Raw genomic sequence first — 53,339 nt, 5'->3', positions numbered from 1 at the left:
TTAGTAAATGATGCGGAGAAGGGTAGTGACATTGATCCACAAGAAGCTCAGCAAGCTCTTGAAATAGCGGAAGCTAACTTGAGGAAAGCTGAAGGCAAGAGGCAAACAATTGAGGCAAATCTAGCTCTCAGACGGGCTAGGACACGAGTCGAGGCTATCAACGCGATTTCGTAACGAGTTGGTTAATCGAAAGAATTTCCTTAGAAACAGAACTTTCGTTTATACATCCCATTTTGATTCTGCCGATTAAATAGAATCAAATACAATCAAAAGTGAAATCAGATTTTGATCTAACGAAAAATTTGAAAATTGAAAACGGAAATAGAATAGGATGAAAAAGATAGAAAATCAATAAAAGAAGGTGGGTAGAAAAACTTATTAGACACCGGGATCGATGGTATCTCATAAGTTCTACCTACTATTGGATTTGAACCAATGACTCCCGCCGTATGAAAGCAATACTCTAACCACTGAGTTAAGTAGGTCATTTATTATCATAAGGAATCATAAAGAGAAAGAAAAGGGACCTATTACATCGATGGATTATAAATCCAATATTACTTCTAAGCAATACCAATCAAACCGACCAAAAGGGTATGATTATGATGTTGGATCATGTAATATTCATCTTGACAAGAAATTATCTACATAATATGATAAAATATGTATCACAAACACAAGGGCTATAGCTCAGTTGGTAGAGCACCTCGTTTACACGTGCGCCAATGTTTTTCAGGGAAGTCTATCATGCAATCAAAAGAATTGATCTTTTTGAGAAATCGATGTCTTACTCCATTACTTTGAAGGAACAAAACAAGAGACGCAAGATAACCCTTAACTTAGGTTGATCTAGGCCAGAAGCAGACCTACGTCAAGATAACCCTTCCCCTCTTTGAAACACTTTGGAAGTGCTCCTGTATCAGTAATGAATCAGAGCACAATGAATCAGAGCACACGGAACCGTCTTCTTTTTTCTGTTAGAAATAAATATATATACGGTAGACTAACTGATATTTCTATCAGTTAATGAAAGAGCCCAATGCAAAAAAAAAATGCATGTTGGGTCTTTGAAATAGGCCGAATCATTTTGATAATAATCAGTTCGATCTGTTTTACCGAGAAGGTCTACGGTTCGAGTCCGTATAGCCCTATATTTTCGAATTTTCTATTTTATTAATTTTAAATATTCATTAAATTTATTAAATTAAGAAAAATGAAAATAATATTCTTAAAACTAAAGCAAACTAAAACAATAAAATAAAGAATATCCAAATACAACTAAAAATAAAAATATAGTTTTTTCCTAATTATTGTATTCTTTGTTGATTGGAACTGGTCGCTTCCAGTTGCTTGGTTAAAATCATTCCCATAAGCTCGCTCACAGGGAGATCACTCAGAGTATAACCCTGAAAACAAAAGCGCATTTCAACGGATCCAATCGCTCTTTTTTTTCTTGGATAAGAATAAAATAAACAAAACCCCATTTTCTTAATTAATCCTCGTGGGTAGATTGATTTTTGATTGATTCTATATAAATAGATATAAAATAAAAAATTTCTATTTATTCTAAATCTATAATTTCGAATTTATATTTAGAATAAATAGAATTTCGAATTAAAAGTTTTTTTATTTCTAAAATTCTAATAAATATTTCTAAAATATTTGATTTTTATAAAATATATTTCTAAAATATTTCTAAAATGACCTGAAATCTACAGTAAAAGTTTGTAGAGCTAAATGATTTGGCGCTACCAACATGCCACGTCAGCATCTATGAAAAAAATTAATTTTTTGGTGGAGCCATGTAGAATAACGTCACCTGTATAAATACCATAGAAATACTGTAAGTTCTGGAAATATGAGGGACTTCAAAATAAATTTACCATTTTTTAGTGGAGCCAATTAATTTCGCGCCACCAAATTCCCCTGACACCACCTGTCACTTTTTTTTATTACTTTTTTACTTTCATCCCTTTTTTTAAAGTTTTGTTTTTATCTTTATTTTATTTATTTATTATTAATTTAAAAAAAATTGAAATGTATATTTAAAATATTTTATAATATATATTTTTTAAATTTTAAATATATATTTTTTTAATTATTTTTTAAAATTTTAAATATTATTTTTTAAATATTAAATATATAATTTTAATAATATAAAATATTTAAATATTTTAAAGATATGACCTTTCAAATTTATTATTAGTTTTATAATATTTTAAATATTCTTTAATTTGTTTTATAATATTTTCAAATATATTCAGAATTTTAATAAAAATAAACAAAAAAATTTAATTAATTGTCAAAATGGCCTATTTTTTTAATTTGAGTCCACCAACTTTTACTATAGATTTCAGGTGATTTTCGTGTTTAATTAAAAAAATGGGTTATTTTGATAATGAATTAAATTTTTTGTGTTATTTTTATAAAAAAAGCCAAGATATTCAAACTATTTTTTAAATTCTATTTAAAAGTTAAAAAATAATATTTTATTTTAAAAAGTGAAATTTGAATTAATTTAAAAAAATAAAAAAATATTTGTTAAAAAAAGATTTATTTGTTAAAAAAATAAATTTATTTAAAAATATTTATATTAAAAAGTAAAAATTTAAATTAAAAATTAAAAATATATATTATAAGATTACATCATGTCAGTGATGTGATTATGCATGAAGTTAAATATTAATTAAAAAAAACCAAAATTATATAAGAAGGGTTTGGTCCCCTTCAGAAGAAAGAAAAGAAGAAGAAAAAAAAAGGTATTTATATTTTTTTATAATATCAAAATGTCTTCTGGAGATACGGATCACACTTCATCGAGGATCAACGAAACAGTAAAATTAATTATGAATTAAATAAAAAAATCGTTTTAATTTCTCTTTTTTTCTTGTTAAGCACTACATTGCTTAACGTGTTTTGATTGCATGAAACTGATCTCTATTTAGTTATTATTATTCCTTTTTAACTATTTTTTTTGCATGAAATTAATCTCTATGTGTTGGTTATAATTTTTTAATTTTAGTACACATTTATAAATTTATATATTAATTTTTTAATTTTAGTACACATTTATAAAATTTATGTACTTAATATATATTTTTAATAGGTAAAGACAAAAAAAGATTTTCTTAATATATTTAAAATTTTTAAAAACTTAAAGAAATTAAATATATTAAAAAATGTTAAGTATAGCAAATTTCAAAATTTTAATATATTTAATATATTTTTAAAAAATTAAATATATTAAAAAAATTAAGTATAACCAATTTTAAAATTTTAATATATTTAATATATTTTTTAAAAATATATTTTAAAATTTTAATATATTTAATATATTTTTTAATAGGAAAAGAGAAAATGATTTTTTAATATATTTAAAATTTTAAAAAACGTAAAAAAATTAAATATATTAAAATTTTAAATATGTTAAAAGAAAATGTTGAGTATAACCAATTTTAAAATTTTAATATATTTTTTAATTGGTAAAGACAAAAAAAAGTTTTTTTAATATATTTTAATTTTTAAAAGGAATAAGGGGTGGGCAACTTTGAAAACTAGTGGCGCCAATTTATTTGGCTCCACCAAAAAAGAGAAATTATATTTTAAAGTCCTTCTATTTTTTAGAAATTGTAGTATTTTCTTAGTATTTATAAAAAAGTCGAATTTTTTTTATAAAAGTTCTCGTATGCAAGAAAAATTTTCGAGTTTGAATGTGCCTAGTTTATATTGAATGTAAAACTCTATATATTATTATAGATATCAATTCAATAAAAATAAGTCTTTTTTATTGTTATATTTACCCCTACAACCTATAATTTTTTAGGATATTATTATTATTTTTATGTACCTTTTGTTGTTATATAGTTGCCTTTAGTTTTAATGCTTAATTATGATTAAGACATAATAATCACATTTGATTTATACGTGTTATTATTAATATTTTATGACAAATCTTTATTCTATTATTAATATATTATTACTTATTTAATTTAACTTAAATAAAAAATACTTAGAATGGCTATGTTGGTATAGCATAAGTGTGATGTTTTTGTTTTCTCAACCTTTCAATTTTAGTCTTCAATATAATTGATTTATCATATTTTTATAAAAAATTTACCATACAGGATGGGTATCGAGTTTTGAGGTCGCGGTTTCATTTTTCCAAGTACAATCTGGACGAGCGGGTCATGCCATACTTACAGTTGGCAAAATTTGGGGACGTTGCATTGATCTGGAGGTTTGACCTGAGGGCGAACTTAATATCCGCCTTGGTTGAGCGGTGGTGTACGGAGACCCACACCTTCATTATGCCGTGCGGGGAGTGCACTATCACATTGGAAGACGTCGCTATGCAACTTAGGTTATGAGTTGACGGTGCTGTGGTCACGGGTCGAAGCAGAGTGTTGGAACCTTCAGTACTATGCCACAGATTGCTTGGACGGTCCCCTAATGATGGGGAATGGAATTTCATATGCTTGACATTGAAATGGTTGAGAGCAAATTTTAAGGAGTTGTCGAGCACTGCCACTGAGTACGAGGTGATATGTGCTGCTCGAGCCTATATTATGCAGTTGATCGGGGGGTACTTATGCCAAACAACACGTCTAATATGATCCACTTAAAGTACTTGCCTTTATTAGAGGATTTTTCTCGTGCCAGTAGTTACAGCTGGGGATCGGCAGTGTTGGCCGCATTGTACTATGAGTTTTTCCAAGCAACAAAACATGGGGTTAGTAACATGACTAGTTGTCTGGGTCTGCTACAGTCTTGGGCTTTATACAGAATGTCGTTTCTAGCAGCTGTTAGGCACCAACCATATTCGTGGCCACTTATAAATAAGTAAAAAAAATTATACTTAACATTTAACGGCTCATAAGTGTGGATAATATTTTCCAAAGTTTAACTGTTAACGTTTTGTTTCAGTTTCAGATGGGCCACGTCTCCGAGAATTGGTGCGAGCCAAACCTTAATCATTTACCGCCAAATGATAAAAGGCGTACGTCGGAGAGAAAGTAATATATATTTATATGGTTTAAGTAACGTTGATTTAACTTATCCACTTGCAGTATGTGATGTGACTTGATTCATTATGTTATATTGTGCAGTTCTTGTGGATGCCGTATTCTGCACTAAACATTGCAACATTTATTACTCAGTGGCTTCATGCTGAAGCCCATATGTGGTGCATTAACACGCTGGTGCTCAACTTCTCAACCGTTGAGTGGTACAACGGTGATTGAGTTATGCGATAATTTAGGTGTAGACAATTTGTGCCGGTTGAGCCACAACAATTTGATGATGTCCATAGTAAGACCATGAGGGGGAAACATACAATAGATTGGAGTGTGGAACATCAATATTATGTAGCTCTATGGAATGCCAGGTACGATAGGCGGCCTGAGATGCACTCCTGCATGTTTGACTTCAGTCCCTCGACTGAATACATACAGTGGTACATGACTCAATGGCGCGTTTATTTATATGGTGGACAACTAATGATAGTACCGAGTCACAGCTACAGGCGTGGAAATCAGCCTATGGGAGAGCTAGAGGATCAACATATGGCGGATCTCGACTCGGAGGACCAACCTTTGAACACATCGGACCAATGGGTCAACACTTTTTGTGATGAGTCACAGAGCACTTCATATCACTCGGACATTGGCGGTTCAAGTTCATATCACCCGGACATCGGCGATTTGAGTTCATATCACCCGGACATAGGAGGTTCGAGTTCATTTCACCCAAAGCGACCACCGATATCATTTGATATGTTTGGTAATAACATGTACTCCACCCAACCTCAGGCCACGTTTGATCCAGCTGCCGATCCTTTGATGTGTACAGTAGACCCCAAAGTCTACCCTGTCAACAAAGGCCTGTAAATTGCTATACCTCGAAACTTATGTAAATTTCAAGTGTTATGAAATTTTTTTTTATATTTTTAGGGTTCCATAACTTATATTAGTCTTTTTTGTATAATTATAATTACTTTTAAAGTATTTAAAGTTGCAACTGTAAATTTTAAATAAAAGCTTAACACTAAATAATACAAACTTTATTTCTAAAAGATCATAAAATGCAAACATCAGGTACAACATTTAATTTCTTTCAGACCGTGAAGATTGACCAGTATAGACATTTTTATGGGGACATTTACTCCGATTGTGACCAACTGTTCTACATATGGTGCAACGCTTTGGATCGATTTGTTCTCTTATATTCATGTCATTCCGAATCCTCATTATTGTCGGTCTACCTTTGACTCTCCTACGTAGTGACCGATCTGGTAACATCTCAAACGCAGGCGGTTGCGCTTCTCATGTCGATACACCCCTTAATACGAGGAACTCGTTACCCCAAATACGCAACGTACGTTCAAGTGTGTAGACATCATCGATATATTGGTCGACTTCAAACTGTAGGTAGCACACGCTGCAATCACATGTGCACACGGATACCGTAGTGTTTGGAACATCCTGCACTCACACCACCTGTTTCGGAGATCAACTCCGTAGGACTGTGGTGGGATCCCCAACCGACGACCGATATGCTATGTCACTCGAAAAGTTTCTAAATTTCAGGAATATCGTTTTGCATTCATCGACCTATCCCTTTGTGTAATAGCCCGAATTTCAGCGATGTCGGAAATAGTAGTTCGAGACCATCAAATCCGACAAATGAACTCGTATATTATATTATTTAATATTTACGAGCCAAATGTAGTTTTTAAAAGATTTTTGAAATAGTAAATTATGTTTTATAAAGATTTATTTGATCAGGAAATTAAGAAAAAGAGGTATCGAGATCTCAGTGTTATAAACTGAGCCATAAATATTTTTATGAATATTTACAGAGTGTCAATAAGGTAGTATTAAAATTTCGTTAGAAAATTTTGACGTTTGGGTAGTTAATTAAATAAAAAGGACTAAATTGGAAAATGTGTAAAAGTTGCTAAAAGAATTAAATAGCTCAATTGTCAAATGAGGAAGGACCTAAAGTAAAAATAAGCCCAAAGGAGATATTTTGGGCTGCAATAGCTGAGAAAAATCAAGAAATGGGTGAAATAAGGGCAAAATTAGAAAATTGCCAAAATTAACTAAATAAAAATGAGACTAAATTGAAATATCTAGAATTCTCTTCATTTCTCTTCATATTCATCAGCTGAAAAATATCCATGGAAGAGGGTTCAAGCTAGTTTTCATACTCTAGCTTCATGTAAGTTTAATTCTTACTTTCTCCTTGAAATTTCTATGTTTTTGGACTTTTACAATTGGGTCCAACTTATTATTTCATTAGTTTTTGATTCCATGGCTAATTTTTAAAGTTTTTATGGATGAATGCTGGAAGAATATGATGAATAAACATAGAATTGAATCTTTAATTTTGATATATGATGATTTTATCAAGTAAAATTTATGGAAATTGATTTTAGGACCTAATTGTGAAAGAGTTTGGAAATAAGATCTAGTGCTAAAATTTTAATTTTAAAGGGTTATGAAGTAGTTTAAAATGATAGAATAAAGTATTAATTTATAAAAATTAGCTCAATTGAAGGGTTAATTGAGCAAGGACTGAATTGTATGAACTGTGAAATTTGGGGCAAAATGGAAATCAACATTTCGCACTAAAACTGTTTTGGACAGAAGCAGTAGTCTAACTTCGAAAAATCACCAAAAATTTTATAAATTGAATTAGAGGATGAATAAAATATGAAATTAAAGCTTATTGAGTCTAGTTTCTTGTAAAAGAAACAATGTAAGCAATGAAATGGTAAATAAGGAGATATAATAAATTTTGTGAGACAATATCAGAATGATTTTAGGTTCCCTTTTTTGACTTCATAAAATCATAAAAAACTGTATAAAAACAATTAGGGGCTTAAATTTTTATGTTTAGAATCCTGAATGAGTCTATTTTCAAAAGAAATAAACTAGAACATCATTCGAATCCTGTACGAGGAAATAGTTAATTTTTAGTGAAGAGGGGTCAGAACTGTCAGACAACAGATCAGGGGGGTTGTAACACCCCTATCCCGTAACCGTCGCCGGAATAGGACAAGGCGTTACCGAAAATCAGAAAACAGATCTTAACAGTAAAATTTTGAACATTCTCTTGAAATAAAGATTTTTTTATAATGCTAGACACAACCAGTGATTGAATTTCTAACTTATAAAATTAAACATCCAAAAGATGCCATATTCGCATGGCTTAAATACGTTAACCAAAATATCCTTCCACTATTAGTCTATTCTATACATGCCTTAAACCTTAGTGATATGCAAACTTTATCTACTCACATGATAACTTGATAGTGTGATGAAATCTCCTCGACTTCCAACCCAAGCAATTTCACTGAAGCCCTATAGACATAGGAAAAACACACAGAATAAGCTTTGAAAGCTTAGTAAGCCTTAAGCAAATAAATCATTTCAATGATTATGAAAATTCCATATCACTAATCCGAATTGAAAAATAATCTCAATTGTATATACATTCATAGTACTCTTAAGTTCATATAACCTTATTAAATAGCTTCACTTATTTATATTTACAAATAACTTATGACTATGATTTTAAATTCGTATGATAACTGTCAATTCATTCGTATGAACAAAACTTGCACATATCCAATACATACCAACCAAAACATGTCATATTTTTCCATGTTTGATTCATGGAACCACAAGGTCACATGTCAAGCACATATAGCATATATTTATCTGTTATTTATCACGTCTCATTTTCACATGGACTACATACATCTGACCAAGTTTGTTCAATGTTCACAACATAATCACATAATCACTACAAGCTGTCTTGCTGAGCAGCAGTCACTAAATTATTTATAACTGGACCTACAAAACTCCAAATCATGTTCTGTTAATTTTCCCTGAAAATAGACCCATATATCTTATATCTCTAAAATTTTAAGAATTTTTGGTTTGACCAATCAATACCGGATTTTTCTTAAATTTTCCCCTATTTCACTGTTTGGCTATTCTGACCATTCTTCACTATAAATCAGATTTCTCATTGTACAGAATTCAAAATATGTTCTCGTTTATTTCATTTGAAACTAGACTTATTAAGGAGTCTAAGAACATAAATTTTATCTTATAATCATCATTGTACAATTTACAATGATTTTCTAAAAACAGAATAGGGGATTTCGAAGTCATTTTGACTCTATGTCACGCCACTTCAAATATCTCATTATCTACAATTCTTTTACTTACACGGTTTCTTTTATAAGAAACTATACTCATTAAGCTTTAATTACATAATTTATTCAGCTTCTAATTCAATTTCCACAATTTATGGTGATTTTCCAAAATCACGCTACTGTTGCTGTCCCAAGCAGATTTATTACAAATTTGCTCTTTCACACATTCCTTGCATTCAAATTATTTAAACATGTATATCATGTCATTCAAGATCGAACTCATATAACACAGGCATTAAAATGCTTCACTATCAACTTTAGTTCAATTGAAACGAATAAAATACAATATCATATTCACATTTAATTTTCCATGATCATAATCACCTAAAAATAAAATCATATACTTCCACAAACCTTTCTACAAAGACCAAGTGTTTATATTTGAATATAAACATAGAATCACTTCACATAACTTCACACGTTTACTGAATGTATCACGATCACATTTATAGTCATAACACTTATTCACAGATGCATCACTTTATACATTTATAATTTAATTCAAATCAAAATCGCATACGAGTACATGATACATACCTAGCCAACTTAATATGTAATACACTTTCAATTTGTCATCTTTGTGTAGGATCTTGTAATTGTATACTTTTATCAAATTCATCAGCACTTGGCCTGCTAGGTATAAAACCCGAAATTATATTACCAGCACAAAGCTTGCGGGACTTTAGCCCGGATATATTTCCTGCACGAACCCTACGGGACTTTAGCCCGGATATATTTCCAACACGAAGCCTACGGGACTTTAGCCCGGATACATTTCCAGCACGAAGCCTGCGGGACTTTAGCTCGGATATATTTCCAGTATCTTGCATTTTTTTTCACATGTTAACACATTTCACATAACATATCATTAGTAATTCAATTGCTTCATTCGAATATAAGCACAAAATGTACACCTACCCTTTAACTTTTGGTTCAATAATCATACATAAAGAACACATAATCTTTTCACTATCCCAGTTTCACTTTTAATAACCATTCGGCTATATGCCATATTCACAAATTATTTCACACACAACCTCGATCAAGTAGGAACAATAGTCACAATTCATCAATTATACAAATATCACATTCTTTGACTTTGTTTCATAATAGCTATTCGGTCACCACATATATACCATTCAATTCACATTCGACTTTATACAAACAAGTACAGTAAAATTGTACACACATATTACACACTTTCACATCATTACTTAATAGTCATTCGGCCACATTATATACATAAATCATCCATTTCATATTCGGCTTTATAGCCGAAATTCAATATACTTATTGCAAATCGAACTTGTAAAGGTCAAATAATTTCTTATCATATTATATAATCTTAAGCGCGCAGCAAATCAAATTTAATTATTTAAGGACTTACCTTGAATGTCATTGTAACGCCCCCTTACCCAAGACCGTCGCCGGAGTCGAGCACGAGGCATTACTAAACTTATTTGAGCACTTAAACAAATTCGGACAAGCTGTCCAACTGCGTCATAGTTGCTTAAAAATTCATATCTCGAGTTCCGAAACTCGAAATCAAATTCCGTAAATTTTTCATTAAACTAGACTCATATATCTATCTACGAATTTTTTTGTACAATTTTTGGTCAGGCCAATTAGTACAGTTTATTAGTTAAAGTCTCCCCTGTTTTAGGGTTCGACTGCTCTGACCTCTGTGTATTACGAATCAGATATCTCCATGTACAGAGTTTCAATGACTATTCCGTTTGTTTCTAATAAAACTAGACTCAATAAGGAATCTGTACATATAAAGCATAACTTCTAATTATATTTGTACAATTTATGGTGAATTTCCAAATTCAGAATAGGGGATTCCAGAAATCGCTCTGGCCCTGTTTCACAAAAATTTAAACTTCTCATAAAATATAACTCATATACCTGTTTTGTTCCATCCATATGAAAATAGACTAATAATTCTTCAATTTCATATTTTATTCATCATCTAATTGTATCTCTACTATTTTTAATAATTTTTCAAACTCACATCACTGCTGCTGTTTGAATCTATTTTATGGTAAATTTTGCCTATTTCATAGTTTCCATGGATTAGCTAGCAATTTAGCATACATAACACCAAATATGATCATGATTAGCCATTCCAATGGCTAATCATTACCACCATGCCACTCAATATCCATATCATAAGACCATATATACAAAATGATTATAATGCTATACATGCCATACTCAAAATATACAAGCCATTATGCCAAGATGGTATACGGATAGTGTGAGTGGGCCTCCGACTGTTCCCGATTTCCGAGCTGGCTTGTCAAAACTACAAGGAATGAAAAGGAGGGAGTAAGCATAAATGCTTAGTAAGTCCATATGAAATTAATAAGCAATTAACAACATGCTTTTAAGATAAAACACCACAATTGTACAATTATACATACTCAGCTTAAACTGTTTTATCGAGATACATTTACTAAATAATTTATTTCTGGAGCTACGAAACTCCAAATTAAGTTCCATTAATTTTCCTTGAAACTAGATTCATATGCCTTTCTCCCATAACATTTCCAGAATTTTTGGTTTATCCATTTAGTACAGTCTACTCATTAAAGTTTCCCCTATTTCACTGTCCAACAATTCTGACCTCTCTTCACTAAAAATTATTTATCTCATAATTCGGGACTTGGATGATGTTCCCGTCTATCCCTCTTGAAAATAGACTCGATAAAGATTTTAAATATATAAATTAAAACTCATAATTATTTTTGTACAATTTCTAATGATTTTCTAAAATCAGAACAGGGGATCTCGAAGTCATTCAGACTCTGTCTCACAACAATTTAAATATCTCATAACATAAAATCCAATTGCATGTACCGTTTCCTCTATATGAAACTAGACTCATCAGGCTTTAATCTCATATTTTACTCAGCCCGTAACTCAATTTCCACAATTTATGGTGAATTTCAAAAGTTACACTACTGCAGTAACCCAAAACTGCCAAGGCCATATTTATTCATTCACCACTATTATTCACTAAATCCATACAATATCATTTCATCCATCATGGTAAGAACACATAATTATGCTTTATAAGCATAGATCCATAATCTCAATGTCATCAAGTATCAAGAACTTATTCCAAATCGTGTCATTTTCATAGTATTCACCAATTCTTAATCTTTTCGGGCCATTTTACATTTTCGTTCATAATCAAATTAGGGAACGATTACGGAATTGAGTACCTCATTATCACAATGCCATAGTAAAACTATGGTCTTGCACATAGTCACATATCACATACTGAGGCCATAGCCCAGCCATGGTCTTACACGGATCACGTATCACACTGATGCCATATCCCAGATATGGTCTTATACAGTAGCACATATCACACCGAGGCCATATCCCGGATATGGTATTATACGGAAGCACATATCACATTTGTCCGAAGCCATAGCCCAGCTATGGTCTTATACGGAAATCACATTTCACATGCTGTCATGGTCCAACCATGGTCTTTTCCGTCAATTCGTCTTAGCCACTGAATGAAAGTACTCAAGTCCGTTGTTCCATTTAATTTGTACTTTTATTCAAATATCATTTTACAATTATCACAGTTTAATGACATTTTATATGCAATAATATACTATATCATTCATGAAATTTTCATTTCAAAACATTAAATTACACATTGCATTATTAAAAATCATATGAACTTACCTCGATATAAAATATTAGCAATCGAGCCTATTCCTCGTAAACTTTATTTTTCCCTCGATCACGACTGGAATCTCGTTTCTCTTGATCTATAATATAAATTATTTCTACTCATTAGCATTTATTTGATTTCTATTTCACTTCACAATTTATGCTGTTCAAATTTTGAAATTGCACTCTTACCCCAAAATTTACAGTTTTTACAATTTAGTCCCTACTCAATTCACCCATAAATTGAACTAATTTTTCTCAATTAACACTTTATTTTATCATTATAAACTATTTCACAACCTTTGATATTCTGAATTTCAACACCAACATCTAATTCACAATTTTTTTCACAATTAGGTCCTAGATACCATTTTCTATAAAAATGACTTAACAAAACAACCTTTATATGAAATTAGAACTTCAATTTCATAATAATTCATCATAAAATGCCCTTACTCAGCCAGGGGAACTTCCAATTTCATCCACCAAATCAAAAACTAATGAATTAGATGATTGGACCTAATTGTAAAAGTCACAAAAACATAAAAATTACTAAGAAAAAGTAAAAATTTAACTTACATGGTGCAAAAATATGAAAAACCAGCATAGGAGACCTACTACGGCGTTTCTGGCTGAGAAAGATGAAGAAATGTCTAGATTTTTCAATTACATCATTATTTAATTACTAACTTTTATGCTATTTCCAATTTTGCCCATTGTTCACATTGTTTTCTTGCTTATTTCATACCCAAACCGTCCAGCCATTAACCTTTGGGTCTAATTGCTCTTTAAATCCATATTTTTAAATGCTTAAGCTATTTAATCACATCTCACAAATTTTGCACTTAGTTCAATTTAGTCCTTTTCACCTAATTAATTACTCAAACCTTAAAATTTCTTGACGAAACTTTAATACTAACTTATTTACACTCCATAAATATTTCTAAAAATATTTATGGCTCGGTTTATGAATTCGAGGTCTCGATACCTCGTTTTTATTCCGTTTTATCTACAACTTCCTATACTACATAATTTCATTTAATATCCAAATGACCAAAATGCCCTTACTACTAAACTTTCCAAAAATTCCATCCATGTCCAATTTTTGTCCATAGACTTACAAATTGGTCAAATTGCTCTGTAAGGACCTCTAATTAATAATCTAATTCAATTTTATGCAAAATGCTTCTAGAACACAAGTTTTGCAATTTATTCAATTTAGTCACTAATTTCAAATTAAGCACTTTATGCATAGAATTTCTTCATGAAATTTTCATACAATCATGCAATCATATCATAGACCTCAAAATAATTATAAAAAAAAATTCTTTCTATCTCAGATTTGTGGTCTCGAAACCACTATTCCGACTAGGCCCAAAATTAGGATATTACAATTATTGCACAATTACGGATTGATTAATCAACTACTTTTGCTTTCCCCCTTTCCGAATTTAGCTCCTTTTTCTCTTGAGCTTAATTCAAACAAACAAATAAACATTTATTCACCTTAATCCATCTTTGATACGTAAAGATAAACTCGCACACTTAGTGCTCATTAACCGATCTCGTACACTTAGTACTCGGTATAAATTCAGTTTGCACACTTAGTGCCAAATGATCAATTTTTTTACACTTAGTACTCATTACCAATTTCACTTCGCACATTTAGTTCTCATCTCAAGCTTACTACCATTTTGAATATATATACACATACTTATACCACAATCGGCTAGATCAAATATATATATATTCACCTTCGGTGATATCAAACCATACATATGTATTCACTTTTGATTATACCAAACTATACATATATAATTATATACTTCTATTGAATTCATGAATTACATTATAATTAAATTCAATCAACTCAATTGCTTAAAACTTACCTCGATTATCGACGGATTAAGTTTCTCGGCTATTCAATTAATTTTGCTTTTCTCTTATCCGTTTCCGATCTCCTTGTTTCTTGATCTAATTAAAATTTCAATTTCAAGTCATTCAATTTAATTTATAAACAAATCAATTCTTAATGCATAATTAATAAGTTTACTTATTCGCTCCTCATGGTATTCAACATTTGCTAAATAGTCCAAAGTATTTAATAATTAAAATACATCAATTCTTTATTTCAATGTACCATAACCGAATGCTCCATATGCCTATATGAATCCTTACATATCTTCATTTCGCAATTAACTTCCCATTTAACAATTTATTTCATTTTCATACCATAAACACAAAATCACCTAACATCTAAATTTAAACCTCAATAATCAAACACCAACTCTTATTTTCTAACACATTCAACAAAGAACTAAAGCATTTCTTCATATCAACCTCATGACCGAACATTCAATGTTCTACAATTAGGAAAATAAATTCATCGGTTATGATCAAAAGACAACTAACATCTCAAAAATGCAACCAATTCCAAATTAAAGCTAAACACATACCTAAATTTTGAATCAAGGAGGGCCGAATGTCTTGTTTCTTTTCTATTTTCTTCTTCTTTTTATTTCGACAAGAACAAGGCAAGTGGTTTTATTTTATTCTTTTTCTTTTATTTTTATTACTTTCATTTCATATAATATAATAATACTAATAGGTAAAATGCATATATTCATTATATAAAACTAATAACAGTAACAAGTGCCGTCCACTACACTTGGAAATGGCAAAATTTCCTATGAAATCCCTCCACTAATAATAGTCCTCATAATTTGGTTATCACCAAATAACTCATTAAGTTTTAATATTATGCATTTAGACCCTGTTCAATAAATTGGCATTCAAATGATGCAAATTTTAAAATAAAATTTCACGCCAACCAAATTCATGCATTCAAAACATAGATAAATAATAAATAAATAATAGCTTTTTTTTACTCGGATTAGTGGTCCCGAAACCACCGTTCCACTAGGGTAAAAATCGGGCTGTCACAGGGGTGACTTTAAAGAATAAACTGTACTTATTGGTTAAACCAAAAATTCTAAAAATTTTATGGTAAGAATATACATGAGTCTAGTTTTAGGGAAAATTAGTGGATCTTAATTTAGAGTTCTATAGTTTGAGATAAAAATAATTTAGTGACTATGACACAGATGGATAACTTGAATATTCACATAAGTAAATAGTGAAAATTATGGATAATGTTACTTACAAGTGTGTTATTTATACTAAGGATGTGGATGGAGAGGAGGAGGAGGAAAATATATGAATGTCTCATGTATAAATTGATCACATGCCCGATTATAATCGATAAGTGTTGAATTAGAAATGATATAATGTTTTATTTGGAATATTTATTATGAAATTATGATTATCGTTATAATACAAAAATAGAACTTGTGAGTTTATATGGATAAATTTTAGTGATCATTTGTTAATTTTATGAATTTCATGATGTGTTATTTCATATGTATGGATGATAAAATCATGAATAATGTAAAAGCATGAAAATTGAATAAATGATCAAATTGAGCACTTCAATTCTGTGACAAGATGAATTGACGGAAAAGACCATGGTTGGACCATGGCAACAAGTGATAAGTGATAGCTTCGGCTACACTTAACTGATCAAGGATAAGTGAAAGTGATAAGTGACAGCTTTGGCTACACTTATCTGATCAAGGACAAATGATAAGTGAAAAGTGGTAGCTTCGGCAACCTGATCAGTGAAAAATGGTAGCTTCGGCTACCTGATCAGTGAAAAATGGTAGCCTCGGCTACCTGATCAGTGAAAAATGGTAGCTCCGGCTACTTGATCAGTGAATAGTGGTAGCTTCGGCTAAAAGTGACAAGTGATTTCCGTGTAAAACCATATCTGGGATATGGCATCGGTGTGATATATGTATAAGATGTAAGACCATAGCTGGGCTATGGTATTTTAGTAAAAAAGTGATGAATTGATTGATAAGTCCATGGTTTCACCATGGCATAATGATAGTGAAGAGGTAAGACCATAACTGAGCTATGGCATTCTAGTGAAAAGACCATAGCTATGCTATGGCATCAGTGATTATCAGTGAAATTCAGTGCATACCGGTGCAGACCAATTTCGTAAGATGTTCACTAATTTGAAAATTTTGGCAAGTATTACATGGAATTATGTGATATAAGGAAATACGAGTTGATGAGACATGAACATAAAACTTGGTTGATGAATGAGTTCATTTGTGATTATATATTTCTACACCTTGAGTGTATTATCCGTATGAATTGGTATTCCAAATGAGTTAATGAGAAATGTTCTAATATGAAATAATCTAAATTCGAAATGAAATATCATGAAAACGTACTTGAAATACATCGGTATGTCTTGTATATGTTATTTGAATTCATAAATGTGGAAAGTAAATGTATGTGGCAATATGAGATGATGATATCTATACATGGAATTTATTGATGAATACGTACATCCAAATTTATATGATAGATTTTAGTGAACATTGAAATTAGGCTCAAGAAGTGATTTGTCAATTTAAATCGTGATTGGCAGGAAGAGTTAGTAAATTGCATATTTATGAATTGTTACACGTTTTTGTCTGAAATACGAGGAAGTGATGGTAATTGATACATAGAAATATGAAACTATGATATATATATATATATAAACATGGAATATGTTTGATAAATGTGTTCATTTATAATTATAGAATTGTACACCTCAAGCGCACTATATGTGTAAAGATGATGTTTCCAATGATTTGATGAGTAAAACTTAAATATGAAGTTTTTTGAAACCAAGATAAATTGTTATGAAACTGTATATGAAATACAAAAGTATGATTGTTATATGTTATACGAATGTATAATATAAAAAAAAGTATAAGTACAAGAGAAATTTAATGGGAATTGAGCTCATATACGTTTCTTGTTATTTACATGAAGTGTATGACTAACAAATGGCATTAAGTGTAAGGTTCGGTTGAATATCCTAAATTGGTTTTTTGTATGTATTAAATGTGAGTGAAGATAAAGGATCAAATGAGTGAGAAATATGGCTGGAAAATTACCTAATTTTTGTCCACACGGGTAGACACACGAGTGTGTGTCAAAATTGTGTGTGACACACGGCCTGGCAACACGGGTGTGTACTAAGGCCTTGTGACTCGAGTTTCTTCATAAATGCAAGTCAGAGAAGTTAGATGCCCCAGAGACATGGCCATGTGAGCCACACGGCCACACCACACGGGCGTGTGACACTTGCAAATGAGAAAATTTTGGGGATTTTGTGAAAAAAATTTCATACAACTCCGATTTAGTCCCGACCCGAACCTAATGCATGATTTGGACCTCGAAGGTCCGTTAAAGGAACTTTTATAATCAATCTCGGTATTTGAATGATAAATTATTTAAATTATCTGTAAGTGTTCCGTACTCCTAGGTAATACCTTGCACTCTATTTTGGCGACGGATACGAGTAAAGGTGTTACACTTTGAGCTTTCACTTTCATGGTATCCCTAATTTTTTTGACGTACACGTGTCCTATCTCGAACTGAGAATTTACCGCCAATCTATGAGCAGGTATTATATCGACATACTCAGGAAACTCGGACACATCTGAATCTACGTTCAACATGTCCCCCCAAGGTTCATTTCGTAAAATAATGCCACGACTTAGGTTACTGAATGAAGGGCCGTGAACATCTTCAACCTCTTCTGGGCCTTCATCATCGATATCGTCCGGAACCTCATCAACATTAGGGTCACTAAAATCTTCAACGTCTTGATCAGAATCTTCATCATTATTGGCCATTTCTCTGACATTTGCCTCTGTGATTATTATCACCTCCGGATGTATTTGTAGACGGGGGCTGGGGGTAGGGTTGTTATACGCGTTACCAGAACAGGATTACTGAGTATTACCAGTCATTACAGTACATTTGCACATAAACGAGTATAAATGCAATATATCCATCTAAATATAATTTTAAGTGGGTCCACAGTACTTTACAACTGTAATTAAAACAAACTGGGATTCGATCCTAAAGCTTAGTAAATTTTTCGTGAAATTTTAAATTCACTTCTTTTGAACAGTACCACACGCCCGTGTGGTTAATTTAACATGCCGTGCGGCATGGGACACGCCCGTGTCCTCAACCCATGTGCAACATTGACTTTTAAACACGGCCATGACACACGTCCGTGTGGCCTGCCCGTGTACTAAACTGACTTTAAGACACGGCCGTGGCAACCAAGGCACACGCTCATGTGGCAAACCATGTGGACTCGAAATGAACCTTGTATTTTATAATTTACCAATCCTGCAAATTTCAATCCACAACCAATACAAATACCAATACTTAATTTTAAACACTTATCATGTATCATTATCAATTATCAATTTACTTATTTCATTATTACAACCACAATCCAATATAACACACTTAAGACATCCTAGGTACATACCATTACTGATAATTAACATGCTTTACCTTTTTGAGTTCGGGATCGGCTTATGATGCTGATTCGACGATCTGTCTTTAACCTAACCTGCGCACGGAAACAAACCGTACGCTGAGTATGAACTCAGTGGTATTTCTATAAACCGATACTTAAGTCAATAATAAATCATATATCAATGAACCTTGAGAATTCACTCTATTACTCCTAATAGTTCAATCATTTGTTTTTGAAATATAATGCTAAGATCTTCTTAATCACTTTCGATGAAATGTATACAATTTCAATGTTTGTTCATTATCCGTCGATTTTTCATATTTATTCAGTAATAACCTGTGTTCAGTATCATTTAGACATTCAGTAGCAGTCCATTATTCAGTAACAATTAGTTTTTCAGTACTTTTATTTACAATTCATTTGAGTAATAATATTATTCACCTTTCCTTCAATATTCTGTACTATCTCATTTCAATAACAGTCAATATTCTTAGGTAACAACCAATTGATCTTTATCGTTCAGTACTAGTCAGTCAACAGTAATAATCGGTTAATCAGTAATATTCATTTATTCAGTATTAGTCGTTTATTCTGTAACAGTCAATTATTCAGTAGCAGACAATCATTAATACTTTTCATTACCCCTATTAACATGACTCGGACCTAGACGGATACACGGATCCAACCCACACACCGAGGATAGTATACAGTGTTTCATCGGCCAAAGCCGGAATACACCGTAAGGGTAACAGTAATAGTAATAGTAATAGTAATAGTAGCGGTACACAAAGTACCTCATCGGAACAAATCCGGAACAGTCACAGTAGTCGACCCATATAGTGTCTCATCGACACACAGTCGGAATATCCCTGAACACTTCCAATCCTATGGCATGCCAACTATATCCGACTAGCCCGATACAATTAATAGGGTATTCAATAAACTTTCAAATTTTCAATTTCATTTGTAATTTAATTTCAATTCAATTTAATACATTTTTCCATATCAATCCACATGCAAATCAATTTCAATGCAATATACATTTTTCAATTTTCCACTCAATATCAATAATCACTAATAATTCATGAATTTTTATTCAATTCAATACCATAATAATAATAATAATAATAATAATACTTACCATTTATATAAATAATAAATTCAACAAATAATTATTAGATTCAGTTTATAGAAATACAAACCGTAATTCTCGAGTTTACTCGATATCCTCTTCCACTTTCTCTTTCCCCTTCTTCGATGACATTTTCGGCACTACGTTAGCTACGGAAAAATTTACATTCATTCAAAGTCATTAATATCACATTCTTAAGATTTTCATGTAACTTTTCCATAAATTCCAATTTAGTCCTTCCACCATAATCATTCTTTTTCTTCAAAATTAACTTAAGTTTTCATCTTTATACTTGCTTAAAATAAATTCCAACCTTTCATATTCAACATAAAACTTAAATTATGAATTTCTTTCAACTTAGTCCTTACTATGTCAAAACTTAACTTTCTTTTTATAATTTAATCATTTTCCCACTTTTAACTTAAATTCCTATCAATAAAACTCATAATTCATCATTTTATTCAACATGAATAATATCTAGAAATCTAATAACCATAATTAGGACTTTTGGGTATCTGCGATGTCCCTTCACATTCTAATTGGTCTGTCCATCCAACATTAAGATCAAAGTCAAATTTAACATTCCCAACAGGCTCTAAGTCTGCTAACTCCGCAAATAATTCAACTGGTTAAGGGTCTCACTCCTAGTCGACCATCATATTTCCATCATAGTACCCAAGTCATCATCATTTAACAGCTGCATTTCACAAAATTTGAACGAAACTGTAGAGACTGAAAACTTGTAAAATAATTTGGACATCGCCTTTCCACAACGTATAGCTATTTTCGCACTGATCTTCCTTTTCATTTCTTCTAGCTTCACATTTTTTTTGAATCGCAAACCTACTCTTTGCCGACTTCGAAATGCACAACCAACATCACCTTCTATAATTTCATCATCTAAAAGAACATACACCAAAAACACCTTATTATTCATATTGGATAGATTTTTTGAACTCTCGTACTAAACACAACAATTTCACCATTCTATATATGGTAGAGAACCAAGAGATGGAGCCATAAAGAATGGCTCCACCAAAATAAAATATTAAATATTAAATTTTTATATTAAAAAATATAAAAAGTACACTATAAAGTGATGGAGCCATTCTAAATGGCTCCACCAAATACAATATTAATTCTTAAAATTTTAAATTTAATTTAAAAAAACGTTTGAATATCTTTATTAATTTTAAAATTAAATCATTTATAAAAATTATATTTAAAATTTAAAAATATTTAAAATATTATAAACAAATAATAAATTTGAAATGTCATATCTTTAAAAATAATATATTTTAAATAATTTAAAAATCATAATTTAAAATATTATAAAACAAATTAAAAAATATTTAAAATTTAAAATATTATAAAACTAATAATAAATTTGAAAGGTCATATCTTTAAAATATTTAAATATTTTATATTATTAAAATATATATTTAATATTTAAAAATAATATTTAAAATTAAAAAAATAATTTCAAAATATATATTTAAAATTTAAAAAATATATATTATAAAATATTTCAAATATACATTTCAAAATTTTTAAAATTAATAATAAAAATAAGTAAAATAAAATAAAATAAAGATAAAGATAAAAACAAAACTTAAAAAAAAGGGACGAAAGTAAAAAAGTAAAAAAAGAAAGAAAGAAAGTGACAGGTGGTGTCAAGGGGAATCTGGTGGCGCCAAATTAATTGGCTCCACCAGAAAATGGTAAATTTATTTTGAAGTCCTTCATATTTCCAAAACTTACAGTATTTCCATGATATTTATACAGGTGGCGTCATTCTACATGGCTCCACCAAAAAATTAATTATTTTTTCATGGATGTTGACGTGGCATGTTGGTGGCGCCAAATCATTTGGCTCCACCAGCTTTTACTGCAGATTTTAGGTCATTTTGTATTTAATTAAAAAAATAAGTCATTTTAATAATTAATTAATTTTTTGGGTTATTTATTATAAAAAAACCAGTTAAGTGATAGATTTATGAGTTTGATTGTTAAATAAGACTATTTTGTAAAGTAATTTTAGTTAGTTTTAAGTTCAGGACTAAATCGATAAAGTATTAAATTTAGCAAAGAATATATGTAAAATTTAATTACTTAAGGGTTGTCAAGGGACTATATTGAATTCGACACAAAGGTATTTGGTGGAATTGTGAAAAATATGTAAGTTTCGATTTTAGAGACTAAGTTGAATAAAAGGTAAAATTTTAGGGTATAATATAAAAATTTATTAAAGGGTAATGTACATGTATTTGGATGTTATAAGGTATTTGAAGTTGATAATTGAATTAAATGATCAAGAAACAGATTAGTCGATAGACAAAAGTGGAAAAGAAAAAATTGCTGAGTAGTCTTTAGTGTCGTGGTTGCTGCTAATTCAGTTTAGGTAAGTTCGTATAGTGTATAAATTATACAAGGAATTTCCTAGATAAGATTCAGATTCAACTTAGTGGATGGGATGTTCAAAAACTTTCTCTAGCTGAAAGACTCATTTTGGTCAATTTTGTTTTGATGTCGATTCCTAATTATTTTATGGCGACGGTCAAGGTCCCCGTTATGATTTGTAAAGAAATAAAAAAAAATTGGCTCGTGGATTTTTGTGGGGGTCATCTAATTCAGGACGAAAGAAATCTCTAGTTAGTTAGAAAGACTGTTGTAGACTCATGGCAAATGGGGGGCTTGGGATATGACGGTTATAGGATCAAAACAAGATTTTTCTTATGAAGCTGGGCTTTAATTTGATTGTAAACATGGAGGCGTTTTTGGGTCAAAGTACTAAGAAATAAATATAGCATCTTTGGGTTGATACCCAAAAATATTAAACGTGCTAACTACTCTTATCTATGGAGATCTTTAATTAAGATTTGGGAAGAGCTGAAGAATGGGCTTGTCTGGATTGTTCGTGTTTGGCGTTTGGTTAATTTCTGGAATGATGATTGGGTGAGGGAAGCGGGGCCTCTAAAGCAACATTATATAGTCCATGAAACCTTAGACGAGACAACTTGGGTTTTTGATGCTGTTGTTTCAGATGGTATATGGAACGTACAATGGCTAGTTTCACTTACTCCTCAAAAAATGGTGAAGCAAATTTTGGCTTGTAAGGCACCGGTACAGGATGCAGGGGTTGATCATATTAGTTGGCATTAGATGTCAACGAGAAGGTTCTCGATAGCAGAATCATATAAACACTTGTTTTCTACTAATGTGCAAAGACATAATGTGAATAGCACATTAATTTGGAAGGTTATTGCACTACAAAGAGTCCGAGTTTTCTTATGGCACTGCAGCAAAATTGACTTTTAGCGGCGTTTTTTAAGGTCTTTAGTGGCATTTTTAAAAGCGCCACAAAAAACGCTACTATAGATAACGCCACTAAAGTTTGTGGCATTTATTTAAAAAAACACCACTAAAGGTCATGACCTTTAATGGCGCTTTTCCCACAAACGCCGCTAAATGTCATGACCTTTAGCGACGCTTTACCCAAAAACGCAGCTAAAGGTAATAAAATTTTTAAAAAAATTAAAAATCATGAAAAATATGAAAAATTTAAAATTCATTATCAAAATATTAAGAAGAATAATATCCATGATATAAATATAAAAATTTTCTATTAAAATTCATTATCAAATTAAATTTTTGATTAAAATTTTAACTAAAAATATTAAAATATATAATAAAAATTAGATTAAATATAAATATATCAATGAAATAAGGACTTAAATCATAACCATGTAAAATATAAGATATTATCATCAAGATTTACATCTTCATCTTGCTCAAATTTTGGTGGCTTGTACCATTTCTTGAACCATTCATCTTGTAGAATTTCAGGAATAGTTATACGCTGCCAAAAAGAACATGCAGAATTTCAACCAAAATGCACGCGCTAAAGCTTATACTGTGATCAAAGATTGCATGTAATCACAAATTTTCATAGGATGAATTGAATTTGAAACTTACGGTAAGAGGGTTTGGATCAAGAATACGCTTAATCAAATTCCTAGCACTAGATGAAAACCACGATGGACAGCTGAAAGAAGCCTCCCAGATCTGAAATTTATCAAGGTACAAACAATTTTAATGAAGTTCTCATCTAAACAGATTGGCCAAATCTGGAGGGTACTTACTTTCTTATACAAGCCTATAAGGCTTGGCTCATCAAAAGGCAAATAACCAGCCATGAGAACAAAGAGAATAACTCCGCAAGACCAAATATCAGATGATGTACCATCATAACCTTTATCTTTGAGCACCTGAAAATAAAAATATCAGATACCAGAATAAAAAGGGGAAAAAAAAAGAAGAGTTGCATCAATACAGCTAATTATTTTCTAAGTTCATGAGTGAAAACCTCAGGAGCAACATAATTTGGAGTCCCGCAAGCAGTGTGAAGCAACCCATCCTCCTACATTTTCAACGTGTCAAAGAAAATAAAAGATTACACTACTAGACATGGAGCTTTCTATCTTTTCCTCCATTATTGATAGTTAACATTTATAAGACGTTATTGCCAACTAAATGCCTTGACCATCTGTTTCAGCCATTTTCCCATACAAATTATTGGTTTATAAATGGATTTAACCGTTTCGCCATATGAATTCCATCATATCTTCTTAATATGGAAATTTTACCATTTTCGCCATACAAATTATTGTTTCAGATGTTCATATCATGTTGTATTTTAATCGTTTTTCTTATATATCGTATCCAAAATTATCAAATATAATGTTTACTACAATGTTAAATTAGACTGCCTATAATATTAACTCTGAAATTCATGATGACTATAAAATTCTGCTTCGCGGTCCAGAACTGACAGAACATGTCGCAGAGCACTGAACAGTGGATAACCACCTGTTCGATCTGCAAAGTAAAAATCCCTCTGCTTCTAATTTGACATGAAGTTCACTTGGACCTTCGATATAGTAGCAATAAACAACTATTATCACAGTTCAGCCAGGAATCATCCATGTATATGTACATTCACATATAGTGTATATATACACTAATAGATATAGTCAACCTATTCTTTCTTCTTCATTTTTTAACTTTTTAAACAAGACTGGACAAACAACCATGACATGCAACATGATGATGCCTGTCAAAGTACAAGGCTAACTCTCACAGGACAAAGATTACCTCATCTTATTCCTATTATCTTTAATAAATGAGATAAGGATGATGCATCCATAAAGGAAATTGGGGGAAAAAAGCCAACAACAGCTGTTACTTCAAGACCCAAGATCAAGACTGTATGCTAGGACACTGCCACATAAACCTAAAGACTTTAACTACATAAAGGCTTTCCAACCTAATGAGAACATCAGATGAATTCAATGTACAGAAAATGAATGCACCTGATGTTAAAATCAATGCGTAAAAAGTCCCTATCAGAACTATTGTCAATAATAATAGATATTGAGGTGCTGACTGTTAAATATTTATTCAGTTCCTGCAAAATATATATCGGAAATTATAATTAAGGGGAATGGCAACGACTACTGAGATAAAAATGTCAGATAAATGTTGTTTGGATAAAAAAAATCAACTCTACACACCAACCACGTCAAATCAGATCGAAGTTGAAGAACAGAAAAGCTGCCTACCATTCCAAATAAAAATATCATAGCCAATGCAGTTGCAATGGACAACCATGCACCCGATATCGATGCCTCTGTCAAATCTCTAGGAATTTTCCTACAGAAAAATAAAATAATAATTGATGAAAATCATACTACCACGACACTTAACATTTACTTAACCATACAATAGATATCCTTGAAAAAAAACAAAACAAAAAAAAAAACCTTTAAGAAAAGAAATTTTAACCAAGAATTTCAGCAGATGACTTATGCTATAATTGGTAACCTCAACGTGAAATTGAAATTTGAAATGCATTTATAAATTAAGGTTAAATTTTGAATTCATTGCTTAATGTATATATTAATGAATTTAAAAAGTAAACATAAATGTTATATTTACGTATATTTTATTACACAAATTACACTATTTTGAATTTGAAATTTAAGCTCTCAAAAAACTTAATCAGAGAGATAAACCTCAATAGCTTTGGACGAAGAATTTTAGCTCATACGTCATATTACTAACGAAGTCTTAGCAACCAAACAAGAATTTATCAAATTTATTGAAATAAAAATATTATCTTTAATAAATGAGATAAGGATGATGCATCCATAAAGGAAATTGGGGGAAAAAAGCCAACAACAGCTGTTACTTCAAGACCCAAGATCAAGATTGTATGCTAGGACACTGCCACATAAACCTAAAGACTTAAACTACATAAAGGCTTTCCAACCTAATGAGAACTGACGATTGTTCAACGTGATTAGTAATCGCATCAGGGCAAGATTGTGCTTGTAGAAGCTCCAATCGGTTGAATGGTGGTGCGAATTGTAGTATGTAGTCCTCATCTGAATCCAACAAAAGAAAAAGAACAATCACACAGTCATTATTTAAAATATTAGCTCCATAAGATTTACTAAGATAAGGAACTACAAAAACTTCCATGATGCTCCAAGTTGATTTTCCTCAATCATATAAACTACTACATATTTCTACCAAAAAACAAACAAAGTGGTGAAGTTGAAGCCACAGAGTAGCGAAGTTGTTGTATTGGCATCGCAGACCAAAAGGGTGCTGATGATACTTGATTTTATTCAATCTTATAAACAATTATACATTTCTATCAAAAACAAACAAAGGGGTTCAAGCACATGTTGAAATGGAAATGGAAATTAGAATCTTACTCTCTTTGACTGTTCCGTAAAGCCAGCACAGTACCTCATTAGCAAATGCCAGGCAGACTCTTCCCTAACAGCCAAGTGCAGCACCCTTTAAAAAACAAATAATGCAAAATTTAATTAGATTGCTGAAATAACCAACTTACTTTCGCTTCTGCTCTCTTTTTGGGGGCTCAATCCAGTTTTCACTTGCAATTTTCTTGATGTCAAACTTGTTCTCGTCCTTTAAAAAGAATAAAAACAAAAATCAGCCATTAACAAAGGGAACTCCTAAAGTACCGAACATAGCAAAATGCAAACAGAAGGCACAAAAAAGAGTAATGTTTTTACCTTGTCATCATCAAATCCATACAATTCAGCAGCTACAAAAGAAGAACAATGTTAATTGGCTGAAAATGAATTCACAAGTAAAAAAGGAGCAAGAGAGGCATACTATCATCCATCTTGAATTTAATTGCATCCTCAGTAAATTTCTTCATCTTGGCATCAAGTTCCGCTGTCGCTGCTTCTCCCTTGGCAACGATTCTATCAATGTTTTCATCCGTAATTGTGCTATCCTTGGAGCTGAAGACCATTTCAGCACCAAACCTCACCATTTGAAGCAACTCATCTTTGTTAACAGCTGCACAAAACAAGAAATTGAATGCTACCAGACAGACTCAAAGAATTGTTGCATCAAGCTAAACAATTGCACTGCAAAGAAGCTTCTTACTCTTCTGCTCTGCTAATCGTCCTTGTTGAATAACCAGAGCATCTAGAGCAAGCTTTTTATAGGCCCTCTCAATCACCTTTTCCTCAATAGTGTACTGTTTCATGATTAAAAAAATAAATAAGGTTACCCTATTATAGCTAACTTCTCAACAAGTATGAAAGACAATTTTCAAACCTCCGTGCAAAAAACGGAACACTTGAACTTCCTTTTTTTGACCAATTCTATGGGCCCGATCCTGTGCTTGCAAATCAACTTGCGGGTTCTTGCAATTACCCTAGTATTACAAATCCAACAAGGAGCAGAATATATAATAAAATTGGTATATGCTTACCAGTCACTATCATAAAGGATCACAACATCTGCTGTAGCAAGATTAATACCAAGGCCTCCAGCTCTAGTTGATAACAAGAAAACAAATTTCTCACTTCCTGGCTTATTAAAAGCTTCAATGGAAGCATCACGATCTTCACCACCTGTATTACCATCAATCCCACAATACTGGTATCCACGAAACATCAAATAATCTTCAAGAATATCCAGTAGCCTTGTCATCTGAATACAAAAAATTCCACAGCAAAATCGTAAGGAAGAAACCTAGAAAGTAAATGACACTTAAAAGTAAATTATGTAAATAAATTTAAAATGTAAGAATAACATAGGGAAATATATAGACCAATAACCAACGCATTCATGGACACCGCAGAGGTACCTGTGAAAATATCAGAACTCTAGAATCACGCTCCTTCAGCTTTGGAAGTAATTTGTCCAAGAGAACCATTTACCTGGAAATAAATAACTAAGGTCAGTTTTCATTCAGCACCAAAGAATTCAATATCTTCCAGGAAGTAAACTTACCAGCACTGGTAACAAGATGGTCTCCTGTTGTATATGGAGGTCCAGGTTCAGCACCTTGGAAAAGGTATGGGTGACTACAACATTTGCGCAGCTGCATTGCAATGTTCAGAAGACGCTTACGCTCTCCACCAGCATTTACAACCTCAAGATCTTTTTGCAGCAAAGCCCTATAGTACTGTTTCTGCATCTGGGACATTCCTACTTTCAGGATAGTTTCCTTTTTAGAAGGCAAACCGTTCTCAACATCTGATTTCAATCTACGAAGGAGAAACGGTCGAAGAACCTAAAGATGCAGAGACAGAATGTTGCTGGAAATGGGAAATTTGGGGGCAAATTTTGAGAGTTATTTGGGAGATTTAGGGACTAACGAGCGGGTAATCAAAAATTGGGGTTTTTGATTTTTTTTACTGCGTTTTCATTAAAAACGCTATTATAACTCAATTTTTTGTCCTTAAAACGCCACTATTGATTAATTTTAAATTTTTTTATTTTTAACATATTTTTTTTATTTTTCTCTTTTGGAATTTTTTTTTAATTTTGAATATTGAACTTTTTAATTGAAATATAGACTAAAATATTAAATTTTAAATTTTTTAAGTTTTTTTATTTTTTATTTTTTATTTTTAAATTTTAAATTTTAAATTTTAAATTTTTTAATTTTTAATTTTTGAGTTTATTTTTTATTTCGGTTTAATGTGTAATTGTAGACGTGAAATTCCAATTATGGTTTAAATGTATAATTGAAACTTTAATTTTGATTTAATCATACACATTTAAAAAAATAAATAAATCAATATATTTTTATATTGAATAAATATAAATATTTATGTATCCATGCAATATATAAATATAAAATGATGTTATATCAATAATTGTGTAAAAGAAAATAAAAAAACGTGGAGACACAAATATATATTTTAAAAAGAAAATGAGTTACAATTAAAAAACGTGGAGACACAAATGAGTGCAGAGAATTTTCGTTTGTATAAATAAATATATATTTTAATTAATCAATATAGATAAATATTAAAATAGTATAAACAAAAAACTATTAATAAAATTTAAAGGTAAACTTATCATTTAAAATATTTTCCACAAAATATCCCTTCAATCCATTAAACAATATAACACCTTATTAATATATAAAAAATATTTTTTTATCAAAACTAAGATATCTATTATCGATAACAATAATTAATTATAGGGTTTAGGATTTAATTATTGAATATGATTCACTTGAGATTAACATACTATATACCCATGGCCATTAAACCTTAAACCATAAAACCCTAAACCATAGACCTTAAACCTTAAATATTAAACCGTAAACCAAAAAATAAATTTAATCAATATTAAGTATTGCTTCCATAATTTATTATGAACATAAGCTTTTACATTAATATATATGTATATACACAACAACATCCATGTGATTTTTTTGGGGTTAAGGTTTTAGAAGTTATAGTTTTGTGTTTAAGGGTTTAGTATTTTAGGGATTATAGATTAGTGTTTATGATTTTTTAGGGTTTTAGGGGTTATATGACTTTTAGCGGCGTTTTACCAAAAGCGCCTCTAATGCTCTGACTTTTAATGGCGTTTTACTAAAAGCGCCACTATTGCTCCGACTTTTAGCGGCGTTTTACCAAAAGTGCCGCTAATGCTCTGACTTTTAGCGGCGTTTTACCGAAAGCGCCGCTATTGCTCTGACTTTTAACGGTGTTTTACCTAAAGCGCCACTATTTCTCTATTTTTAGCGGCGTTTTACCAAAAACGCCGCTATTGCTATGTGTTTTACAATTTTTGCGACTTTTTTTGATAAAACGCCGCTAAAAACGCTGCTAAAACCCTATTTTCCTGTAGTGTGGTCATTTATTTAGGAAAGGCTGCTGATGAATGAGGAGCGCACTCGACGAGGTATGTCTCATGTCCTTTTTTGTGAGCAATGTGGTGATCTGGTGGAATCGTCACTTCATGCAGTTAGGGATTGTGGTTTTGCACAAGCTATGTAGAAATCAGTTCTACCACAATAGTGTTAGGGTCCCTTTTTCAGCTTACCAAGAGATAAATGGGTTATGTGGAATATCAAGAATGAAGGTAGTTTACTGGTACCTAAAGATAAGTAGGCTACTTTCTTTTCTATTACATGTTGGTTCATTTGGAAACATAGGAATGTTGCTTTATTTTTAGTGGTTCTAATGGGAGTAGTTTAGAACTTATTAGCTCAGCTTTGGCGTGGACTAAGTCTTTGGGGGTTAAAGGGGTTGTTAATCAATGGGCGTGTACAACCAGGACAATTGGTAGATGGCACCTACCGGAGATAGATTGGGTTAAAGTCAATGCTGATGGATCAATGTCAAGAAGTAACTCGAAGGTATCTGTAGGAGGGGCAATGAGAGGGCCTATTGGAGGATGGTTGGTAGGTTTCAAAATGGTAATAGGTATGAATGATATCTTTCAAATTGAAGCCAGAGCGATCCTTGAAGGATTGAAATTGGCTTGGAATAAAGGATTCAAGCGAGTTGAATTGGAAAGTGACAACACAATGTTGATTGAGACTATTTGGAGTGGTCTGACACCAGTAAGTAGTGTTGATAAAATCAGGAAGATACATGATTGATGCTCCAAAACTTGGGAAGTCAAATTTAGACACATTCAGCAAAATGTCAATAAAGTTTGCTGACTGCATAACTAAGACAGGTAGAGGTGAAATTGATCAACTGATTATTCTAAAAACTCACCGCACTATGTGAGGGGTTGGCCGGAAAAAAATATTAAACAATCATTATTGACGGTTGATAGTTTACACTAGAATTGAAGTCCGCTTACTAATGTTCAAAGTTTATGTTGTACCAAAAGAAATGAAGAAATTGGAAATTTAAATTCAAAGTATCAGTATGAAAAGAAAGAGGAAAACAAAAAATAAAAAAAGGGAGATGGTAAAGGATGGTGACAAGTATCAAATAGCTGACTTTATTGCATCGTTGAATTCAATGATTTTATGGTTTCCAGTCTCTATCTTAGAATTTCTTTTGGTTTAATTTTAATTTCATCCTTGCAGTTTAAGAAAATTAAGACTTTAATTTCTAACAAATCAGTTGTTTAAGAAGTTACTCTAATTCTTATATCAGCAAAATAAACATGAAAACCATTTGTTTAATGTAATCAGTCTTAAGACAATGCACCTAATGAATCTAGAACTCCAAATTTATTTAAAAATTAAAACTACGGCCAACTTTCATTATTATTTAATTATTTTTTTACGCAAATCATAAATTAATAAATATTATAGGCTGTTTTAACTTACCTAATCATTTCTCCTCTAAACAAATATATAGCCAGATAATACCTTAAGCCAACCACGTTCCTTCCACTAATTTAATATTTAAATTAAAAGAAATTAATCATTAACAACCACTCCAGCTTGTGACAAAATATATATGTATTTGGATAAACTTGTGTCACAATATTAAGACCAAATTCATGCCATAAAACTCAAAAAATAAAAAATAAAAAATAAAAAAAATAAAGCTATCCTCCATTTCTATTATCTTCTTCTTTGCTACCCTGCAGGCGCTATCAGTATTGCAGGTGAATTCACAATCCACAGATTCATGCAATTCCAACCTAAATCTTGATTTACCCTTTGATACATCTTTGCTTAATTGCCTTCCAGTTTGGAGCCGACATGATTTCATCCTTAGAGTAAGTTTTGTTCCTTGTAATTTAACAGTATGTGCATGTACCGTGATTTTTTTTCGTTGCGTAATTTCGTCGTATACTTGGAAGAGTAGATTATCGTTATTGAATGTCTGAACTCTTCCGTCGTGTAGTACGTCAGGAACTTGTCGAACGTTTGGAACTTCGTTCTGTCGGCTCCCGACACGAATTCCTTCGTCGCGATGGGGTTTTCGACGACAGGGCAGATGGTTGGTTCGAGCGCCGTGGTTGGCTGGGTCTCGGCGGACGGTAGTGGAACCGTGAAACAGTACTTTCTGGGAGGGCAGCGGCCGAATTTAGTGGTGGCTGATCAAGGGAACCTGACGATCGTGGAGAATTCTACCTCCATAACATCACGATCGTCGCGTGTGTACTTGGCGTTCCAGTTGAACACAAGTCAACCACTGTCGCGGGTGTTGTATTCGGTGGGGCAAATTGGGGTGATTCCATCTGCGCCGGCCTTTGCTTTGGCTGAACACCGTGACAAAGTCTCCACACTCTTGAATTATCGTACAGGTAATTAACGTAACGGGAATAACTTGAAAACCTCTACGTTCGGTTTTAGTTAATCTATGTAAACAGTAGCAGCTTACGTGAATTATCCAAATATATTAATTTTTAATCATAATTATCGGATTACGTTGATTTTTGTAAAATTCATTGAATTAATTAATTTTGAGACTAGATGCGTTTTTAGTGGATACGGCAAGAAAACGCTTTTAATTTAATGTGCTTTCAAGTTTGGCTATATAATTAGATATTAGTATTTATATCTTTGAGTCTCGAATTTAATTCCTCTCCTATTCATATTTATATTTTTTATTTAATATTTCTTCAAACGTTTTAAATTTTTTTAATTAATTTTTTAACATATTAGTTATTTGGTTAGATGATTAGATAGTTACATCATTGAGTCTCAGAGTTTGATTTCTCTTCTACTCATATTTGTATTTTTTTTTCATGATGTTGCTTCAAGCTTTTTTTTAATTAATTTTTTTAACATATTAACTCCTTTCATTAGATAGTTAGATAACTGAGGTTCATTATTTTTATAAGCATATTAATATATTTTTTATTTCATATTATTTCAAACTTTTTTTATTTTTAATTAATGTTTTGATAATATTTTTTAATTATTTTTATAAGCATATTATTATTATTCTTTCAATTAATGATATTTGTAATAGTTATTTGATTTTATAAATAAAAAATAAAAAATACATTATTTTAAAAAATAATTAATATAATATTAGTTACCATAAATTCAAACATGTAAATAAATTTTTTTAATAAAATTAAATGTAATATCTGAGTAATTAATATAACTAAAAAAAAGTAAACATTCTAAAAATCAAAGAACTAACTAAAACTCAATACTTTCATATACACTCTCATACCTTATTTTATATTATAAATGAGTCATCAAATTTTTATATATCCAATTAATTAAATAAAAAATTATTATCAAAATCTTAAAAAAATAAATCATTTCATGTTTAGTAAAGTTTTTGATTCACTAATAAATTTTTTTTCTGAGGAAATTATTTGCAATGGAACAGGCACAAGTGCATCGGATAGCCAACATTCAAGACTAAGGAAGAGCCATGGAATACTGAATATGCTAAGTTGGGGCATATTGATGATAATCGGAGCCATGGCTGGTCGCTACTTCAAGCAATGGGATCCCATGTGGTTTTATTCCCACGCCGCTATTCAGTCATGCGCCTTCCTGCTGGGCCTTGCCGGTATCATTTCTGGTTTCGTCCTAGAAGATCGTCTCGATGCCGAAGTCGACACCCACAAAGCTCTAGGCATCCTCATTCTCGTGCTCGGATGCCTCCAGGTTAACAGTCCAGCCATTCATATATATTCGATTAAGTAGATTCAAATTAATCATATATATATATATCTAATACGAAGAATGGAATTGGATGGTATATAGGTAATGGCGGTATTTGCAAGGCCAGGGAAGGAATCAAAGGTGCGTAAATACTGGAACTGGTACCATCACAACGGGGGCAGAATTGTGATACTAATTGCAATAGCAAATGTGTTCTACGGGATTCATTTGGGTGAAGATAATGGAACATCATGGAATGCTGCCTACGCTGTTGTTATTTCTATGTTATTTTTACTTTCTATTATTTTAGAGGTTAAATTGTGGAGGCAAAATTAGTCAACTACTTCATCTCCACTACTCTTTTTTATTTTTTAATTAATGTTTTTTTCTCTCTTTAAATATAAATCCTCTCCCCATTTCTCCATGTAAGTTATGAATTTTGTTTTTATATTTTAGTTTAATTATTTTTAAATTTTTATACTTTTCAAAATTAAAAATTTTAGTCATAATTAAATAATAATTGTTAAATTAGTTAAGTGAAAATTTGTTATTCCCGAAATCTTACACAATAAATATATTATCATCATGTCAGCCTTTTATTTTCATATAATACTAATAGAAAAGTCAAATTATTTTAATTAATAGATTTAACCGCTATCATTTTAATTAAAATTTAAAATTTAAAATTAAAAAACCATAGATATTGCAATGATCAAATTAAAGAAAAGGGACTAAATTCATAATTTTAAAATATGGAGGATAGGATTGAAGAATTCAAAAAGTTCAAAACTAAATCCATATTGCAACTAACCCATAGATATGGTACAACTTTTTCTTTTCGAAAGTATAGACAGTACAACTTGCCGATATTATTTGACTTTTTCTATATAGAGGGAGCAATAAGCAATTACATAATTTCAAAAATTCGACTCATTGGCCTGTACGATTAACTTTGGTTTAATTATGGTCTAGGCTCCTCAACTCTTTAAACTTTTGAAATTTATTTATTTTTATTTCCTTGTTTGATTTAAGAAGTAAGATCAAATTGATGAAGCTGTTAAACGGACTGTTGTTAAATTTGAATATATTGTTTTTTAATATTCAAAGATTTGATTACATGAACCAATTGAGCTTTAATTTATAATATATGTTTATATTAAACATAAATCAATTAATAGTCTCGTCAATTTAGAGGTGTTCATGGGCCTAACATGAAAAATGAGTCTAAAATATTGTCAAACTCAACCCGGATAAAAATGTTATAACTCAATTCAACTCAGCTCAAGCGTATTAAATTTTTTATATAATTTTAAAAAAAGCATAATACATCAAAAATACTAAAAATATTAAAGATAAATGTTTCTCAACAAATTGAAAATAAATTTAAAATGTCTTTATACTTAAATAACACTAAAATAGCTACAACTTAACAAATTTTGCCTCTAAAATAGTAGCAAAATTAACAATAAAACAAGAGCTATACAATATTCAAACAATAATAACAAAATATTAGCAATATAATAGTGAAATGATAGCAAAACCGCGACAAAACATCTTTTTCTTCTTTTTTTTTTCAAATTCGGGTCCGGCTGAGATTTAAAAACCTTACTTGAGACACGATCTATTTTCTAAACGGGTCCTTTTTTTTACTCAAGCCCATTTTTCAAGCCTATATTTTTATCCAAACTCTCTCACTTTTCAAGCTGGCCTTCAGGCCAGGCCACAAGTCTACACATCAATTGAATTTTTAACTTTCAAATTAGACAAGTAAAGTGACTGAATTCTTAGAATTAAAAGTAAATGTGCTAAAATTTAAAAGTATGAAAAGTGCAGAGACTGAGGAATAATTAGACCATTACTTTTAAAATTTATAAGAGTTCAATCAAGAACGAATAACACAAATTTTAACTCATATATTTGGCTGGCGAATTTTAATTTGTATATTTTAGTCAGTTTTAGTTATTACGGTTTTCAAAATTTGAAAATTTCAGTATTTACTCCAACAAAAACTATTAAATATGTTTAGTGAAATTTCGAAATTTGACAAGGATAAGAAATAGAAATATCAAATTATAGAGACTAAAATTCATAAATTTCGCACAGTAGAACCAATATAGGTATTGGTTGACATAAGTGAAAAATTAGGGCGTCCCATCATCAACTACCTAAAAGAAGTTTTGAATACCTTTTCATTATTCTTAAAGAAAACCTTCTTAGATATTATAATTTCATATATTGTCCGGTACTTTGAGCAACTTTGTAAGCAATAGCAGCTTCCTTCAACCAACCCAATCTACAGCACCACTTTTAATAATTGTGAAAAATACTATATTAAACACAAATGTCTTGTACGTCCCTAACAAAATTTTTAGCTCAATTTATAAGTTCAATACCGGCTTAAAAATGGGATTAAAATTTTATCCAATCTCGACTCGAATAAAAATGTTAAAACTCAAGTCCGGCTCGTTTCATTCGTATTAATTTTTAATTTTATTTTTTATATAAAAATTTAGTATATATAATACATTAAAAATATTAAAATAGATATTTCTCAATAAGTTAAAAATAAATTAAAAAATATTTATACTTAAATAACACTAAGATAGGCGTAATTTAATAAGCAAATACTTCTAAAATAGTAGAAAAATTAACAATAAAACAATAGTTATACAATCTAAACAATAACAATAATATAATAATAACATAATAGTGAATTGACAACAAAAGAATGGGAAAACAACATCCAAATAGTGAAAAAAATAGCAAAACAGGAGGGGATTTTTTTTGCAAAGTTGGGTTGGGTCAGGGTTGGGCTTGAGGCTAAAAAATCTTACCCAAGGTTAGTCTTGTTTTCCAAACATGCCTTATTTTTTGTTCAAACTAATTTTTTGGACCTATATTTTTGTCTAAACCTTCATTTTTCGAGCAGGCCTTTGAGTCAAGCCAAGTCAGGTGGCCCGGCCCATGGACAAGTCTATCTAATACTCACTATTAGCAATTATATTTCAGAACATCCCTTGAGTCATTTAAAAAAAAGATTAATCGAGTTAAATTTTGAAATTCAATATATTTAATGATTTGTGTTTACTTTCGGTTTATCTATATTATATATAAAGTGACTGATTGAGATGATGTTATGAGTCAATTCAACACAAATTCAATTGTGAAATTATTAAAATAGCTTTCTTTTAAAAGATAGTTAATATTATTATAAAAATATTTTCATCTTTTTATATAATTTTCAAATAAAACAATTAAAATTATTATTTGAAAATCAAACACAAGATCATAAATTAATATAGAGAATCCTTATCACTCCACTAATGATTATTTATTGATATAGTTTTATAAATATATTTTTAATATAGAAAAACAAAAAAAAATTAATTATTGTTTTCGAATCAAAGCATAACAGCTCTTAATAAAATTATCTCTAAATTCTTTAAAAATAGAATATACTTGATTTAATTTATAAGAAAAAGTAATAAAGTTTAAGTGTGTCAACAACCACCACTAATGACCAAATTTTGATAAGAAACCACAACTAACGTTCTCAAATTCTCATAATACAAACAAAAGCATTAGAATATTTTAGAATGTCATTTTGCTTTACACCAAGGTTTCAATTATCAAAACGTCAATAGCTGGCGAATGCAAATGCAGCCCTCTTTATAATAAAAAAACCCATTGACTGCTTTGGTCTGCTAACAAACATTAAAAAATTTATTTACTTTCTTTTTCTTTATTAATAAATAATCTTCCCTTTGTTTTCTCTTCTTCTACAATTTCATTTCTAAGTTTTATAGAAGCAAGAACAATAGAAGACATGTCAAGTCAATATTCCGATGGTGGCGATCCAAATGGGTGGTGGTTTGCTGATAATGGCGGTGGCGACAGCGCTTCCACAACCATTGTTTGGATCGTGGTGGGGATATTAATAGCTGTTTTAGTTCTTGTGGTGGCTTATTATGTGGCAAAGAAAGGCAAATGTTGTGGTTTGTGCTTCTCCTGCAACGTTGAGTGTGGCCATAGGCACCATTGTCAGTCCAAATGTTGAAATTATTAACTCTAATTACCCCAAAAAACAAAAAACAATGCATGTTTGCGTTACGAGCCTGCACTTTATGCTCCTTGGCATGGAGTGGGCATATACAAATAATGTATCTTTTGTTGTAGTTTCATTTCAATTTTATGTTTTATTCTGGAAATCTTGTCAAATTTAATAATACAAAAAATAGTGATCAATGCTATTTTTAGAATTATTTTCCCTTGTATTGATCTGGCCATATGGGTGCATTTGAGATGTTACTTTCCAAATATTCTCAGAAAAAATCAAATCTAAATTAATAATTAAACAAAATTCTTCATGGGAATTTTTTTTTATAAAAGATAGAATATGTTTTTATTCCTTTAGGAAAAAAATTTATTTCTCTTATTCAAGGATTTATAGTCGAATCAATGGATGGTTGAATTGATCTCGTCAATCCGATTAATTTAGATGATTTAATTAAATATATTATTAAAAATTTATAAAAATATTAAAAAACTGATTTAATCAATTTTTTAGCCCAATTCAATTGGTTTATATTGATTTATACTTCAGTTGGTTTAAAACTTTTCTTCAAATCAATACCTCGACCAAACTCAATCCGACCATCTAACCCAGACCAGCTCAATAACCATGCTTTTATCATAGAAATTGAGCAAATTTTTTTAGTTATAAATATTTTCTTTTTTCTTTTCTTACTAGCTATATAATAAAGTCAAACAATTGCATTATTTAATTGTTTTAAAATAAACCATAATTCGGCATGATTAATTATAGGTGAATGTTACAAAATATATACATTATACTTTGGTAAAACTTATGATAAAGTATTAAAAAATTATTTTACCAAATCTGGAATCTGTTTTGAAAAATGCTTACTATCAATCTCAGCTCAACCGATATGTTACATTAAAATAACATATTGTACTAGAATCAGCAGCAAATTTTCATGCTGCATAAGCTATATATATTATTCACAAAGCTACATTTAGTTCCCAAAATCAATTGACTTAAAAGAAGAAATGAGACTACTTGCAGCATTCTAATTTATAGGCCATATAAACATGCTCACAAAACATTTTTAATTTGACAAAAACGACTTCATCTCAATAAATCAGTTCATTCCCCTCACCCCTCTATTTTATTTTGTTAAAAATGTTTCTTTTTTCTCGAGAATTCCTACCTTGAGATAAAATGGGTCAGAGAGTATCATCAGCGAGTCCTGATCATGATTTCATCTGAAGGGATGACGGAGGAAGGATCTCGTTGGCCTTTTCCTCATTTATCTTCTCCGGAAGCGGCGGCATTTGTTCCATTACCTCTGGCAACTCATTTAACCTGAAGTAAAAAAAATATTAAAGAAAGAATGTACATCGCATATTTATTAGTATCGCAACTCAACAGTTTACTTTGTCGCATCATTTGCCTCAGATCCACTAGTGCTCGGGTCATTTGCCTTTCTTATTTTCACTACCCCAATTTTAACATGAATTTTGGTTTGCTAATACAACCTGATATGCAAAGAAAATAATCCCAAAGAAAAATAATGTGCAAAGGGCAAAAAGAAAAGGTCCTGCCAACCTAAGCTGTTTTTTCATATTCATGATTTCCAGTGAAAGAAACTGATTAGGTTAACGGACCTGAAATCACATTGATGTTGATAGCAATGACAACGTTAATGGTATTCCTGACAAGTAGAAGAGTCTATGATTGCCATCAATATACTGTTATACGGGACATTATAATGAAGTTGAGAAACTTAGGCATGCAAAAAAATGCAACAATGCTGATGAATATGCCCCTCCAATTAACATTAAAATAAAGAATAGGTAGTACAAATTTAAACTTGAAACAATAAGGATGAATAAAAACTCTTGTAAAACATAATACCTCTTCAAAATAAGTGAAAATTTTCCCTTCTGTTTGCTAAAAATAAGTCATGGGAGTGGCAGTGGCTAAATATTACTAATTGAATTAGTTTATTATTAACTCATGTACTAAAACATGCATAAAAAATAATACTCCAAGTTAATTAAATGAATCTAATTTCGACACATAACAGAGAAAGCATAGGCAATAACGTACTCATTCAAGATTGTAAAGATATTGTCCCGGGCTTTGCATAAGAGTTCTATATTATCATGTATCTGTATGGGAAAAAAAATTAGTAACAGCAATCAATAAAGAAGGCAAATATCATTAGTTAGCAGGCAGATAGCTGCTGTCACAAGCTTCTGATAATAAAATCGACCAATCAGTTTGCTGTAATCATCGAATAACTTTCATTTACATAAAGTGCATTTAGACAGTAAATTGACATCATCTCATCAGGTGCTTGTAAATAATGTATATATTATATTGAAGATTTCAAAATTCTATGAAATACAAAGGGCTTGTTTAATAAAAAAACGTAGAGAGATGACCACTTGAAACAAAATGAAGCAGTACTATTGAATGCAAGATTAGAAAATATCAACTCAAAACAATGCAGGGCAGATGTACACGTGCACAATTATTGATGAAAATTATAAGACAGTATGTTTCACCTGGAAAGCTGACAAATTTGCTGAAATTTGATTAAATATTTGAGCATTTTGATCAAGTAGCTCTCCTGTTGCACCCCAAAAGGCTGAAAAGACATAATTCAAATTGAAAGGTGTAAAAAGCAAGATGACTATATTGACATCTTAAATACAATCATCGATCCTTTTTTTTAACAGAACTGCTGTCAATTTTAAAGCCAAACCTAAGCTTTATCTTCATCATGGTCACTGACTCTGATTAACCCAAAGAACCACCATGTGTATGCTACTTCAAGTCTTAAGCTTGATCCTTTATAATCAATTTTTTAAAGAAAGATATAAGCTATTGTTTTTACGCTGATTGAGCAGAAAAAATTCAGCTCGAAGTTTCTAACCAGCCATAATTTTCATATTGTTTTAGAAAGTAGAGTCATCTGTAATATAATTCTTAACCAAACCTTTGTATGGGATGCCATCATCGTTGTCCATCTGGGTAATTGGTGATACATATGAAGGACCATTAGGCCTAGCTGTTAAAACAGATGTAGACTTCGCCAAAGAGTCTGTACTTCTTTCCTGTGAAACAATGTCCTTATCAACTTGAACTATCAAGAAATCAAGCAATGTATCTAAGAACTTGGATGCAAATCTGCGAACTGCATAAATAAGAGGGCTGAGGTAGCTTTAATAGGAGGGTTAAGCAGTCCAATCACCCACCTGAGCTTAAACAACAATAGGCTAGAACCTGGAAGAAAACGCCTAATACCATCCGGAAATATCTAAAACAACCCAGACAATTAGTGTGGACACACGTGCAAAAGATATTGTAGAGTTGAACATGCTAGGAAGAAGCCCTTCTCTGAGATAGGGTATATTTCACTTTCAACCACATGTATTTAGTCATAACTTTAGGTTTAATGCATCTGATAGTCAATTATACATGCACCTTACACAGGTAGATAATTCCATTACTTTGTTACATACATGCCCTACTTATATGACCTCAACTTATTATCTGGTTGCTCTCCTGCTTCTTGAGACATCACAACCTATTTCAAGAATTTCAGTATGCGTATGTAATAGAGGATGATGAGAGTATAACATGGAATGCATGCGAGATGTACACATTTCAAGTAACTTTCAAGTCAAGAATGATAAACATACAATCTTCAATCATAAGTAAAAGCCTTAAGACCATAAAAGAAAAGGATACAGAATTCATTGAGAGAATAAGAAACTAGTAAAGTTTACCACAGAGTCTAGTAGTTTCATTCAAGAAACAATCATAGGGATTGAACTTCTTTCTAAAGATACACTTCAAAGAACCAAGTATGAAAAATAAAGCAGTGCAGAGATACATTGCACAGATCAATGATACTAGCATACAAATTTAGACAAACATACCCTTCTGTCTTTGCTTTTCCTTGTTGAAATATGATCCTCTTTCCTTCGTTTGCCATTTTCCTTCTTCTGCAAACAAATTCAACTAGGTGGTTATTCAGCATTCGAAAACAATTCACGTTTATATGCATAATTACAATACAAACATAAGCAAATGATTTTGAGAAATTTTGCACACAATATGCCATACACAATTCAACCATAAAACTAACATCAAACTCATGATCCAATACCAAAATCAGAAAACTACAATATTTAATTTAAACAAGTAGGAAACAATAACACAAGGACCTCAAATATTTAAACAGAAACAACAAAACAAAAAGATATTCCTTAAATATAGAACTGCAAATTTTAGAACCGTAAAAGTGCCAAGATATCCTTGACTCATACAAATAATGGAAGTTCATTTATAATAACACCTGCTAACAGTAAAAAGATAAAACTGAAACCTAATACAACTAATTTGACCAATGTAAGGCTTTAAGCATCAAATAAAATTATAATTAACATTTAAACTAGACTTGTCTTGATTCCTTGGTTGGCGGCAGGCTGGTGACCGTACAAGTCACAAGTTTTTGAATCATGAATAGACTAGGGAGCCGAATCTTATTAAACTTGACAAATGCAACTCTTCACCACAGAGTTTTTAAACAGAAACTCCTGAGGTTTAATTTGATCCAAAACAATGAAATTGTTAAAGCTATAACCAGATAAACTGTTTTGGAGGACAACTTTTTGTGTTATAACAAAATACTTCAAGCTTGGACCCGAAGCTTCGATAACATACAATTTGAAGTGATCAACTTACGGTCATCCATCTGCAGCGCAGTGCCACATCCCGAACTGTTTTGTCCTTCAACCTCATTGCTATCTTAGCATAGCGAACTATGGTTGAGTCAGATGCATACCTGCAAACAGCAAAATATATATAAAAATTGTACAGGCTTTCATTAATCAAATGCAAGTTAAGAAATAAACAAGGAAAACAACATGGGGCACAAGATAACAATCTGGAACTGCAACACAAAATGAAGCCACACACATATTGCCATTGCAATACCAGAAATCAATGCACTGTATTATAACTAAAGCTAAATAATTAATGGGAAGAGCTTTGACTTGTTAAGGTGTAGAACATTGAAATATAATTCACAACTACTTATGCAATTGCAATTATCATCCTCACCATCCATGTTTTCATTGGTCATTCTGGACCTCGTAACTAATAGTAGTAAGTTTATACCATTTATTTAAATCAATGGAAAAATAGAGCAGCCTAAGACCTGAGGATGGCAAAAAAGGTAACTAGGAAAAATGTTTACCAAAGCCGAAGAAATCTCGGATCATAATGTGCCAAAGGTTATTTTGTAACGAGAACTACCCGTTTCTAAAGCATGTAACAGGTTCATGAACAGCTACGTTGACAGATGCAATGAAATGCATTTTAGCAACAAAGAAATATAGAAAGAGCAAGATTATCTCTTCATTTTACTCGAAACGTTAGAAAACATAGGCGGGGAACACATACACTCAGTAGAACTAAAAATTTACATCAACAAAGACAATACTTCACTTTTCATCTTAGGATGGACATATAAAAGTTAAAATTAGTATCATTAATTTACTCTTGATGTTTTTACCAACCTCAACATACTTTTACAATCCTAAGAAACCTGAAGATAAACATTTTTCCACTTTTAACTTTAAAAAGCTAATTATATACATATATATATATATATAGAGAGAGAGAGAGAGCGAGAGAAGAAACCGTTGATCACCAAGTTCCAGAACAGTAGCAGAAATGAAAGGAACTAAATGATAAAAAGAAGTTCAAAATTAAAGTGAGAAAGACAGAGAGGGAGTTACTTGGCGAGTAAATCCTCGAGGATAGATTGCTCGTCGGGAGTCCAGTTTATGGAGATGCCCGGGTTATGCCTCAACGCCGCCTGCGTATCAGCCAAGCCGGCTACAAGGGCCGAGGTATTGGCTTCGCTGCTGTTCGAAATGAGGGAAATGCCATTGGCTATTGTAGGAGGAGCCGTTACCTTCTGGTTCGACAAACCTTTCTGATTATTCCCCGTTGGATTCGCACTTGCGGCCATTAATCAAAACCAATATATGTATATATATAGCAAAAATATTGTTGTGTTGCTCTCGAATTGTAAGGTTGGAATACTTGGAATGCTGAAATTGGAAATTTATATATCCCAAGTAATTATTGGAATTAAATGTAAGCATACAAATTTAATTAATGAGGAAAAGGAAAAGAAAGAGGAAGTGGAAGTGGATGAATTCATTTGCAAAGGGAATAGAAACGAGGGGGAGCCATTTTCCATTGCCAGCTTAAGAAAAGAAAAGCGAATCTTTCTAATTAACTTTTGCCTTTCTCATTTTCCCCCCGAGAGAGTGACAGAATATTTATTTGTCTCTCTCTTTTTTTCGTATATTTTCTCCTTTTCTCTTAACCTTTTTGGTTTTTAACAGCGCTTTCTTGCTTTCCCGGTATCCACCAAAAATAACTTGTAAATGTTATATCCAGAAAAATATATACCATATTAACTAAAATCTCCGGATAATTTATTTAATTTAAATCCCAAGTTAGTTATTTTTAAAATTTATTAATTTTTATATAATAAAAATAACATGGCAAATTTTTTTTGTAAAATAATAAATAGATAAGAGTTAACTAATATTTTCAATTAATTCTAATAATATATTATCCTATCAAGAATTTACAGTTAAAATTTGATTTTATTTAAAATAAAGTGTAATCTTTAAAAATTAAGGATAAAATAATTTTCATATTTTAAAATTTATATTTATCAAATAATTTAATTATATTCTAAATAATTTTAATTAATATATCAAACATAATTTATAATTTAAATTCAATATTAAATTCTCAATACTCAAATTTTTAATACATTTTTTATCACTTAATTTTTTAGTTTATTAAATTAACACTTTAGTTTAATGAATACTTTAATAATAATATAATGATAAATTTCGAAATTATCCCTATCAAAATAAAATAATATTTTATTAATTTGGGTAAACGATAATACATAATTATAAATTTTTTTATTTTAGTAACTTAAAATTATATATATATTATATATATAATTTAAGTATTCATGTAATATAGTTTGGTCATTTTAGTCACTTTCATTAAAATCAGTAATGAAAAATTGACTTAACAGTTAAACAAATCGATATACTTTTAATTTTTATATATGATAAAATTAATCATAATTTTTAAAAAAATAACCCTTAAAATTTACAATAATTTTTAATTTGGTCTTAGAAATAAGTAAATTCAATTTATTATTAAAACCAATATGGATAGACAATAAATCAAATAGTGACAAAAAGAGAGAAAGGAAACCAACCTAACGCAAATAAGAAAGATAAAATGACAGAGAAAATATTCCCAAATCTCAATGATGGCAGATGGCCTTTTCGATGAAATTCCCTAACAAAGAAAATGAAGACATAGAAGCACGAGATGGGAATCCGTAATAATCAATTATTTCTTTCCTTTTCTTTGGCGTTGTTAATTGTTGAAATGAGAATTGGAATGAAAACGTTTTTGGTGATATTGGGAACGAACTTTATATATATACATAAATGCTTAATTCATAATTTAACTCTTGAAATATATTCATTTTTCTATTTTAGTACTTAAAACTTTTTTTCTTTCATGTTTTCTTTCATCTCCCTCAATCATTCAGCATCAAAATCTTAATTTTTTTCTTTCATCTCCTTCCACCCATCAAACTCCTCCCCATCATAATTTATTTTTTTCCCCTCTTTCATGTTCTTCACTGTTTGTTCAAGGACAAGCTAGATAATCACAACCTACATTAATAAACTTGCTAAACTTGTGATAGAAAAAGAAAGTGTTGATGGAGAAAGAGTTTATGAGCCTCTTCATAGATGGAAAAGCTAAGCCTAAGCTAGATGTTTCTTAGTTCAAGATTGCACATGTTTGGCTTAAGTCTTCATTGAGTTTTTGTTCTTGTATAACAATCAATTCAAATCTCATACTTTTTACTTTGAAATTAACAAAAACCACAAAGGTGATTGTAAAAATTGTGTGACAATTCATATTAACAACAATGACCATGGATCAAAATGGAATGATTAGCTTTTTCATTAATATACGACAAAAGAAAAGAATGATGTAATAAGTGATGACAGTGCGAATGCGAAAATGATTCCCTCCCTTGGTAAATATAACATTACATGTAAAAAAAAATCACAATTCCAACTTTCTATTATACATGAATCTCGCATGTTTGGTTACAACAACCACTATAACAATGATTTTAAAATATTCTTTTTTCTAGAGAAATAACACACTACAACAGTATTAAAATCTGAATGATGGAAGGCTTTCTTGCCTCCAAATGTTAGATACTATTATTACGGGATATCTTTTAGGAATATATTATTATAAGATATTATCTTTTAAGAATATTTAAATATATTGAATATCTTTTAGGCATATATTTAAAAATATATTATATATCTTTCCATATATTTAGGAATATATTATGTATATTTCCTATAAATATTATGTGTACTCCTATAAATATTATGTATACTCTTGATGTCTATGAATAAGATTGAAAGGGATTATTCTATTCTTGTCATGACATCTGAGTCAGGTGTTTAACACAAATTATTTTTTTCTCAATGGCTGGCAGCGATTCTACTTTTCCACCACCACTTCATGGTTTTACTACTAAGCATTGACAGTTTCTTCTGGCGATGTTCGATAATATACAATCTACTACCAATCGGTTGAATAGTAAGTCCAACAATAATTGGATTATCTCCATGGAGTGTTCAAATCATGTTACCGGTGATTTTATGTATTTGACGAATGTTAAAGAAGTTGTAGCATATTCCGTAGGACTTCCTGATGGCCAAACAGTGGTGGCCACCCAAGAAGGAATAATTAAATTGATGAACGAAATTCACTTAAAACATGTTCTTTACATACCTAAATTAAACTACAATTTAATTTTGGTTTCACAGTTGAATGATGATATGAACTATTTTGCCCAATTTTCTACTAACATATGTGCTATTTAGGACATTCATTCAAGGGAGCTGATTGGAGTGAGTGAGAGACGGGATGGACTTTACTACTTCCGACAGGTATCGACGGTCAAAGCAGTTTCGATTGAAGCTTCATCCTCTTTAGAATTTTGGCATAGAAGATTAGGTCACCCTTCCAAGAAAGTAGTGAAGTTACTTCCCTATGTTAGTAACTCTAGAGATCATTTAAATAAAGCATGCAAAATTTGCCATCGTGCTAAGCAAACTAAAAATAGTTTTTCAATTAGTGAACTTAAAGTCACTCATATTTTTTAGTTAGTTCATTGTGATTTATGGGGTTTTTATGACACTCCATCTTGTAGATCTTATTATTTTTTGACATTAGTTAATGATTTCTCCCGTGATGTTTGGGTATATCTATTGGCTAATAAGAATGAGGTTTTCAAGATTTTCATGTCATTTATTGCCATGATTGATCGTCAATTTTATCAACAGATAAAGTTTGTTAAAAGTGATAATGGGGAAGAATTTAATTGTCTTTATGATTATTTTCTTACAAATGACATTATTTTTCAAATATTTTGTGTTGGTACTCCTCAACAAAATGAAAGAGTCGAGACAAAACGAAACATCAACATATTTTAAATGTAGCTCGTGCTTTGCGTTTCCAAGGAAATTAGCCTATATCTTTTTGAGGGAGTGTGTTTTGGCTGCTTATCATCTTATTAATCGAACTTTTTCACCTATTCTTCATGGTAAAACATCCTATGAAATGTTTTCTGGTAGACCTTATTTGTTTGATGATCTTCATGTGTTTGGTTGCTTTTCTTTTGCTCATAATCAACGTTCTAAGGGTGATAAGTTTGCTAGTCGAAGTTAAAAGTGTGTTTTTGTTTAGTATCCATTTGGCAAAAAGGGTTGTTATTTATATGATATGGATTCTAAGAAGTTTTTTGTGTCCTATAATATGAAATGTTTTAAGGATATTTTTCTGTATTTGGATGGGAATATTGAAACCATTGAGTCCGACAATGTTGCTCTACCATATGAGAGTGCATACACAATTTTTTATACATATTTTGGTGAGTCAGAAGTGTCATGGCCCACGGCGGTTCCTCCGCTTGTCACTCTACAGCTTGTAAACTCGCCACCTGTAGTGTATTCATCTTTCTCCGATGACACAGTGATACAGAAGCTTTGATTAATGATGCGCTCGAATTGGGACGAGGGTATAGGGAGAAATTTCTCTCAGTGAAGCTTCGAGATTTTCTCACTCATACCGCCATAAAGAAAAGTCCATCTCCCGCTTCACCAGCTTGAGAGTCTTCCTCAGGTACTCCATTTCCTATAGCGTATTATGTTGGTTATGATAAATTTACAGTGAAATATTGAAATTTTCTTGCAATTATTATTGCAAGGATAGAACCACAGTCTTTTAAAGAGGCTGTAAAGGATGCAAGATGGCGTAATACTATGCAAAAGGAGATTCGTGCTCTGAAGGATAATGACACTTGGTCGATGGAGACACTTCCTACTAGAAAGAAAGCTCTAGGTAGTAAGTGGGTGTACAAAATTAAATATAACTCCGATAGAAGTATTGATAGACTTAAAGCTCGTATTGTTGTTTTTGGTAATCACTAAGTAGAAGGTATTGACTATAATAAAACTTTCGCTCATGTGGCGAAAATGGTGATTGTTCGTGCTTTTTTAGTTATTTGCAGCTTTGAAAAATTGGGAGTTGTATCAGATAGATGTACATAATACCTTCTGCATGATGGTCTTGATGAAGAGGTTTACATGAAGCTTTTTCCAAGTTTTACCTATGATAAGCCTTAACTAGTTCGTTGTTTGCGCAAGTCTTTGAATGGGTTAAAATAGATTCCTCGGTGTTGGTTTGCTAAGTTGGTTAGTATATTGAAAGGGTATGGGTTTTTTCAATCATATTCTGGTTATTCTCTCTTTACATACACTAAGGGATCTGTACACATTAATGCTAGTTTATGTTGATGATTTGATTATTTTTGGAAACAATTCTGCTGCTTTGAAAACTTTTAAGGGGTATCTTAGTTCTTACTTCCATATGAAGGATCTTGGTGTTTTAAAATATTTTTTGAGGATAGAGGTAGCTCATAGTTCTTTGGGTATATTTATTTGTCAAAGAAAATATGCACTTGATATTATTTCAGATACAAGTTTTCTGGGAGCAAAGCCTGCAGGATCCTCAATAGCACAAAATCATAGATTGACACATGCTACAGGGGCGATTTTGACTGATCCTGAGTCGTACAGACGATTAATGGGTCATTTGATCTATTTGGCAGTGACCATACCTAATTTAGCATACTTGATTCATATTTTATCTCAGTTTATGCATGAGCTAAGGCAAGAGTATTAGGACGCGGCTCTATGGGTTGTATAGTACTTAAAAAAGCTCTCTTGGCCAAGGAATTCTATTGAGATCTGATAGTGATTTGTCCTTAAAGGGGTGGTGTGATTCGGATTAGGTTGCTAGTCCGTTAACTCAATGTTCGCTTATTGAATGGCTTGTCTTTCTTGGACAATCTCTTATTTCTTAAAAACTAATAAACAACATATTATTTCTCATTCTTCTGCTAAAGCTAAGTATAGGTCTGTAATGCCTCTAACCCGAATCTGTCACCGGAATAGAGTTATGGAGCATTACCGGAGTTACCGATTTATTTATTAGATATTTTATTTCATCTAACATTCATATTTGGAACCAATTAAAATCAATCATATTGTCCCTTAAACATACTTATTTTTCTCGTCATTTTTTACTTGAATTTATTACTCGTCTCAATATACTTAATTTCCTTGTATCAATGTATCAAAGATAATCACATATTGACATATCATGATAAATATCATTCTCTTGTCATTTCTTCATAAATATAAATCAAGTAATTTATTATATCGCTATTTCATTTAAAAATAAAATTCTTGCAATTTAATCCTTATTTCTAGCCGTTATTCTCATAAAATTGATAACAACCCATGTATTCTATAAAATATCAAAATTTTTCATAATTTCAACACTTTTCAATTTAATCCTTAAAACATGTTTTTCCTCGATCTTGAACTAAATTAATAATTTTATTCAATTTTGAAATTTTAAATAATAAAACAATCCACTTCATGCATATTGGTCATTTCTAACATTTTTATAAAATTGCCCATAAAGTTTTACTTTTATTCAATTTAGTCCCTGAGTCTAAAACATGCAAATTAGCTATGCTAGCTGAATATTCATACATATTTTCCTCCTCCTCCTCTCCATTCCACATCCTTAATTTATATAATATGCTTATAAGTAACATTATCTATAATTTCACTATTTACTTATATGTATATTCAAAGTTGTCCATTTGAGTCATAGTCACTAAATTATTTATATCTTGAGATACAGAACTCCAAATTAAGATCTGTTAATTTTACCTGAAACTATACTCACATATCTTCTTACCATAAAATTTTAAAAATTTTTGGTTTAGCGAATTAGTACAGTTTATTCATTAAATTCTCCCTATTTTGCTATTTGACAGTTCTGACCACTCTTCACTAAAGTTTAATTATCTCTTTAAAAATAATTCAAATGATGTTATCATTTGTTTTTTTACAAAAATAGACTCATTAAGGAATCTAAGCATATAAATTATGTCCAAAAATTATTTTTTTATAATTTTTAATGATTTTTCCAAGTCAGAACAGAGGATCTCAAAATCATTCTGAACCAGTCTCATAAAAATATAAATATCTCAGAATACAGAATTCCTTTACTTTCTATATTTATTTTATATGAAAATAGGCTTAATAAGCTTTAATTTCATATCTCACTAAGCTTCTAATTCAATTTCTACCATTTTTGGTGATTTTCCAAAGTTAGCCTATTGCTGTTGTCCAAAACTACTTTAGTGCAACATATTGATTACCAAGTTTATAACACTCTTATTTCCATTCTCTACCATATTTCCCATTATTTCTCTCATTTCCCTTCACTAATATATCAAGAACATGGATCCTTATATAAGAAAACTCTACCTTAACATCATTTTTATGCTTTTGATATTACCTTACATGAGAAACTCTACTTAAAATATATTGAAATCTTAAAATTCTTACCTTGTCCCATTGATTTTAATCTTTAACTTGATTTTTCTCTCTCCTCCGGCTTCTATTTATTGAATCCAACTTGATATTCCAACTGATATTCCAACTCCCCTTAGTTTCCTTAACATTTTTCTCTCTTGGTAGCTATGAAAATTCTTTTGATTTTGAGGTGAAAAGGGTGAATTTTTTGTGGAAGGACTAAATTGTAAAGAAAATAAAACTTTCTTTCTTCTCTTTTCTTCTAACGTGAAATGCATGGAGAAAGATGGATGGTGTATATTTTTTTTCCACACACACACATATATATATAAACTAAAAAAAATAATAAAATAATAAAATATCTTATTAAAATATTAAATAAATAATAATTATCTAATTAAATAACTATAAAATATCACCAACATCATCATTACTTTCTTGATTTCTCTCTCTTCCAATTGACCATTTTGCCCTTTGTGATATTTTAAAGTTCCATTCTTGAGTCATCACTTAATTTGGTAAAATTATAATTTAGTCCCTCATAATTCTTCACCTATTCAATTTGGTCATTATTTATCAAATTTCCTTGGTTTCTAGATCACTTCACCCTTAAAATATTTGCACTATTAGTTCTTCAACTTTTTCATATTTACACTTTAATCCCTCAAATTTTGAGTATTTACTCTTGGGCCACAAAACTTTTCTCACTTTTACAATTTAGTCCTTTCTTGAATCAATATGTCATAATATACTTCCCAGTGATATAACTCAATTTTCCTCTTCTTGTCACTTTATTTCCTTATTTTACTGTATTAAGGATAATATCTTACTATAAAAATTTTCAGAGTGTTACAAGGTCTATGGCTTCTGTTACTTGTGAGCTCAAGTGGTTGAAGGCCTTGCTATTGAGCTTAGGTGTTCTTCATCCTAAAGTTATTCCTTTATTTTGTGATAGTCAATCTGCGTTGCATATTGCACAGAATCTTGTATTTCACGAGCGTACTAAACATATTGAAATGAATTGTCACTTGTTAGTGATAAAATCCAGGATGAACTGATTGCACATTCTTATGTTCCAACCTCACTTTAGTTAGCTAACATTTTTACAAAGGCGCTTGGTAAACCTCAATTTGAATATCTTCTTAGCAAGTTGGACATTTATGATCTGCATGCTCCAATTTGAAGGGGTGTTAGGATATTATTATTATGGGATATATTTTAGGAATATCTAAATATATTGTGTATCTTTTAGGCATATATTTAGGAATATATTATATATCTTTCCATATATTTAGGAATATATTATATTTATTTCCTATAAATATTATGTATACTCTTAAAGTCTATGAATAAAATTGAAAGGTATTACCCTATTTTTGTCACCAACATCTCTCATTTGCTCAGTCAACTCTTGAAGAATAGTTGAAACCAGTCCATATCAAATGGGATTTAGCACAACAGAGAGTTTTAACATGAGAAAGAGCGAAATATGTCATGGCTGAAAGATGTCGTTGGTGGAGACACTGGGTACTTCTACGGCAAGCCTTGGTGGTGAAGGATTTGGAACAGACTTGGGGAGTGCACTGGTTCAGGCATTAGGATGGTGCGATAGTGTTGCATGGCAGAGCTACTCGGAGCTATTTACGAAGGGTTTGCTAAGCATTTAATAGCAAGGGAGGAGAAGGACAGTGAAGAAGATGAAAGAAGGGAAAATAATAATAAATTATGGAGGGTGAAGAGTTTGATTGGTGGAATGAGATAAAGAAAAGATTTTGATTGGCCAAAGGAGATGAAAGAAAACGTGGATATGAGTGAGTTTTTAACCAATATT

The 53,339-nt window shown here is 30.9% G+C and overlaps 4 protein-coding genes across 5 annotated transcripts; 1 reads left to right on the top strand and 3 right to left on the bottom strand.

Moving 5' to 3' along the window:
• Positions 1–24,160: 24,160 nt before the first annotated feature.
• On the bottom strand, positions 24,161–27,858 carry LOC107922848 (CBL-interacting serine/threonine-protein kinase 21). Of its 2 annotated transcripts, XM_016853042.2 has the most exons (10): positions 27,670–27,858; positions 27,567–27,598; positions 27,383–27,459; positions 27,243–27,251; positions 26,792–26,906; positions 26,082–26,172; positions 24,827–24,880; positions 24,603–24,728; positions 24,436–24,525; positions 24,161–24,319 (listed from the first exon to the last, which is right to left on the bottom strand). In XM_016853042.2, the coding sequence occupies exons 1-10, from the start codon at positions 27,694–27,696 to the stop codon at positions 24,197–24,199; spliced, it is 744 nt and encodes a 247-aa protein (XP_016708531.1). In that variant the 5' UTR covers positions 27,697–27,858; the 3' UTR covers positions 24,161–24,196. The 2 variants fall into 2 exon arrangements, with proteins under 2 accessions (XP_016708531.1, XP_016708532.1); XM_016853043.2 differs by lacking the exon at positions 24,827–24,880.
• LOC107922849 (ISWI chromatin-remodeling complex ATPase CHR17-like) lies at positions 27,803–28,726 on the bottom strand. Its single transcript, XM_016853045.2, has 5 exons — positions 28,658–28,726; positions 28,280–28,500; positions 28,123–28,211; positions 27,949–28,042; positions 27,803–27,858 (listed from the first exon to the last, which is right to left on the bottom strand). The coding sequence occupies exons 1-4, from the start codon at positions 28,724–28,726 to the stop codon at positions 28,032–28,034; spliced, it is 390 nt and encodes a 129-aa protein (XP_016708534.2). The 3' UTR covers positions 27,803–27,858; positions 27,949–28,031.
• A 3,545-nt stretch (positions 28,727–32,271) lies between these two features.
• LOC107923151 (cytochrome b561 and DOMON domain-containing protein At3g07570) lies at positions 32,272–34,789 on the top strand. The gene is made up of 4 exons (XM_016853365.2): positions 32,272–32,505; positions 32,634–33,036; positions 34,080–34,363; positions 34,463–34,789. The coding sequence occupies exons 2-4, from the start codon at positions 32,703–32,705 to the stop codon at positions 34,694–34,696; spliced, it is 852 nt and encodes a 283-aa protein (XP_016708854.2). The 5' UTR covers positions 32,272–32,505; positions 32,634–32,702; the 3' UTR covers positions 34,697–34,789.
• Positions 34,790–39,339: 4,550 nt separating this feature from the next.
• On the bottom strand, positions 39,340–44,823 carry LOC107923171 (uncharacterized). The gene is made up of 7 exons (XM_041081269.1): positions 44,201–44,823; positions 43,143–43,242; positions 42,335–42,400; positions 41,389–41,506; positions 40,955–41,037; positions 40,494–40,555; positions 39,340–39,746 (listed from the first exon to the last, which is right to left on the bottom strand). The coding sequence occupies exons 1-7, from the start codon at positions 44,434–44,436 to the stop codon at positions 39,635–39,637; spliced, it is 777 nt and encodes a 258-aa protein (XP_040937203.1). The 5' UTR covers positions 44,437–44,823; the 3' UTR covers positions 39,340–39,634.
• Between the last annotated feature and the right edge of the window lie 8,516 nt (positions 44,824–53,339).

This window comes from Gossypium hirsutum, chromosome A11, assembly GCF_007990345.1.
Source record: "Gossypium hirsutum isolate 1008001.06 chromosome A11, Gossypium_hirsutum_v2.1, whole genome shotgun sequence".
Taxonomy (NCBI): domain Eukaryota; kingdom Viridiplantae; phylum Streptophyta; class Magnoliopsida; order Malvales; family Malvaceae; genus Gossypium; species Gossypium hirsutum.
This window is presented reverse-complemented; position numbering and strand designations above follow the sequence as displayed.

Bases quoted from the DNA above. Each gene is read 5' to 3' on its own strand.
- LOC107922848 (XM_016853042.2), bottom strand. From the start codon at position 27,696: ATGCAATTAAATTCAAGATGGATGATA. The intron at 24,881-26,081 runs GTAGGCAGCTTT...TTGAAAATGTAG, and splicing joins TGATATTTTTATTTGGAATG to GAGGATGGGTTGCTTCACAC. The intron at 24,729-24,826 runs GTTTTCACTCAT...TTTTATTTTCAG, and splicing joins CAAATTATGTTGCTCCTGAG to GTGCTCAAAGATAAAGGTTA.
- LOC107923171 (XM_041081269.1), bottom strand. From the start codon at position 44,436: ATGGCCGCAAGTGCGAATCCAACGGGGAATAATCAGAAAGGTTTGTCG. The intron at 40,556-40,954 runs GTGAAACATACT...TTTCCCATACAG, and splicing joins CAAATTTGTCAGCTTTCCAG to ATACATGATAATATAGAACT. The intron at 39,747-40,493 runs GTACGTTATTGC...TTTTTACTTCAG, and splicing joins ATCTTTACAATCTTGAATGA to GTTAAATGAGTTGCCAGAGG.
- LOC107923151 (XM_016853365.2), top strand. From the start codon at position 32,703: ATGGGGTTTTCGACGACAGGGCAGATGGTTGGTTCGAGCGCCGTGGTT. The intron at 33,037-34,079 runs GTAATTAACGTA...GCAATGGAACAG, and splicing joins ACTCTTGAATTATCGTACAG to GCACAAGTGCATCGGATAGC. The intron at 34,364-34,462 runs GTTAACAGTCCA...GATGGTATATAG, and splicing joins TCGTGCTCGGATGCCTCCAG to GTAATGGCGGTATTTGCAAG.
- LOC107922849 (XM_016853045.2), bottom strand. From the start codon at position 28,726: ATGGTTCTCTTGGACAAATTACTTCCAAAGCTGAAGGAGCGTGATTCT. The intron at 28,501-28,657 runs GTACCTCTGCGG...TTTTGTATTCAG, and splicing joins GAGTTCTGATATTTTCACAG to ATGACAAGGCTACTGGATAT. The intron at 28,212-28,279 runs GTAAGCATATAC...GGGTAATTGCAA, and splicing joins ATCCTTTATGATAGTGACTG to GAACCCGCAAGTTGATTTGC.